The sequence below is a fragment of the Dama dama genome, chromosome 11 (genome assembly GCF_033118175.1).
Source record: "Dama dama isolate Ldn47 chromosome 11, ASM3311817v1, whole genome shotgun sequence".
Classification (NCBI taxonomy): Eukaryota; Metazoa; Chordata; class Mammalia; order Artiodactyla; family Cervidae; genus Dama; species Dama dama.
The window spans coordinates 29,909,088-29,981,176 of record NC_083691.1 but is presented as its reverse complement, the minus strand read 5'-3'; positions in this window follow the sequence as shown (position 1 = coordinate 29,981,176).

Genomic DNA, 72,089 nt, shown 5'->3' with positions numbered 1-72,089 from the left:
AACCTTGATTCCAGCTTGTGTTTCATCCAGCCCAGCATTTCACATGAGGTACTCTGCATTTGAGTTAAATAAGTAGGGTGACAATATACAGCCTTGATGTACTCCTTTTCCAATTTTGAGCCAGTCCATTGTTCCATGTTCAGTTCTAACTGTTGCTTCTTGACCCACATACAGGTTTCTCAGGAGACTGGTAAGGTGATCTGGTATTCCTGTCTCTTTAAGAATTTTCCACAGTTTGTTGTCATCCATACAGTTGAAGGCTTTGGCATAGTCAATGAAGCAGAAGTAGATGTTTTTCTGGAATTCTCTAGATTTTTTTATCAGCCAACAGATGTTGGCAATTTGATCTCTGGTTCCTCTGCCTTTTCTAAACCCAGCTTGTACATATGAAATTTCCCAGTTCTGATACTGCTGAAACCTAGCTTGAAGGATTTTGAGCATAACTTTACGAGCATCTGAAATGACCACAATTGTTGTATAGTTTGCACATTCTTTGTCATTGCCCTTCTTTGTGATTGGAATGAAAACTAACCTTTTCCAGTCCTGTGGCCACTGCTGAGTTTTCCAAATATGCTGGCATTTTGAGTGCAGCACTTTAACAGCATCATCTTTTAGGATTTGAAGTAGCTCAGCTGGAATTTCATCATCTCCACTATCTTTGCTAGTAGCAATGTTTCCTAAGCTCCGCTTGATTTTATACTCCAGGATGTCTTGCTGTAGGTGAGTGACCACACCATCATGGTTATCTGGATCATCAAGATCTTTTTTTATAGGGTTCGTCTGTGTATTCTTGCCACCTCTCCTTAATCCCTTCTGCTTGTGATTTCCTTATTGTTTCTATCCTTTATCATGCTCATCCTTGCATGAAATGTTCCCTTGGTATCTCAAATTTTCTTGAAGAGATCTCTAGTCTTTCCCATTTTATTGTTTTCCTCTACTTCTTTACATTGTTCATTGAAGAATGCCCTATGTTTCCTTGCTATTCTCTGGAACTCTGCATTAAATTGGGTCTATCTTTCCCTTTCTCTCTTGCTTTTTGCTTCTCTTCTTTCCTCAGCTATTTGTAAAGCCTTCTCAGACAATCACTTTGCTTTCTTGCATTTCTTTTTCTTTGGGATGGTTTTGGTCATTACCTCCTGTATGATGTTATGAACCTTGGTCCATAGTTCCTCAGGCACTCTGCCTCTTCTTCTTCAGGCATATCTGATCCACTGAATCTTTTCATTGTATATCTTTACTGTGTAATCATAAGGAATTTGATTTAGGTCATACCTGAATGGCCTAGTGGTTTTCCCTACTTTTTTTCAATTTAAGTCTGAATTTTGCAATAAGGAGTTCATGTTCTGAGTCACAGTCAGCTCCTTGTCTTGTTTTTGCTGGCAGTATAGAGTTTCTCCATCTTCGGCTGTAAAGAACATCATCAATCAGATTGATTGATCTGATTTTGGTATTGACCATCTGGTGATGTCTGTGTGTAGAGTTGGCTCTTGTGTTGTTGGGAAAGAGTGTTTGCTATGACCAGTGTGTTCTCTTGACAAAAACTCTGTTAGCCTTTGCTCTGCTTCATTTTCTACTCCAAGGCCAGACTTGCCTATTACTCCTGGTATCCCCTGACTTCCTAGTTTTGCATTCCAATTGATTATGATGAAAAGAACATCTTTTTTGGTGTTAGTTCTAGAAGGCCATGTAGGTCTTCATTCTGTAGTTAAAGAAGGAAAAGATTTACTCAGGAAAGATTAAATTATAATATAAGACTTGTTAAGGTCAGCACAAAATTCAAGACCCTGATAACATGTGGGAATTGTCAGTATCAGCCAAAATATCGTTGAGACAGTAGAGAGCATGGCAGGAGCCACTCCTGAATTGGGGGATGAGCATGTGGGTGGAGAAGAATGCTGGGCCTGTCTTCTCCAGGCCTCTGAGGTGGTCAGCAATGGGTCAGACATACTGCCAGAACATTCCAGCTTTCAGAGAAGGTATGGAAATGTTTACTTCAATAAACACTCATTTCTTGTTTTTGGGTTTTTTTTCTTTTTTTTTTATTAGTTGGAGGCTAATTACTTCACAACATTTCAGTGGGTTTTGTCATACATTGATATGAATCAGCCATAGATTTACACGTATTCCCCATCCCGATCCCCCCTCCCAGCTCCCTCTCCACCCGATTCCTTTGGGTCTTCCCAGTGCACCAGGTCGGAGCACTTGTCTCATGCATCCCACCTGGGCTGGTGATCTGTTTCACCATAGATAATATACATGCTGTTCTTTCAAAACATCCCACCCTCACCTTCTCCCACAGAGTTCAAAAGTCTGTTCTGTATTTCTGTGTCTCTTTTTCTGTTTTGCATATAGGGTTATCGTTACCATCTTTCTAAATTCCATATATATGTGTTAGTATGCTGTAATGTTCTTTATCTTTATCATTTCTTGTTTTTTTATGATGATGTTTTTTTATGCTGTATTTCCTTGATCCTAAGATCCTATGTATGGACAAAATGGTGTGCCTCCCAAATGCATATGTGAAAGCTTTAAGTCCCAGGGTGACTATCTTTGGAGATAGGACTTTTGAAGAGGTAATGAAGGTCAAATGAGGTCATGAGGGGTGGGCCCTCATCCAACGTGACTGGTGTCTTTGTAAGGAGGGGAAGAGTGACCAAGGATCTAAGGGTGCAAGAGAAAAGGCCATGAAAGGATGCAGTGAGAAGGCACCATCAACAAGCCAAGCAGAGGGCCTCAGAAGAAACCAAACTTGCTCAACCAACCTTGATCTTGAAATCCCAGCTTCCAGAACAATGAGAAAATTAATTTCTGTTTAAGCCACCATGTCTGTGGTATTTTTGTTATGGCAACTGAGCCCATGAATGCAACTGACTTAAGACACACCATCAATTTAATAGCACTTCTGGTGGGGAGAGAAAAAGAAACACTTCATTACATGTGTATATCAAATGCAAGTGTGCATCCAAATTTCAAAAATGTCAAAATGTGAGAAATTGTGCATAATTCCCAGATTTGTAACTAGCGGAGCAAAGGATGAAAACATATTTACCATTTTTATGATTCTTGAGACACTATGTGAAAAACTTCGAGTAATGCTATTATTATTCCCTTTCCTTAACTGGACACTCAATTCCAGATTTGATGTGACCAGCAGATGTAAAATAAGATTATGATTTTTCCCTCTAGGATACAATAGACAAGTTAATGCAGTAGAAACACAGGGTATTTTTTTATCATTTGGTGTTTGTTTTGATTTTAAGCTAGAAGGAAATGGCTACCTTTCAGAAACAGAAATGGTGTGATGTGCAAGGGGCAGTCCCATTTTCTGGGAATGTGTGATGGCATTGCAGTGCAGGTCTGGGTGAGGTGTGGGTCTGGGCTGTATCATTCAGTCCATTGTACAGGAGCCTCACTGTCCCTGCCAGGTCAGGACCCCATGGGGACAGAGGCCATCTCATCTTTGACCCTCACCAGGGTTGACTTGAGTAATGCAAGACTCCAACATTTAGGACCTAAGAGCTTGTGATCTGAGCATCTTGGCCACACCTATATCATGGTTTACGCTGTCCCTAGTTCCAGGAAATCAGGCAGAAGACTGTGCAGAAGTCTGGCTTAGGAAAGGCTTTCCTCTCTGTGGGTGGGGCCCATGCCTTTTGCTTCTCCTCCGGAAACTGTTTCGCATAGGATGTCCTTCATGTTGTGTCACTCCCTCACTCAGGACAACATAATGTTTTTTTTAATTAAAAAAACTTGAGTGGGGGTGCTGCATTTGGTCTTTGTTACTATGAACATGCTTTCTCTAGTTGTGGCGAGTGGGAGCTACTCTTCCTTGTGGTGTGAGGGCTTCTCATTGTGGTGGCTTCTCTTGTTGCAGAGCATGGACTCTGGATTCACAGGCTTAGTAGTTGTGGCACATGGACTTAGCTGCTCTGTGGCATGTGGAATCTTCTCAGACAAGGGATGGAACCTGTGTCCCTGGCATTGGCAGGTGGATTCTTAATCACTGAACCATGCAGGGAAGTTAAACATAATGTTTTTAAAAGAATTAGCATGTGATGGATTTCTGGATCCATCACAGTTTTAAGACAATGAGCTAAAAGGTAGGACTTGGCGTTTTATTTGGACTGTGCTTTGGTTTAACCTTGTTCTTGGTACAATATCTTTAATATAGATCCATATGTCACATATATTGCTGTTGCATTGTTTTCATATAAACATACTTGACACCCCACTTGACAGTATCAACATTCACAGTGGTTCCTCAATGCATTGACAGTATCAGCCCTTAAAATGTTTTCACAATACTTCCATGTAAGCGCATTTGACAGGATCAGCAGTTGAAATGTTTCACAAAACTGTGTATTCATGGTTTCGAATACCAGCAGCTACTGTGTTCACAGTAGCTCTGTGTAGTGACTGCTCATTCAGCACACTTTTTCTTTTCTTTTTTTGAGAATTTATGAAACACCAGGCTCTGTGATAGGCATTTGCTGACATTGGTTACACAGATGATTGAGATTTAACTGACACTTTCATACAAAACTTTTAGTTTACCAAAAGTCAATTAAAGTGTAACCAGCATGTTTTGAGCACTTGCGTGTGTTTATGCACACTCAGTCTCTCAGTCATGTCCAACTATTTGCGACACCCTGAGGTATAGCCAGCCAGTCTCCTCTATCTGTGAGATTTCTCAGGCACGAGTACTGGACTGGGTTGCCATTTCCTTTTCTGGGGGATCTTCCCAACCTAGGGATTGAACCCACATCTCTTACATCTCCTGCGTTGCTAGATGGGTTCTTTACCACTAGTGCCACCTGTCAGCCCCTAGCTGACATGCATTGACCCAGCGGTTTTTATACAGCACTCACTTAATCCTTCCAACCACCTTATTCATGAGGTAGCTCACATACACTCCATCTTATAGGTGAGGAAACTGAGGAACTAAATGGATAAACAGTTTGCCTGAGAGCCCTCAGCTCGGAAGAGGCAGGACCATGATTTGAATCTAAGCAGTTTTCCCCTGGGGCTCTCACGCTGTCTCTCCTTACTATGGTCACATCATAATTATCACAAAAGCTCATTAACTAATAGCGTGGGCAAATTGTTTTGAGAGCAAGACAAATGGGCCATCTACTGCCTCATGATGCTGAAAGAAGGCTTCAGGAGAGGAAATTATTTGAAGAAACATCAGTGTTTTTGTAGGAGTTGGGTCACATGGAGAAGTTGGGGAAAAGCAAGAGCATGTGTAAATTCTAGGAAGCACCTAGGAGCTAATAATGGTTTGGGAACCAGGCCAAGTTTAGGCAGAGGAGCTGGAAGGTGTGTGAAATAGAGGCAAGATTGGGAAGGACTTTGAATGTAACCTCTTATGTTCAGCTCCTGAGGGTGTGTGTATTAAACTAACAAAAGACAGATTAATAGAGGAAAAGGCATATCATTTTTATTAATATTTATATGCACAGAAGTTCATAAAAAGATGCTAAACTCAAAGAAGTGGTTAGACTTAGATGCTTATAAACCATTTTAGCAACAGAAAGAGGGCTTGGGCTTCGAGGAACAATAAATTGTGGGGAAGTAACTAGGAAATACAGGAGGCGACTCATGGAAGATAAGGATTATTATAGTGAGGTCTGTTTATGCAAACTCATCTTAGTGTTGACTTTCGTCTCCAGCGATAAGAATTTCTCTTCCCTTCCTGGTACCGAGGAAAACACCTTCACAAAGGGAAATGTATGCCCTGTTTTTAGGCAGATAAGGGGAGGCCAGAGAACCCTCCCTACATCTGTTGATTCTCAGCTGCCTTACATTCACAATAATCCTTATTCCAAAGTGGCATATTTGGGGATAGCATATTCTGATCCCCTTCAAAAGCCACTCTCGAGAATTTGGGCTTTATTTCATCCGATGAGAGGTTTCAAGCCTTAAGCAACATGTTCAAATCTGCGTGCTTGAGAACTCCTTCTGGCTGCAGGGTGGGGAGGGATTGAGAAGAGGAGACCCCCGGAAGCAGAGAGACCTGTCCCCATCTGGGTTCCAGCCTGCGGGGAAGAGAAAGAAGGCTGCGTTGGGATTTCTTCCCTTCTTTACATCTCCCCGAAGGAAAGCTGGGATTTCAATTTTTATCCTCCTGTGCGGCTGCTGTTCGGAGGCCACCGCATCTGTGCAGGACTTATCGCAGCGGCTTGCCAAGACGCAGAACCCCAGGGAGCCTCTTGAGTTCCACAAAGCCCACCTGGGGAGCCAGCACACATCGATTGCTGCAAACCTCTTAAAGGATCTTAGCGGAGGCTGCACAGCAGAAGTGCCTCTGCCCCATGCACTGTGGCCTGGTTCTTGGCCGGTCTGTCTTGCTCAGCACTGGCTGCTAGCCACATCCTTCATCCCTTTCTTTGCAAACATTGAACTTCAGAGATCAGCTGCTCCTAGGTGACAGGCAAAGGGGGCTTCATCATTCTAGTTCATTTTAGAAACACCCACATGAACCAGGGGAGGAGGAAGGAGGGCATCCCCTTATCTTCCTCTCTCAGCACAGACAGGCAGAGAACGCCTCCCTGCTCACACCTGTGCAGCCCGGGAAGCCAGCCAGCCCTTCCCCATCCCCCCTCCTGCTCAGGGCCTCTCCTCCCTCCTCCCTTGGTTCCTGGGAGACTAACAGCCCTGTTCAGATCTCCCTGGGCCAGTGACTGGCTCCTTTCCCTGAGAGCCTTTCTCTCCAGACCTGGTATCATGGCTTAATGATGTTCCTCCAATAACGGGAAGGTAATTGATTGTTAAGTGAAAATATAAATTGTAATTGAATCCGTCACATTTCAGTTTTTCATTATCGTGTGACAAGTCTCTTAGAGCATTTGCAAGGACTGCAGGGATGGGGGAGGGGTAGAGAGTGAGAAGAGGGCAAGTGTCCTGTGTTCCCATATTCCCCGTGGCAGGTGTGCCTCACTGAATCTCTTGCACACGCAGGAGTGTCTGTGGGTGTGCATGCACCTCTGTACAGGGTCTAATGAAGCTGCTTTAAATGAGGTGAAATGCTTCCAGGCCCTTGGCTGGAATACGTAGGCCTGGTTCAAGCTGCAGATTTGTATTTCTGGCTTCCTAGCGGACATTTGGATTCTAATAAGCTCACACAGTCACAGGTATCATGCCAGACATGTTCACTGTTTTGATCTCATTTACTAGGAAGGAGGAAGTGTAGCATGGTGGTTAAGAAGAAGGCCTGTGAACCAGGTTGCTTGGGTTAGTCTAGTCATTCTTCCACTTAGTGCATAGCCTTGGGTAAGTCACTAACTGATCTGTGTCTGTCTTCTCATCTGTACTATAAGGATCATAAGAAATATTTCTGCTTAGGGTTATTGTGAAGATTAGACAGGGTTAATTTAAGTAAAGCACTTAAAAAACACATGCTATGAAAAAGAATTAAGGAAAGAATATATGTATGTATATGTATATTGTTGTTTAGTCGCTAAGTCATGTATGATTGATTCTTTGTGATCCCATAGACTGCAGCCCACCAGACTCCTCTGTTTCTAGGATCTCCCAGGCAAGGATACTGGAGTGGGTTGCCATTTCCTTGTCCAGGGGTCTTCCCAACCCAGGGCTCAAACCCATGTCTCCTGCATTGGCAGGTGGATTCTTTACCACTGGACCACCACGGAAGCCCATACATACATATATATGTTCAACTGAATCACATTGCTGTACCCCCGTAACTAACTCAATATTGTAAATCAACTGGACTTCAAAAATGAGGAAAAAATATACATGGTAAAAACTCAGTAATCATTAAAAATTACTAGTATTATTATTTTTCTGAAACAGTTGTGTTTGTATGAGCCTGACTACCTAAAATATAGAGACGGGGGCCAAGCTTCTGTGCTCCTGGTTTATTGGGAAGCAGGGAAGTTAATCCGAGGTCAAGAGTGAGGGGTAAAGAGGAATGAGGCAGGGAAGGGAGGGGAGAAAATGCTAGGGGGGCCTTTTGTGGGGACTCCAGTTTGCCCTATCTTCACAAAAACAGATTTCTCCAGGGGACCACATGGAATGACTACACTTACGAATAGTCCAGTGGCGGGGTTGGAGATTGGGGGTGGGGGCAGGAGGAAGGGAGGGACTTCATTTATAGATTCTTCCTAGCTCCTATCTCTGATTTCTTCAGGTTCACCCCAAAGCCAGTGCCATGGGTCATTGTGTCCCTGGAATTTCTGGGCCAGGTTATGCAGCCCCTCCTGGCAGCTGTGGGGGATCAGTGCCTGTGTTTCCTCATTCTAGGGCTGGGTGCTGGAGCTCTGGAGCCTTCTGTCCTGGGCAGTGAACAGGAGGCTGTACCAACCCTTATCCCCAACTACCCCCACCCCAGCCGGTGTTTAGGATGCTGGGGAAATGGTGGCCAAGGTTCCCCACTCTTCACGTAGCTGAGGCCTGGGGGATACGTGCGGCCCAGTGTCACTCAGGTCAACTCATACCCTCCTATGACCTTGTTTTGTTTTAAAATCTCATGTGAGGAAGCAATGCCCTGACTTTTTCCCTGAAAGGGAAGGTGCTGTCTGACTCCTTCAGGGACTGGAAACCCTATAAAGGCAATAGCTGCCCTGAGAATCTGATCTTATTCCCATCTAGTGCTAAAAGTGGAGAAGGAAATGGCAACCCACTCCAGTGTTCTTGCCTGGAGAATCCCAGGGACGGAGGAGCCTGGTGGGCTTCTGTCTATGGGGTTGCACAGAGTCGGACACGACTGAAGCGACTTAGCAGCAGCAGCAGTGCTAAAGGATCTACCACACACAGAGGCTCAATAAAGATGCTGTGTAATATCCCTCCATGTTTTCATCCATTCATATTTTATTGATATTATTTACATGAAATAAAATGCATAGATCATAGAAGTTCAATTTGATGAATTTTGACAGTTTTATGGGCTTCTCAGGTGATGCTGCTGCTGCCGCTAAGTCACATCAGTCGTGTCCGACTCTGTGCGACCCCATAGATGGCAGCCCACCAGGCTCCTCCGTCCCTGGGATTCTCCAGGCAAGAACACTGGAGTGGGTTGCCATTTCCTTCTCCACAGGTGATGCTAGTGGTAAAGAATCTGTGGGCCAATGCAAGAGACGCAGGTTTGATCCCTGGGTCAGGAAGATCCCCTGGAGGAGGAAATGACAACCCACTCCAGTATTCTTGCCTGGGAAATCCCATAAACACAGGAGCCTGGTGGGCTACAGTCCATAGGGTCACAAAGAGTCACACAAGACTAAGCGACTGAGCATGCACAACAGTTGTATACACTTGTGTAATTGCCACTGAAACAACATGTAAAACATCTCTATGTTTCCAGAAACTTCCCTCATTCAAAGTAATTCCTATTATCCTGTTTTGAAGTTCACTTATCCTCTTTTCTACTTTGTCCAGTTTGCTTTAACCCTGTCAAATGAATTATTCACTTCTGATATTGTATTTCTTATTTATAGCATTTCCATTTTGTTCTCTTTTGTAATTTCCAACTCTCTAATAAAATCCCTCATCTTTTCACACATACTGCCTTTAGCATATTTATCATAGACTTTTTTTTTTTTCCCCTGCAAGTTCCCTGTATGATAAATTCAATGTTTGGACCTTCTCTTATTCTGATTCCATTGCTCTTTTTCTCTTTTGACCATGTGTCACATTTTCTTGTTTCTTTGTGTGTTTCCTTTTTTTTTTTTTTTTTACTGTGTGCCACATCAGATGTATGAAAAGGACTAACATGGGAGAAGTAAATACACTTTCCTCTAGAAATGAAAAGCCCCCATCTTCTGTCAAGCTGGTAATTTGGAAAGGTAAATTAATCCAGTATGTTGAGGTGGGCTTGAGCTTTGTGGTGGCTTGGGTTAGATTCAGTTCACTTCTAGCTTTAAATATTTGGAGTGTATGTTCAAGACTGCCCCATCAGCAGGGCCTGGGATCTGAACAGAGGTGAGATTAAAGAGATCTTTAAGCTTTATAGCTTCCTGGACAATGGAAGGCTCTGTTCTAATAGCCCACCTGCCAGTTTTTTTCTGGAGACTTCTCTATTTTCTTCAGTACTGCTTTACCACTCTCCCCCTGCATCCCTGCATACCCTCACCCCTGCAGGTGTTTGGGATGCTTGGAAAATGGTGGGCAAGGTTCCGCACCAGGTAGGTGAGGCCTAGGGGATATGTGGGACCCACTCTCACTCAGATCTAATCATACCCTCTTATGACCTTGTTTTGCTTTAAAATCTCACGTGAGGAAGCAATGCCCTGACTCCTTCCCTAATTTTCTGCTCCTCGGGAAGCTTCTCTCCATCCCGTTCCCCTGCTCCCAGCCTTTGGAGGGCTCCTCCTGTGCACTCAGCACAGACCTTCAGAGCCTTGAAGGCCTGGCTCCTGGCTCCTCTGCCCGCCCAAGTTCCAGACTTCAGAGGCTACACCTAGGCACCAACTATGAGCCCATGGGATCTCAGGGAGACTTTCTCAGCTCTCTTGCAGTGGGTCCCTGTCTTGCACTTTGGGAAGGTCTCATATGCTATGGGAGGGAGGTTCTCCATCAGGTCTCTGCCCTGCCCCCAGCCTTTAATATACCATGTCCGTAGTGAAGGGCTATGGGAAAGATAGGGGCAGGGGTGCTGAGTTGTTCTCTGGAAGGATCACCATGGGCTTTCTATCTCACCAGCTCACACAGACCGTGGGAGATTTATGAACTGTTTGGCTGGTTTCTCTGTGCCTTTGTCTCTATTGAATTCCTCCTTTCCCACCTCTCCACCAAGGATGCCAGCAGCTCCGAGTCTCTACTCTCCAAGGAAGGGCTCATTGCTTTCTGGAATTTAATTCATTTAGGCTTATTGATATCCTCAGCTCTCTGATGAGTTTAAAAGCTATAATTTTACAGCTTATCTGGCTTCTTCTAAGGGTAACATGGAAGCGACACTCCCTTGTGACTTTCTGCTTTCGAAAGCAAACATCCATGTTTTATAGCTCTGCTCTCTGCAAGTCTTCACTGGGGGCAACAGCAAGTTTCATATCTGGACAGCCAAAGATTATTAGTCTCCAACCAATGGCTGTTTTGTTCTTCTGACATCCGAAGACCCATCCATTTAGATGCAGACATCCGACGCTCTTAAATAAAGCTGTTCACTTTTCCAGGTCACTGCCCCTAACATTTGGAAAGCAATATCGGGAAGCAATATTAATCTGAATGGGCTGATTTTGATTAGGGGGGTTTAATAAAGTAAATATTTTCTCTGTGACTTTGAGCAGTGGTTCCAACCTTCTGCAGCACAATAGTGATCAGGGCCTCCCCCCCACCACCCCTGCCCCGCCCTCTGCCAGATCTAGGCCCGCTGCCTGGGGGCAGAGGAGGAGTCTCCCAAGGTAGACAAGCCATCCAGTTCCTCCTCTGCTTTCATTTTTCCTGTGATCAGGGAGGACTGCTCTGAATGATTACTAGTATTCACCACCTACTAGACATAAAAACACCTTCTGCTCTGTCCAGGGTCTAATTTCTTCCCGAGGCTCAATCTGCCTTTGCTTTGGGTCTAGGGCTCTCCTCCTCCACCTGGTACCTTGACATCCCAGAGCATCCCTTGTAAGGAATGCTGAGAAATCACTAGAGACTGACGAGGAACCTTGGAGGGCAAAAGGGTTCCGTCAATCGGGAGGAGGTGGTGAGTGTGCACTTTGTCAAAAATCACAGCTACTGCACAGAGTACTGCAGTTGCTGTAAATCCCTGGGCTCCAGTAGGTGGAAACACTGTAGGCATGGTTACAGTGCCTGAGCTAATGAGCCATGTTTTCCAAGCATGGTAATAATAAGTTTAATTAATGAAGATGGTTCTTCATGCTCACAGGCGATCATACAACCTGATGCACTCGGGAGCGTGTGTGTCTAGGGGCAGGCAGGCTGGAGAGGCCCCTCTTTACACTTTCCTGCTCCATGAAGTATCAAGGTCACTCTCTGTGACTTGGGTTTGGCCTGTGATGATGAAGCAGGGAAAGTTAACTCCAAGGCGTATTTCTAGTGAAGGATAGAAACACTTTCTTTAGTAAGATATCTAAACAGATCTATCAGAGCTTGAAGTGGCACATTTCTCATAACTTTATTGTAAAATTGTAAGAAAATAGTTGTTCTGGAACTGTCTGTGCAATTTGATGAAGATCCTCGTGATATCGAGTGTGGACCCTGACTCCTAGGTCCATGTTACCAGATGTGGTGGTGGTCAGTGTTATTATCATACAAAGCAGCTTTGTAGGTGTCAATCTCCTTCCATCGACTTTTAGGGAGTTCTTGAGGAAACCATCAAGCAAGTTTCTTTTTTCACAGCTCTACTCTGCAGAATCATACAGGATATTGCCCCTGGGTGTCTAATACGCGATTCAGATTCGACAGCTTCAGTTACAGAACTCTTGATTTTTCATGAGATTTCTCATGCCTCAATCCTCCTCATCCACCTCTTTTAAAGCCACAAATCTAAGCACCATCTTTGATGTTCTCTTTTTAATATTCTCTATATTCAAATCATCGCAGATGCTATTGCCTTTACCTATAACACATATCTATAATGTGAATGTGTATGTGTATATACATGTGCGTGTGTGCATGCACATGTGTGTATTTGCATTTATGTGTGCATGTGTGTATATACATGTATGTTACCTCTCTTTCACCTTCCCAACTAGCATGTGAGCTGCAGGAGACCAAATATCTTGACTATCACTTTTGTATCCTTTGTGCTTAGTACACTCTGGATACCCGAATGAACCCTGAAAGAAAACATCTGAAATTTCAGTCAGAAATTAAATATCTTCCACACTGAGAGGGTGCCAAACTCCAGAGAGGCAGGATTATTTATCGAATTTCACTGGAGAAACAAGTTCTTGGTAAAAACACATACTGGGGAGATGCCTGGTAATGATAAAAATGATGGATTCAATGTTCTTTAGAACAAGGTTGCCCACTGATGGCCTGAGGTCCAGATCTGGCCAGCATAATATTATAAAATTTTTGAATTAGTTGACAACATAAAATGTAATAAATTTTCTGTGTGTTTTGAAAGTCTGGGTTGTCTGTCAAGGTCGGACTTGCATTCCTGTTCATCAAGACACTGGTAAGACTGGGACTGAGAAGTGACTGCCCTTGAAACAGGATGCATGCTCTCCATGGCCACAGAAGTTTCTTTCTCAGCCCATTTCCCCCACTTGCACCACCTGCCTGGCCTCCGTAGGCCTCTGAGTTTGAGACCTTGTCCACTCTGGATTTGTATAAGCTATCCTTCCGAGCAGGCATGTGGTGAGGACACTTCCCTAGCACCCTTCACTTATCACCAGCCTGGGACTGGCCTCCAGCCCTTAATGGACACAAGGAGATTTGAGGGCCAGTGCCTGGTCCCCGTTTTGACCTGGTCATGTTATTCCACAACCCAGCATCTTCCTTGTTCTCTGGCTATTTCCCAGACATTTTTGTAGAAGCATGGTGAAGACAGGGTGAGTGTTCATATCAATCAGAGCCTCCACTCCTTTGGAAATGACTCAGAATTCAAGTCTTGTTGGAATTTGAACTGTAGGGTCATCCGCCTAAAGACCGTCTGTTGACTGGAAGAAGACCTAATCTGAGTGTCGTGCCCTTCTTGTCATCCACGATGGGAATGTGTTCTCTTTCACTTTATCTTGAACAACACAGCACTCCTGTTAGTCAGAAGATTCTTTGGAGTCCAGTCCTTCATCTTCCTCACACTTGTGCTGAGGAAGCTGTGGTCCTTCCAGGAAAAGAAAGAGCCTGCCTGGGTGAGAATCAGGGTGTCACTCATCCCATGTTCTTGTTCCCTCGTATATGTGGCCAATTTTCTGGAGAGTTTTATATTTTTCAAGGGTGGCAGGAGGTCAGGCTTCTGTGAGAAATTACTCCCTTAGATGAAGTTGTGAATCAGAATTTCTCTTAATATTTACACAACCAGGCAGCATCAGCGTGGAGTCCAGGAGATTTCCCCTGGGTTAGACATGCCTAATCATTTTGTTATGTTGGTGGGTTATTTTTAAGTCACAGAAGAAATATCAATAGACAGGCACCACACTAGCACATGTGTGGCATAAACCTCCGGCTCAGACCTCTGCATTCCTCACGGTGATCACATCCCAGCAGTCTTCCCACTTATCCTATTGTTGTTTTAGGACATTCCAGTGATCAATAAGTTTAACTCCTGTCTCAGAGGGAGGCCCCAGTAATGAACAAAAGGCACTGGCTACAAAAGATGCCACTTTCCATGATCACAGGCAATTTGCTAGTTTTCTCAGAAGACAAGCTCAAGACAGTTTCACGAAATGTCTGCTTTCAGAACCACTAGCCATTGATTAAATTTTACTTTGGGAGAATTTTGCTTAAAACAGATAGCCGGGTGAATAACAGTGTTGTCCACCGGGCGATCGCAGGATAGCATGGCCTGAGTCTATTTGCGTCGGTCTCACGGCCGCCTCCTTGGATGGCAGAGCGGAGTGGGGACCCTTTACCTGTCCTGGGTGTCCGATTTCTGTGACAGCTGTGTCTTTTACCTCTGAGGTTCATCCTTTATGTTGATGTCTATTAGTGAATTCATAAATACAGCCTCAAGAATGCTACCTGTCCGTTAGCTCTTGAACCATCATTACCATCCAGAATGGTAAATCCTTTGTAGGAGTCACCTTGGTTCAGCAGAGGAAAAAAAAAAAAAAAAAATACTGATGTGCTTTCAAATGGTAGAAAAGTAGAGAGAGTTAGAGGGTTTTTCTTTTTCTTTTTTTTTTTTTTTTAATATAGCTGAATAGGATTTTAAGAAAGCAGAATTATAATGTGGAATGAAAAGAAAGCGAGAGGTTGGGTCAGAAACTGGGTTATCAGTATAATGCAGAAAGGGAAAATAAATGCTAATAGACTGCACACATGCCCTTCCTGCTAGATTAGAGACCAGGAGGGCGCTTGCTGAAAGCTGCCCATTGTGCGGCCGAACAGAACACAGGGTCTGGGCTATTATCCCCTCCTTGGCCCCTCGTGCCACAGATGGAGGCTCTTCGCTCTCTTATCAGGGCCGTGCATTCAGTCTCTGTAGCCTGATCTCTTCCTCACTCTTCTGCTCTTACAGAATGGATTGGTCTGCTGAAAGAGAGGGGCTAGAAGAGGGGCCGACTCTGGTGGAAAGGGGAGCATGTGAGAACAGTCAGCTTGGGAGGCCAGGTGCAAGCCAGGGTGGGCGAGAGGGAGAGCCGGCCCCTGGGCGCCGCGCAGGGTCAGTAGCCTGGTTTTCCCTCCGCCCTGGATGTAGCCGCCTGGAAAATGGCCTCATGCCCTGGTGCTCAGGGGCGCCTGCGCTCCCAGCTGTTGAACAAGCAGCCTGATTCCCACCCCAGGGGATGCTGAGCCTCCAGGCTGGCCTCAATGCCCACCTTCACCACTCTTTTCCCAGGAGACCCAGAGCTCTGCCCTGAAGCTGGCCGACCGGAGCTGCCAATTCAGCAGAGGTGAGCAGGGGCCGACCACAGGGGGTTGATGGGACTGGTGCCTTCTAAGGGCGCCCGCCTGGGAGGATGAAGGGGTCAGCCTCAGGGCTGAATCCAGGGCCAGGCTGGACCTGGCCCCAGCCTCCCCTCTTCACCCGCACAAAGGCCTGCGACTGCCTTCACATCCAGATTCTCCTGCTTACCAGCCAGGGGGCCTCAGGAAATCTACTTAGCTTCTCTGCACTGTCCTTTTCTCATCTACAAAATGGAACCTAATTGAGAGTGTTACTGAGAAGATGAAGCGAGCTAGTTTGTGCAAAGGGCTTGGGCCGATGAGTGGTTTAGAACAGCACCTGACACAGTTAGCTATTATTATTACCATCACCATTAATATTGTCCTTTTATACAGTATTACAATTGGAAAAGTGCCTGATGCTGGGAAAGACTGAGGACAGGGGAAGAGGGCATCAGAGGATGAGATGGCTGGATGGCATCACCAAAACAATGGACATGAGCTTGGACAAACTTCAGGAGCTGGTGAGGGACAGAGGGGCCTGGCGAGCTCCAGTGCATGGGGTCGCAAAGAGTTGGACATAACTGAGCGACTGAACAACAACAGTATCATTAATATTACCCATCTTTATTATCAGTATCTCTACTAATATTACATAATATTATTAGTCTAACATTCACATGCTATAGTTTATAATATGTGTGTAACTATTTATATATGGCATCACTTGTAGGATTTTTGGTGAGTTACTTAGTGTCTCTGAGCCTCATTTTCTGTTCTGTGAAGTGAGGTTAACAAGTGGCATTGTGGGGAGGATAATGAGATAATGAATATAAATTACCCAGTACGGAGGCTGACACATTGAAGAAGCTCAGTAAATGGGAACTAGTGTTATTTTAACTCACCCATGTGAATATGTGTTGTGTGGACCTGCCTGCATGCTGTTTGCATCCGGGTAGTTAGGTTTCAGTCTGTTTGTGTTTTATGTGTTTGGAGGATGGCACATGTGTCTGTGGGCAGGTGCCTGAGGGCTGGTTGGGGGAGGCTTAATTGGCCAGGTCCTGTTCATGGCTCCCATGAACTTTTGAGTGCAGCTTCTGTCTCTCTTGGAACAGCTGAGCTGCCCGATGTACTCTGAAGCCTGGAAATGCTGCTCCAGTTGAGCTAAGAGGCTTGAGTTAATCCTGACTTCCCTGGCTGGGCTGGATGAAGCTCAGATCCCCCCCATTTCTGCTACAGGTTGGTGCTGTGATTTCTAAGTTCTTATGCATCTCTGGTGTCTCTTTTCTGTACTTTACTTACCCCTGTGGACCCCAGAGACTCCATCTCTTCCATTCCTCTAGAATAGAAGAATATGTCCCCAGGAAAGAGTGAATGCATGGTGTGTGCCCCGGGGAATCTCATATCAATGAAGTGTCTGGTCCTCAGAGCATCTCTGTGCTCTCCCTTCGTGGTGGAAGCTGAGTGTGAACCTAGAGGCAAGGATCTGATCCAGCAGGCCAGGCCAGAGAGAGGAAGAGGTTGGCAAGAACCAAGGAACCAAGTTTGAGAAGGACTCAGAATCCCCTTCTTTGCTGTGTTTCAAACATGTGTCCTTATCTGAGTGAGTGAGGACTGGAGGAAACCACAGAGGGGGAGGGGGAGCTTCCCCAGGTCTGGGTGCTGTCCCCTTAATTATAAGACAGCGGTGCCTTACCCCTGCAGGGTACAGAGGTAAAGGGTCCTTTCTTGGTTATGCACATGCCTGTGTATAACCCTGGAGAACACCATTCGCCTTCCTGGTCATCCTAAGTTTATAGCACCATTATGACCAGTTTTCCAGCAGATGGCCATAACGTGTCTTGAGAAAGCAAGGTCTATTTCTTCTTCTGTAGTGTGTGCAAGATCACCATGTTGGTTACTAAAGGGTCTGTGATTCTCTATCTCTTCTGCTGCCCCCATCTGTTCTCTAACCCTCCATGTGTCCCCCCTTCCAGGTCCCCAGCCACAGCATCTTTCCTCCTCCCTCCTCCCCTACTCTTGATTTTACCCCTGAGATTTTCACTTAGTCATTGCAGGAATCAGGTAAAAATTAACAGCCAGGGGGCGGGTACACAGCTCAAAGAAGCTGTAATGTGTGCCCATCTCCATTTTCCTCCCGAGTTAAGTGGGCTGAGCCCCTTCCTTGATAACTTTCACTAGCAACCCTCTCTTTTTGTTTCCTGGAGCCAGCGCTGCTTCTGGCCTGTCCAGTCTTGATTGTTAAATATTCCTGGAGTTGAAGGACCTTAGTCTCCTCTCCCACATCCTCCTTATGTAGTACAGCAGAGGAGAGGGTGGCGCTCCTAATGTATAAGTTCTCTTGCTGGGGTGTTGGAGGAGTTTGGCTGATGGCAAGAGGAAGCACCAGCTTCTTGCTCTTTAGGACTTTGCCGTTCATCTAGGCTCTGTGCTTAGTCACTCAGTCGTGTCCAACTCCTTACAACCCCATAGACTGCAGCCCGCCAGGATCCTCTATCCATGGAGATTCTCCAGGGAAGAATACTGGAGTGGGTTGCCATGCCCTCCTCCAGGGGATCCTCCCAACCCAGGGATCGAACCCAAGTCTCTTGCATTGCAGGCGGATTCTTTACCATCTGGCCTACCAGGGAAGCCCCACCTAGACTCTACCCTTCTGATTCAAGGTAGTTCTTAGTTAACAAAGCCATGCCCAAAACAGGAAATATTTTTAGAATGGGCATCTTGAGTGCTGAGGGCAGAGGCTCCTGGGTTCTACTAGGTCTTGTATATAGTTCCTTTAGCCTCCAATGAAGAAAGTCATACTTTGGAAAGATCTTGGACTTGGAAGTAGACAGAGTTTGAGTTCCAGTTCTGCTACTTTCTACTTTTCCACCTTTGGTAGTGATGTAGATTTTGAACCTCAACTTTTTTTTTTTTTTTTTCTTTTTTCTGGACACTAAAGCTGGATTAAAGCATGAGAAAGACTTTTTAGGGCTGTGAAATATTAGGTGAAAGATATTTACCTCCATGGCAGGACTATCCCTTCCCCTCATCTCAGTAACACCACTGTGAGGCCCAGCTGTTTTGGACCAATGTCTCTGCCAAGGATAGGTCAACATTTGTTACATTTGGGCATTCCTTTCAGCACCCTTCTTTATTTCTCCAACATTTGGTATTAAGCCCCTGCTAAACATCAAACTTTACATGAAGAAACATGGTCAGCATGCAAAAATGATGCCCACTGGAGAAACCCACCCACCAGTTGGGGCTGTCTGGACCAGTGTGTGACCAGTGAAAAGATAAATTCAGTCTAAGGTGTTAGCATCTGTACTTAATGTTGTACTACTACATCTGACAACTATGCCCTTTAAGTTCCCCCTTCCCAGAACCAGCTAATTCTCACAGGCCAGGGCTTTGATGGGGGCATGAGATTTGTGTGTTGCAGCCTCTGGCTGTTCTTCTCCGCTTTCCACTCCAGTTCGGTTCCCAGGACATGAATCTACAGATGTTCCTTTCACAGACCAGAGTCCAACCCCGATGAAACTGGACATCTCTTCTTGCCACATGGAGGCTGCCTCCAAAGGATGGAGTCCCTTCTCTGCTGAGAGGAGCCAGGGGCCAGAGCCCTTCCTATGATGGCCTCATGTGGGGGCAATTTAAGGATCTGCCCGAATCATTCTTCCCTTTGATTTTCCACGTGGTCACTTGCCATAACAAAACTGACTCTGAGAAAAGAAATTCCTCAGCATTTTGAATACATTGATACATAGGTGAAACAAATCAGGGTGAATTTTTCCTACACTTTCAACACTTTGTTTCTGAATAATAATAAAAAAAGTCCCTGAAGCAAATACTATTTTGAGACTAATTTCTGGAGGCTCCTAGCAGGCAAATCACTCTTTTTCTTGCTGTGATGTTCTTTTTAGTCTTAAAAAGAAAAGACTTAGGGGAAGATGATAGCTTTTATTTTTTAAACACTGAGCAGGTGTCTCAAGGAGGAAGCCCTGAAAGCTTTGGTGGCTGCAGGGGACAGAGCAGGGGGAGACAGGCAGAGGGACCAGATGGAGATTTGAGCTGGAAATTAGAATACTCCAATTCAGCAGTTCCCAACCAGCCTTGCTATAGAACCATTTGAGAAGGATTTTTTAAACAACTATTTGGGAAGTTTTTTTTTTTTTTTCTTTTAAAAGAACCAGTTCCCACAGCCTTCCCTGGGTAATTTTGATTTAGATTGTCTGGCATAGGGTCCAGGAATCATGGTTAAAGACCCATTCTATACCTAGGGATCAGAATTACCATAGGAGAATTGGGGAAAAATTATTTTTAAAAGCTTCCCACAATGGTTCAGGTGGAGGCAGGTCCCAGTGCTCAGACAGTTTCAAAAACAGCTGGCCATTTCAAAATGCTGCATCATATTTGGGGGGCTCCCTGTGATAAAGCACACTGGCACTCACTGGGGGCCTCCAGCAGGCACATGTGCAGGTGTGACAGGGAGCTTCTTGCTTAAGGGTGGGAGCGGACTGACTGTGTGATCTCAAAGCCCACCTCTGACTTTGGATCAGCCACTGTGTCCCCCAGAGCTGTCTGCCTAATGAAAGCCATGTTCAGATTCATGGCCGATGTGAATGGAAGACATGGTTGGAAAGAAAGAGGCCATGGTGGAGTTGGTAGTGGTGATAGGGGCTTCTTCAACCCGTGAGAGCCCCTCTTGTGTCCATCTCTATAAACTCTGGGAGTAAACTGTAGACGTCTTTGCTTTGGCAATGTTGTTTTACATAATCTTCCTGCATCAAGCACTTTGCACATCCCTCTCTGTGTATCCATTTTGCCCTCCATGAAGGCTCATCTCCCAGTCTATCTTTGATGAAGCTTCCTTTTGCAACCATATCAGGTGTGGAGCTGGGTGGTGGAAAGAGTCAGAGGGAAATTAGCAGGCATCTCTGCATAGCTGAGCCTGAGGATAGTATTGGCCCCAGGAGATGGTAGCTGGTCTTTGTCTGGGGTTTTGGATTTAGGACAGGAGTTTTTTGGTGGTAGTGGGACCTCTGGACACCCCCATGTGTATCCTCATCTCTGCTGGCCTTGATAGAGTGTTCAGCTCTGATGATGACTAGCATGTCCCTGGGAGTGACCAAGGCTCCATCTGCATTAGGAGATGGGGTGGGAGGGGATGTTAATTTATCCTCAGGGGTTGTATGTCATGAAAACAAACAACAAAACAAACCTTAAATCCAAAGAGTTAAGTTTGGGTCAGAGTTCTGTTCATTTTCAGTCATATGCCAGAGATCCTGGAGAAGTCAATGTTTTTGATCATTGGCCTTCTTAGCTGTAATATTTGAGTACTAATGCATAATCAGGTTGTCAAAAAGGATTAAGTGAGATTATGTCCGGTGCTGTGTAAATTATAAATGTTATAGAAATGTGAAGAGCTATTATTGTTATCTAAAACTCTAGTCTTGTGAGGATTACAAAAAGCTCGCATCTGAGTCAAAAGGATTTTGTACAATTTTTAGACCTTTATTTTTTAATTAATTTTTTATTGGAGTATAGTTGATTTGCCATGTTGTGTTCATTTCTGCTGTCAGCACAGTCAGCCAATTATATATATATATATATATATATATACACACACACATACATACATACACACACACACACATATATCCACTCTTCCTTAGATTCTGTTCCCATTAGGTCATTACAGAGTATTGAATAGAGTTCCCTGTGCTATACAGTAAGTAGGTTCTTATTAATTATCTATTTTATATATAGTTGTGTGTATATGTCAGTCTCAACCTCCCAATGTATCCCCCTCACCCAGACCTTTAATTTTCAGGAAAAAAGCATTTTTCTGTTCTTCCAATGTGAGTCATGTTTATGGGACCCTCATTATGGGGTTTGGTACTGGAGAGACCAAGAGGAACCAGATCAGGTTTATGCCTTTGTACAGCTCATAGTATAATGAGTTCATTAAAAAAGGACTAAATTATCCTAAATTGCAATGCATAGTATGACAGAGAGGAATGCCCAGGTTCAGAGATTGGGCAGACAAGGAAGTGATGAGGATGCAGGCAGGAAGAGCCTCTTAATAAAACTGGTATTTGGGTCTTGAAGGAACTCTCCAGGAAGATATGCATGAATGAAGTGTTTAGTCATTTAACGTTATATCTGGCATGTTCTAAATGACACTTTGTAGATACTCTGGGTCATTCAGTTATATTCCTCAGAAAAGTGTTGGCTGGACCGAAACTCTGAATTCTGTCTCCGTTACTGTTGGAGCAGCAAAGTTCTGTGTTCTGTTCGTTCAGTCTCAGCTGGGTGGGTTCCCGTCGGTCTCACACGAGTGTTGTCCAGGGGACAGCCAGAGATTTAGACAGAATTTGCAAGCAGAATATAGGGCTCCCCCACCTGGGCTTACTCCCTTTTAGATTACTCCCTCTGTTTCTCAACAACTGTAGGTGCCATGAATTCTGTCCTCTGCCTCTGCAAGCTGGTAAGACAGTTGGATTTCTATCCAGTTTTAGCTGTTCACTTGCTGCTGATTGAAGTCTGCCTTTAGGTTAAAAAAAAAAATGTGAAAATGGAGAATTAACCGAGTACCATTTCTTTCTTCCAAACTAGTCTCCTCTCTAGTTTCATCTTGTTTTTGACACTTTCATGTAGCTGTTTTAAAAATATTCTCCACTGTTTATAGTTGTTATCCACAGAAGGGCCGCTCTAATAGGAGATACCTGGTCATCACACTTAACAAGCAAGCTGTTTAATGAGAGAGACAGGAATGCAACACAGGGAGAAGCCAGAGAATGACTCTAGAAACATGACATGGGCAAGTACATCATTCACTCTCATATTTATTTATCCTCCAAAAAATTTTTGAGCATCCATTGTGGGCAGAGCTCTTCTCCTGGCACAGGATAACATAATGTTGACTGCCGATACACATTCCATAGTCACAGATACACACTGCATAGTCATTCAAGCTAAGAGAGATTATTTAGAATAAGTTGATTCAAGAAGAGATCTGAAAACAACCCACACCCCGCCCTGCCGCCCCAGGATTAAGCTTTTCAAAGGAGAGAGAAAAATTGTCCACAGTTTTGCTTTCCTGTGTGATCTTCACTAGTCCAGATGGCTATTGACCACTTGAATTGTGATTAATCTGAAATGAAATGTGCCTTAAGCATAAAATGCACATCAGATCTCATAAACTCAGTATGAAAAAAAATGTAAAATATCTCATTAATACTTTTCCATAATGTACTCTTTGGGATATATTTGATTACATAGCTAAAATTATAATTACTTTCACCTGTTTCTTTTTACTTTTTGATGTGTACGGTTCTGACACAAGCTGGGTGTCCCACACATTTAATTCAATTCTGACACTATCTGGATATTGGCAGATCTCACAGGTCAAAGGCTCAGTCCCACAAGACTGACCCCATTTCAGATGCTAACCACAAGTTCAGCTTGTCACTTGTGCCTTTGACCAACCATCTGTAGATTGGAGATTTCCATCACCCCCTTTTTAGAGTCAGTTAATTTGCTACAGTGACTCACAAAACAGATAAACATTTTACTTAATAGATTACCAGATTATTATAAAATGTTATAACCTAGGAATAGCCAAGTGGAAGAGATTCAGAGGGCAAAGTATATAGGAAGTGGTGGGGAGCGTCCATGTTCTCCCAGAATCTCTATATGTTCACCAACCCGGATGCTCTCTAAACCCTGTCCTTTTGGGTTTTTGTGAATGCTTCATTATATGGGAACGATTGATTAAATCATTGGCCACTGGCCACAAATTCCATCTCCAAGCCCTCTCTTCTCCCCAGAGGTCAGGGGGTGGGAAGGAAGGTTCCAACCCTCCAATCACACAGCTGGTTCCCCTGGCAACTAACCACCACAGTTCTTTCCAGAGGTTACCTCATTAGCATAAACTCAGGTGTGGTTGAAAGGGGTCTGTTATGAAAATCAAGTCACCTTTATTGCTCTCATCACTTAGGAAATTCCAAGGGTTTTAGGAGCCTGGTGTTGAGAGGAAGATGAGAGGAAATAGGTCTTATTATAAATCACAATACTACAATGTACCTATTAAACAATGTAAAATTACTTATATAGGTCACATTATTTTTCTACTGGACAAAAGTGATCTAGACCAAAGGTTTAGTAAACATTTTCTTTAAAGGGTCAACTAATGAATGTGGTAAGACATGTAGGTCACAAGGTCTCTGTTGCAGCTACACAACTCTGCTGTTTTCGTGCAAACACAGCATCAATAATACATATATGGATGAGTGTGAAAATGTTACAATAAAGCTTTATTTATAGACACTGATATTTGAAGGTCATAGAATTTTAATGTATCCAAAAACACTATTATCTGACTATTTCTCCCCCATCATTTAAATATATAAAAACCATTTTTAGTTTGCAGAACCTACGAAAACACCTGGCAGACTGAATCTGGCTGTGTACCATTGTTTGTCAAACCATGGTCTAGAACATCATTTTGAAGGACCTGAGAAACAACTGGTTTTGAAAAATATCCTATTTAATGAAACACTTGGTAGGCTGATCTGTTGTTTCCAGTTCTTCCTGACTTCCTGCATTAGAATTCCACATTCACACCCTTTCCCATATGACTTAGCAGAATCAGTTAGTAGGATGGAAAGAGTATTTTCTCCTCTCACTGACCATGGGCTTAACCATAAGACTTGTACTGGGTAGTGGGATATAGGTAGGAGTGCTGAATTTCAGGTTGAAGCTTCAGAGGAATTGTGAGTTTACACCTACATTCTTGAAATTTCTGTCATGAAACAAGCTTCCTCTGGGTAGCTGTTGCCATTTCAACCTGGCTCCCAGACTAACTACTGTGGAATAGACCAGAGAACAAACCTGAATTGAGGTACACCAACCCCAGCCTGAATTTCAGCCTGAAGTAGAGCCATCTAGTCAAGATCAGTATAGATCAGCAAATTCACAGTGGACTCACAAGTCTGAGAAAGGTAAATGTTCCCTCTGTGTGTTACAAATGTTTTGTAAATGCTCATTATATAGCGTTTGCTGACCACTACAAATTCTATTTTCATTTCATTTCCATTGAATTCACTTTATATCTACACATTCTGTCCTTATCAGCAAAATCTGGGCAGTTTTCTGCTCATCAAAAGAGGCACCACTGCATTTGTATTGCACTTGTTTCTAGGATTTCTCAGTTTAAGGTATTGTTTATTTCATGCTGACAATGGAGGAAAGACAGTCAGTTAATCTAGCTGCAATTGAATTTAGAAATTACTCAAATCTAATTTTACTTCTTCATTCACAAGTTACTCTTTCTGCTTTCTTTCATTTGTGTGTGTTTTAAATCATTTCCCACTGTTTATTTTAAATTTCTACTTTATTTTAATTATTTAATAGGTGGCATCTGTGCACTGCCTGTCATTCATTGAGCAGTTTGTGTTCTGCTTATGGAATCACAAAAATATTTAAACTGCTGCTTCAGTGGTGTCACCATCACTCAGACTTTAGACTATAGGACTCTTCTTTCCCTGTTTGGAAGAATAGAATTCTCGGAGGTGATCAGGGTTCTTTGAAAAGCTAGCACCCAAACTATACCTGATCCCAGGGAATGGCAAGTAAGGAGGTTTCCCCTCTTTGCTGCTTTTGAGAAAATACATGTTTTCTTACATGTCACCACGTAATGTGACATAGGGGCTTCCCAGGTGATGTAGTGGTAAAGAATCCACCTGCCAGTGCAGAAGATGTAGGAAACATGGGCTTGACCCCTGGGTCAGGAAGACCCCTGGAGGAGGAAATGGTAACCCACTCCAGTGTTCTTGCCTGGGTAATCCCGTGGAGAGAGGAACCTTGTGGGCTATAGTCCATGAGGTCACAAAGAGATGTGACTGAGCAGCTGAGCACAAGGGGCATGCAGTGTGACCTGGATGACATTGCATTAAGATCACACTGGCCATCTGCACCCCGGTGAGAACCAGTGTGTGGGGTTATTTGTTGGTCCCTATCACTATCAAAATGGAATGTGACCATGGATGTGGGCAGATTGATCTGGGGAAAGAGTATGATGCCTGGAAACAGTGGTATAGGCATATTTAGGTGGTTTGCAAAGGAAAGGAGAACACATATAGGGGAATGTAGGAAGCTGTTTGGTGCTCTGGAAGGTTCCCTGGAGTCAAACAGTGGGGTTTCCAGACAGACCAGAACAGTCTCCCCTAGAACAGATTGCAGCTGGGCTGGGAAGATGACACATGGGAGCAGCAGGAACAAGATAGAGAGACTCAGTGCCTGGGTTCCCAGCCTCCCCTCTGGGCCCTGAACCATCTGTTCTGTTCTCCAAGAGCAGCTGGTAGGAACACTGTAAGGGTTACATCAGACTATGGCTTTCCTCAAAACTTTTCCACAGCTTCCTATTGAATCAAGAGTGGTGTTGACATGCTTACCACCCTTGATCAAACACTATCTAGTCTTTGATGTCATTTCCTCCCCTCCTCCTTCTTGCTGATGGTTCCAGCAGCACAGGCCTTGGTTCTGTTAACCTAATGCATCTCCCACCTCAGTGTTGGCACTCTGTGTTCCCCCACCCCCATGGAAACTTCTTTCAGACATTAACATAGCTCATTTCTTCACTTTATTTAAGTCTCTGCCCAAATGTCACCTCCTCAGACGTTCTTTTATTACCTGAAAATACATCATCAGTCCCTTGATACCACTTGATTTTTCTCCATAGCACTTATCACTACATTATCTTATACATATAGTTATGATTTCTTGTTAGTTTATCTCCCTCATTAGAAAATAGACTCTTTGAAAGGACGGTAACTTTGCTTGTTTTGTTTTCTACTGTACACCCAGTTTTAAGAATAGTGCCTGGTGTATTGTTGTTGTTTAGTTGCGAAGTCGTGTCCAAGAATACTGGAGTGGGTTGCCATTTCCTTCTCCAGGGGATCTTCCCAATTCAGGGATCAAACCTGCGTCTCCTGTATTGCAGGCAGATTCTTTACGACTGAGCCATCAAGAAGACCTCGGATGTATTACAAACATTACTGAATAGAGTGTTGAGTGAATGAATGAATAGCCTCCGTGTCTGGTTATAAGGCTACATGCAATGTGTTGGGGGTACTTAGTTCGCTGAAATTTCATCCAGTTGGTTGAGCATTTGTACTAAGTAGGTGCTAGATAGGTAGAGAGATAGATAAATAATTGATAGAATCAGTGTACTGGTACCCTGTATTGACAATGGACAGAGATAGTGTGAAAGAAAGAATGAAAGAGTCCATCTTAATAATTTCTTTCCATTATCACACTAGGAAATAGACCATAACCCACATGTATTGATCTCAACTTTCAGAGATGTTGCCACAGTGAGCTAGGGAGAGGAAATGTATTCCCTGCCTCTTCAAGGATTCAAGTAGGACCAGTATGGGGGGCTTGTTAGAGTTTATTGGAAATATTTTTGTTTTTTTAGTCAGAGTTAGATGAACCCTGATAAACCCGCAGGTCCCTCTACAGTTCTCTGCCATATCTAGTCCCTCATTTTCATCTGAAAGCAGCGCAGTTTGAACTCAAGTTGCTCCTTGGTTTTTTTTTTTTTTTTTCTTTTTTTTATATTCTTGTATTATTTATGCCAAATCACACAGGGTCTCCAAACAGCAAACTCAGATACTGGCTTACCTATAGGGCTGGTGGTGGTGGTGGTTTAGTCGCTAAGTTGTGTCCGACTCTTGCGACCCCATGGACTGTAGCCCACCAGGCTCCTCTGTCCATGGGATTTTCCAGTCAAGAATATTGGAGTAGAATGCCATTTCCTTCTCCAGGGGATCTTCTGGACTCTGAACTGGTGGTAAATGCTTCTTGGCCGGGTTGGACTTTGTTCTTTTTTAGAATTATTATTTGTTTATTTATCTTTGGCTGTGCTGTGTCTGTACTGCAGCACACAGGCTCTTCATTGCTGCATACAGGCTTTCTCTAGTTGCAACAAGTGGGGGTTACTCGCTAGTTGTGATCTGTGGGCTCTTCACTGCAGTGGCTTCTGTTGCTGCAGAGCTGGGCTCTAGAGTGTGGGCTCAGTAGTTGTGGCTTAGTGGCCCTGCAGCATGTGGGATCTTAGTTGCCGGACCAAGGTTGGAACCTGTGTCCCCTACATTGGCAGGCAGATTCTTAACTCTTGGGCCACCAGGGAAGTCCCTGGACTTTATTCTTGAAGAGGTGATTGCTTTTAGCTGTTGTAGTCAGGGAGGGCTTCTTGGAGGAGACAAGACTTAAATGACATTGACAAAGAGATAAACTTGGAAAGAGAGTAAAGGAGTGAATTTAAGTGCAATAGCACCAGCCAAAGGACCTGAACCCTGGAAGTGGCAATAACTCCCCCCTACCTTTCCTGCAATGAAAGAAATCCTCTCTCTAAGGTCTCATTACACGTAAGAAGGGAGGAAATTGACAGCAGGTCCCCTCTACTGGGGCTTCCCTGGTGGCTCAGTGGTAAAGAGGATGCAGGCGACTCGGGTTTGATCCCTGGGTCGGGAAGATCCCCTGGAGAAGGAAATGATAACCCTCTCTAGTATTCTTGCCTGGGAAATCCCATGGACAGAGGAGCCTGGTGGGCTACAGTCCGTGGGGTTGCAAAAGAGTTGGTCGTGACTTACTGACTAAACAACAACCCCTCTACTTGGCACTGAGTATCTTGTGAACTCTCTCACTTCACAGGGACAGTCACTCAGGTTCCGGCCCACACTTCTGGGAATACACTTCTAGTAAACACTAATTCCTGCCCACATTTCAGTCTCCTGCCAAAACCCTGTATCTGCCAAAACCCAACTTCCTGCCCCAAGGAGTAAAAAGGGAGAGAAGGACCTGAAACTGACAAATTGACATAAATTTGAATCATAGTAGAGCTTATTTAGCTATGTAACTAATGTAGGCTAATAACATGGAATCTTAGAAATGTAATTGGGGTAAATGGAAGCAAATTCTGAAACAAATGTTAAAAAAAAAAAACCTCACCAAACCCCAAAATTTGAATTTCTTTTTTGTCTACTTATTGTATCAGTTAACTATATTTTGGGCTGAAGATGTATACTTATTATACATCTTCTACAGGGCAGAAAATGATCTCCTTTTACAGGAGATAGTATTGATAAAGGAGCTTGTGACTCAGAGGACATATTTCCTGGCACAAATAGGTAGCTGCAGCTTTTAGATGATCAAGGTCAGCTTAGTCTAAGACTTTCTAAAAGCTTGCACTTTAAATAATATATATATTTATAATTGAACCTTAGTCATTTAATCCTAAGACCTATAAAAATAGAGAATGAATACTGGCTCTCGCTCCCTAAAAGTTATAGACTTTAGACTTATTGAAGGAACTAAAATTACAAAATTATCTCATCTCAGGAAAAAAAAAAAATCCTTTATACCATTCTTGTCCTTTAAAGGTAAACTGTGTAATCAGCTGGCTTGTCAGGTTGTTTAACGAGGTAAAGAATATTAAAATATTTGTCTTGGCTTCTGCATTTTGTCAGTAAAAATCAGAGAATAGAGCCTGTCAGTCATCTGGTTGGCTGTTTGGATGAAGGAGTTTGATGGAAGCAGCCGTCTGTAACTAAACAAGATGTCTGCAAAATTTAGGCTCCCTGGTGACCTGGTGGTATTTCCCAGAGTGTATTCAAGAACTGAATCAAAGGTAGCTTCCTCCACCGGGCAAGTGGGTGGACTAATTAAGTTTCTGGGCTCCTTTGAGATGTCATCACCAGTCTCTTCCTTTTCAAGGCTATTAAGGGGTGAAAACCCACCCTGGGGCTGCCATTATCATAGGGTCCATGCCCAGAATCTCTTTGTTTTCTTGCTCCAGTCTTATTGTCAACTGCTGGGATTTCTGAGCAAGCTACCTTTGAGGAATACTCCTCTCCTCTTGTCTTTCCTGACTGAAGAAGTTATGAACTGAATGAAGAGTAAGAATGGGTTCCAAAAACATCACTGAGAATAGATAAGTCGGAGGTCATGCTTACAGTTCTGTTAGCTGAGTGGACTTGTTAATTCTAAGCCCCAGAATGGAGCAGGCACACCCACTCAGCTCAGCTAGCACTAAACAGAATGAAGTTTTTCACCAGGAAAGACCTGACCAGTCTAGAGTTCTAGGAGAACTCCTCTCCCCACTGGACTGACTGGTTCCCACAAGTAGTGAAGTTAGAGTTCGAGTGAGCATCTTTACTTACTTTTCTCCAACTCACGAGTCAAATGAATGATGCTTTGGAAGATGGGGACAGATCCAAGTCTGTCAAGAGAGTTCTCTGTCAGTAGAGTTGTCTCCACCTGAAAGGAAACTTCAGGAATGGAGAAAAAGTTTTCTCTACCTTGGAAGTCAACTCGTGCTACACGAATGCTCCCCTGACTGGCAGGCCAAGTTCTCAACCGTGTCTGCTCAAGTGTCGTCCATCGCCTCTGCTCTGCAACTTCCCTAATTCTTAATGCAGACACAGTTGTTCCAGCTTTAACCTACTGTGTTAAAGATTAGTGCCCATGCACCAAACACAAATAGAAGGATGTCTGGCAGTAAGGTGGCTCTTAGACCCCCTCTCTGCTGTTTTCCCCAGGCTTCTGTCCTGCGGTGGACTGGTATTATCTCCCATTTATGGGAAGGCCATCCATGTTCTCCAGGACCTCCTGTAATTCTCTCTCCCGCACTGTAATTCACACTGCATGCCATCACTGGACTAATTTTCTGAAAACACTACTCTTACTGAGTCACTCAACTCTCTGAGTCTCCATTTCCTCATTGGTAAAATGGATATGTTTATGTTTTCCCTGCTTGTCTACCTTGTGTTGTTGATGAAAGGCCAAACAAGCCCATGGATGGAAAAATGCCCTGTAAATGGAAAGCTTTTCATGTATATGTGGCTGTATATATAGCCCACCTTAGGGACCCTCACTTCTTTCTGTTATCTATTAAATCACGTTAGCACTATTGGGTTTGGCGTTCAAGATTTTCATAATTAAGCACATCCCAAACCTCTCCACCCAACTGAATGACTGAACTGAAACCTCCCCACCCCTTCTTACCCTACAAGCCTGGTTCTTTTTTCCTTCTCCACCTATCCCTCTGGGAAGATTTCCTGATTGCTACTCCTCTCAGGATTCTCCTTCTCATCTGAGCTCTTACAGATTCTGTAGTCAACATCAATACATTAGAAACACCCAGAGAGCTGTGCGATGATATTGTTGAAATAGAACACCCAGAACAGTTGAAATAGAATCTTTGAGGGTGAGGCCAGGATGGCTACTTTCTAAATGCTCTCTGATGACTCTGATGTACAGCCCAGGTAAAGAGCCCCTCTTTATACCGTGTATTCAGCATTGAATTGTTTTGGTCACATGAGTGCATTTTACCCCTCTAATTGCTCTGTGAATTTCTTACAGTTCAGAGGCCCTATCACCTCTCTTCCTTCTTTCTGTTGTACCTTATGTCTCTCCTGGACACATCTGGGCTCTGTGGGTTATCTTTACCAGACTTGCTTCAGGACACATTCATCTACCCCTCTTCTTGTCCCCTGGATCTGAACTCAGCAAGCTTTAGTAAATACTATGCAGCAAGCTGTAGATTGAGTTCGGTCTGTGCTCACCAATGAAGCTTGGCTTTATTCTGTATGCTTGAGGCAGTGTGGTGGAATGGTGAGACACAATTAACAAGAAATCTGTTTGTGTTTGGGACCTATCAGTGTCTTGGGAGAGGGTTCACTTTTTGAGGTGGGGGTGTCAGGCATCAACGGAAGTGAACATTTAGAACCAAATATCCAGAACTAACCTGAGGAGGCAGTGGGCGGTGGGGGTGGGGGTGCAGAGTTTCTGTGTAAAACAATTCACTGGTGGACATATGTATTTAGGGCTTGGGTGATTAAGACAAATGTCATTCATATATAAACTACCCTGTATAAAATAGATAGCTTGTGGGAAGTTGCTATATACAGGGAGCTCAGCCTGGTGCTCTGTGATGACCTAGAGTGGTGGAATAATAATATATATATTACACATACGCTAATTCATGTTATTGTATGGCAGAAACCAACACAACATTGTAAAGCAATTATCCTCCAATCAAAAATAGAGTAAAAAAAAGATAAACGTGATTTAGCAATGACACTGTAGTTCACACTTCATTAAATAGTACACTCTGGGCTTCCTTCATGCGCTGCCCTCAACTGTTTCCTTTTTTGCCAACAGAAATCTCTGGGGGTGGGGGTTGTCAAATCCTTCTGGGGATCTGGTGGTTCTAATTGTGGAAAAGAGCTAGCAGCACTTAGAGCTCAAGGATGGAATTCCTATATGAAACAGACACAGTCCCGATTACATTTGTTTCTCATGCATGCATGCATCTAGACAGACCCTGCATATCTATGACTATACATCTACCCATGTATGTCCCTTCCTGTGTTGGGACTGTTGTAGTAATGGTAATTCTTGCAGCCTGATCAACTCTAGGAAACTTCCAGGTTAGTTGCAGTTTTAATGGAATGCTTCCATTTCTTTTCTGTTGTTCTTTTATATGTTGGAGTTTGATACAAATGCCAAGCATTGTTTACCAGGTCTTTGGCTTCCCAGGGTCTGTTTGAATCTCTCCCATGCTTAGTTGGTCTTCAGAGCACATAGGGTCTCTGTGGGCTGTAATGAGTGAGTTTGCTTTAGGACACATCTATTCTTTGGTACCTGTTTCCTAAGATGCCTTGCTCAGGTTTGTGAAAAAACAAACACGCAAAAACAAAACACCAATCTTGATAGTATTGTTGTGTTGGTGCTAAACACTGAGTATTTTCTCACAGATACAGACTTCAGGCTTCACGGTACTCCATTTCCAGCCTTACCTTCTACCCTTTAAATCTCACTTCTAATCAGTCATTTGGCGTAAACTCAGTAGTTGGCTTGACTTGCCGGATCATTGTGAACAGTGACTAAGGCACCTTATAATGTCAGTTGCACCTATTACAAATGTCTCAGCTCAGTTCACACTTGGATGACTTTGTGTCTGTGGAGTGCCTGATGTTTAGTACTACAGGTCAGTGCCCAGTGGCCAGTGTTGCACTGTGGTATGTGGTGGGATTAGAGCACAATCTGTGTTCACCAATGGAATTCAAGTCTGTTGTGCGTAGTTGACTGGTAGGGTGGGTCAAACAGAAGCCCTTCCTGGTTTACTGGCTACTCTTTGATGGCTGACTGCTCGAATACTTGTCTTCTTCCCTAGATTTGTTCATTTCTTTCTGTAGTCTCTGATTCTGGGAGTCATGCCCGTCTCTTGGGACCTCTGAACACTTAGAGCTCCAAGCACTTTTCTTTCCATGGTCAGAAAAGAAAGTGGTAGTGAACTGAGAACTGGGAGAGGAGTGCCTATGAGTGTTCCCTGGGCTTTGGTCTGATTGTTGATCAAGCCATGGGGTGCCCTTCCTGATGGGAAGTTTAATGCTAAGTAGCCATAGATGTATCTTCCTCACAATAGTTCCTTTTGAAACATCCCACAACACACTGTTTAGATTACTTCCTGCTCTAGCTAATAGGTTTAGTAAGCCATATCCCAGATACAGTCTCCCAGTCTCTTTGTGACTCATTTTGGACTAATGTGGCCATGGTATCAAGGCTCATCATTTGTCCTGGTATCATGGATGTGTGTGTGTGTGTGTGTGTGTGTGGTCTGCAGTAATTACAGTGTATGCCACCTGCTATATCCTACAAGCCTGCTGGGTAACATAAGAGTATTTTTGCATTTGTGGGATGCTTTTCAAAACTGGCATTTATTTCAGTAGTTTCTCCTCCCTCTTTCAGGGTCAATGGGCACATCTGTGGAGACTATACCCCTTGTCTCCTGGTGCTGGAGGAAATTAGTGAAGACACCTGGTTTCTTCCTGTTCAGTACAGAGAGAGAGTGCACAAGGGTTGTGGGCTCAGCAGAGAGCATCTGAAGCTCATGGCGATGTTTCAGCAAGTGTGCTGGGAGGACATATGCTTGGAGTTATTTTTCCAGTGTTGGGAATGGAGCCAGAAGTACTTTATTTCATTCATTCCTTTGTTTAACATGATTTAAGTTGCTAATGTGTGTCATTCCTTGTTTTGAGAGCTATGGGGGTAGGGAAGACAGATTTTTATAAAACATCCCTGCTCTTAAGTCTGGGAACACACCCACACCTCAGAGTAAAATAGTGACATGACAGAGGAGCACACAGCCCTAGATGCTCATGAGGTTGGGGGCAGAGGGCTGTAAGTCTGAAAAACTGACTCCTGGCTACTGCCATGACAGAATCTTCAGGTCATGGTAGAATAGTCATTCACAAGTCTAACTGGTCTACCTGAGAGCTGAACTCTGCTCAAACTAGCTACTCCTGGCTTATACTGAATGGAATGGAGAAAATGGGGGCCCATCTGATTTGCATCAGTGTTACAATATCCAGACGTGCTTCGTCAAATGCCTTTTGAATGTTTTCCTGGAGTTTCTGGGGGTCTGGCTCCCAAAGAGATGCATTTGCTGCAAATAAACATTCTTTTCAGAAATAAAAACAATAGGTCTGTGTACTCAGTGACCAATGACTCCAGCCCTTGGAGGAATCTGGAAGAGGCCCCAGCTCTACCCAGAATTGTGCCCGGCAGGGATACTAACAGGTAGGGAGGTGTCAGGAAGGAGAGACTTACTCAGAGCACTGAATTGAAATCTATTATTGATTATTAATTCATGAGGGCTTCCCTGGTGGCTCAGCCATGAAGAATCCGCCTGCAATGCAGGAGCTGCAGGTTCAGTCACTGGGCTGGGAAGATACCCTGGAGGAGGAGATGGCAACCCACTCTAGTATTCTGCTTGGAGAACCCCATGGACAGGGGAACCTGGTGGGCTACAGCACATAGGGTTGCAAACCTTCAGTTGGACACAACTGAAACGACTCAACACTCAGCACCCATTGATTCATAAAGACATGTTTGTCTGGTGTGAGGGGCAATGGTCTGTCACTGAACCTCAGCTCAGATTGAGTCACACCAGGTGATCAGGCAAAAGTAACTTCAATTTGGGGCCTTTTGGGGCCTTTCCACTGGCGCTCATTCTTCCCCAGAGGGAGGAAGATATTTGAAAAATAGGAAAGAAAAGAGACCCATTGTATGGACTGTGTTTTTGATGGATCCAAGTATCGTGGAAGAGGAAGAGAAGAACCTCCCTTCCCACAACTGGAGGTGGATCTCGAAGGTACCTGGTTTGTGATCTTTTATTCATGCTCATAATCTGTTTGGCTCTATTTTTGGGAAATTATTTCTATTCAGTGCACTTAATTGCTTAAATTGCCGTGGGTTTTCTGCATTTAAAAAATCTGGTAAGAAATATGTGGAAAGATGACAGTAAAATGTGTATCAGGTGAAAATAATCTTCACAGATCCCCAGACCCAGGTTCATCCTTGTAAATACCAAATCTAGTGGCCCAGGAAGTAGCTGGGAGGCTGTTAATTTTTTGCTTGTCCACGAACAGAAAATAAAAGAAATAATCACAGCGATGAATTTTTGAATACCTACAATACGTCAGGCACTCAGGATTTGACATCAAATTCAAAAAACAAAGATGAACAAATCTGTGTTTCTGTTCCTGTCCACTCTGAGTCCAAGGGCCTAATCTCTGTGACTACTTACAGTGCTCATTGAAGCCCATCCAGCTAAGTTAGGGGAAAGTTCCAGAAAGATCTCCCCTCACCCCTCTTCCTGCCTTGAGAAGAATCCTGTAATACCTTTAATTTTTTATTTATGGCTGAAACAGAGAGGTTCTGAGGACCTCATTCCAGCAAGCCAGCAAAATTGGCACTGACCCTCCAACCTGAGAATGTTGGAGCTGCCTAATAGCAGAGAAGTGACTGCAACAGCTTCCAAGCAGGCCTTTGAATCTTGGCTCTGCTCCCCACTTGGGGCACTTGGCTATTTCTAACTGTGCATCCAAGGGCATGTTCCCATCTTTATTTACACTTAGCTTTCCTTGATCCTGCTGACCTCTTTGCAGACAACATCTGTATTGCTTGTTACAACAAATCAGAACAGTGACCTGCTCAGTCATTCACAAAGTTTTATCAGTTGCCTGTGGTGGATGCATCACTGCAGAAGGGGCTTAAAGCAAATGCTCTGAGCTCAGATGTCCAGCCTCCCTTAGCCTTGGCATCACCTGGAACAGGGGGTCCAAAACCCTGCAGACCACATGCTCATAATTCCGTTCCCACCTAATTGGTTGATAATGAAGCCCCCTTGACCTTTGGAGAAGTTCTGCCTCTGAGGGACATTTGGAAATGAATGAAGGGCCCCTGTTTGATCCAGTGACGTGGACAGAAGGGGGAGCATGGATCCTGTACCTGAGTCATTGTCCCATGTGTCCCATTGTCCCATGTCCTAAGTGAATCGTAAATAACTCAATGAATGTTGATGTAGATGAAAAACTTTTGATAATTAGTTGCACCTAGATCTTAGCTGTTCTCCATATGACACAATGTTTTGTGCATAACTCTGATCTGTACTGACTTTCCCAGGGACTATATCTCCTATATAAATTGAGAAAAGGTTGCACTTTATGATGTTCAAAAATTTACTAGGAACTGTTCACATCCTTCCCATCATGGAAAAATCATTATCACCAATGGCAATGCCTCTCATGGTATTAGAATTGCCCTAACACACCTGTAAGCAATCTGTGCCCCAAGCTCTCTCATTCCCAGTGAGTCTATGTAAAGACACAAGCATCTGGCCATTTCACTGTCTTCTAGTTAGTCATCCTCTTGAGCATTTACAGATTAAAAGAAGTGCTATTTTGTACATTATTTCCTATGTATTTCTCCACGACATTCTAGTTAGTGTGTTATATGAGTGTTTGCCTTTGCATGTTTCTGCAGAAGGAAATGACAACCCAGTTTCTTGCCTGGAAAATTGCAAGGACAGAGGAGTCTAGCGGGCTACAGTCCATGGGTGGCAAAGACAGATTCGACTGAGCAGCTGAGCACTTTGCATGTTTTAAATTGCTGCTGCTTTTTTTTCCCTAAGAAAGCAATTCTATTGTAAAATGAAGTGAACATGTACTTTGTTTTGCTCAGAACCTTTACCAGGAATTGCTCACCATTTTGAAACACAAACTCACTGATAAGAACAGCGCTCAGAGAATATGTCATAAATAAAAGACACTTGAATCAGCCTATATTTTTAGGTGTCACCTTCATGATGATGATTCTTTCAGATCTGGGTATGAGCATCTCATGACTATGTCTTCCAGTATAGGTGTGATCCCTTACATATTGAGTTATGTATTTTATTGTGGATTATTTACTTTAACCTCTCTATTCACTTACAGTTAGGACTATATATTTCTGTTGTAAAAAAAATGATGCTGTCTTTTTAAAGGTAGATTTTAAAATTCTTATTAGCTTTAATGCAGTTTCACTGTGGTATGTCTAGGTACAGACATAGAGTTCATTCTTTGGGATTGGAATGAAAACTGACCTTTTCCAGTCCTGTGGCCACTGCTGAGTTTTCCAGATTTGCTGGTATATTGACTGCAGCACTTTAACAGCATTATCTTTTAGGATTCGAAATAGCTCAGCTAGAATTCCATCACCTCCACTAGAGAAACTACTGAACAATTGCACTCATTTCACATGCTAGCAAAGTAATGCTCAAAATTCTCCAAGTAAGGCTTCAACAGTACATGAACCAAGAACTTCCAGATGTTAAAGCTGGATTTAGAAAAGGCAGAGGAACCAGAGACCACATTGCCAGCATCCACTGGATCATAGAAAATGCAAGAGAATTCCAGAAATACATCTTCTGCTACACTGACTACACTAAAGCCTTTGACATGTGGATCACAACAAACTGTGTAATATTCTTAAAGTGATAGGAATACCAGACCACCTCACCTGCCTCCTGAGAAACCTGTATGCAGGTCAAGAAACAACAGTTCAAACCAGACATGGAACAACAGACTGGTTCCCAAATTGGGAAAGGAGTATGTCAAGGCTGTGTATTATCACCCTGCTTATTTAACTTATATGCAGAGTACATCATGCAAAATGCTAGGCTGGATGAAGCACAAACTGGCAGCAAGGTTGAGGGGAGAAATATCAATAACCTCAGATATGCAGATGACACCACCCTTATGGCAGAAAGTGAAGAGGAACTAAAGAGCCTCTTGATGAAGGTGAAAGAAGAGAGTGAAAAAGCTGGTTTAAAACTCAACATTCAGAAAGATCATGGCATTTGGTCCCATCACTTCATGGCAAATAGATGGGGAAACAATGGAAACAGTGACAGACTTTATTTTCTTGTGCTCCAAATTCACTGCAGATGGTGACTGCAGCCCTGAAATTAAAAGACACTTGCTCCTTGGAAGAAAAGGTATGACCAACCTAGACAGCATATTAAAACACAGAGACATTACTTTGCCTACTAAGGTCCGTATAGTCAAAGCCATGGTTTTCCCAGTAGTCATGTATGAATGTGAGAGTTTGACCATAAAGGAGGCTGAGTGCTGAAGAATTACTGCTTAGACATGAGTTTGAACTGGCTCCAAGAGATGGTGAAGGACAGGGAGGCCTGGCATGCTGCAGTCTGTGGGGTCTCAAAGAGTCGGACACAACTGAGTGACAAGAAATAAAGATCATTTGGGTTTTTCCATTAAGGTGTTATGAAGAAACCTGAATGAACATTTTGGCTAACCCAATATTTTTATTTTTCCCCTCCTGATTAAGTGGAAGGCAGGGAAACTTTATTCTCAAGATTTCTGTCTTCCTCTAATTCTGGAAAATTCTCAGCTTTCAAATATTGTTGCTGAGCCATTCCCTCCATCTTTTCTTCTGGAAGAATCATTTAACCCATGTGTGTGCCTCTTACTTTACTCTGTCTTTCCTAGTGGATCTTCCCTGCTCCTTTCTCTGCACAGCTTTGAGATAACCTCTCAGTACCATCTTCTCCTTCAGTGACTTCCTTTCATCTGTTTCAGGCTGGATTTTATCTCATTTATTGCTTTAAAAATTCATTTATATCCATTACTGTAAATTTTCATTTTTAAAACGTCTCACCCATTTATTTTCACATCTTTTTCTCATTTCATTTTTGCCTTTTACTATAGATTTTGGCTCATTTAAAGGGTGTTATTTTTTCATGAATCCACCTAAACATAGTTATTGTCTTGCTTCAACAAAGGGGTATAGGTCATTTTTTTTTTTGTTTCAATGGCTCCTTAAGTTTGTGTTCTTCTCTAGTATTATATTTCTTTACCTAGTTGGAATATTTTTTTTTAATTATTTATTTATTTTAATTGAAGGATAATCAGTTTACAATGTTGTGATGGGTTTTGCCATATATAAATATGAATCAGCCGTACGTATACATGTGTCTCCTCCATCCTGAATCCCCTCCCAAAGCCCTCCCCAAGATTTATAGCTTCCTTCTGAGAGGAGATCTTATTCATTCGTTGTTATTCTCTCTCTTTTCTCATGCTAATGCTCACTCCTGTCTGAGTGGTTATGTGGTTACCATCCCCAAGAGATTACCATCCCCTAATCTCTTATCCTGAACAGATCCTGTAAGGGTGATGTTTATTTCCAGCCCAGTTGTACAATCAGGGAAATTATTGGCCTTATTCCTAGGCTAGTGGCTGTCTTGCTCAGTTTCTGATTTTGCATGTGTATTAGTATGCCTCCTGTAGCATTTGGGAGCAGTTCATTGTGCCTCCTTTCTCAAGTGATGAGCCTGTGTGTTGCAGGGAATGTGGGGGGCAGTCTACCCTTTAGCTTTAAATGTGAGTCTGCTTCTAGCTCCCTGTTGTCCCAGAGGCACTGAGCTCCTTCCTGGTTACCATTGCCTTAGTCTGGGTCTGTGACTTCAGAGCTGTTTGTTTTGGAATTGCTGTTGTTTCTCATCCATGAAGACATTTACTTGTTTCTGAGCCGAGTGCTGTTTTTGTGTTGTTTTAAGCAGACCGCTCCTGCATGTTTGACATTACCAGAGTTGTATTGTCAAGTGTGAACTTGCTGAGCTATTTTGATTCAAAGTTTCTTCCTTCCATTAAACAGTAGTCACATGCCAGTAGGATACTTCTGAACTTCTAGAAGCTGCTGGCTTATATTCTCAGGTCAGAGCTTCAGGAATGTTTATCTACAGCCCTCTCTGAATAGCAGAGTCCCATATGCATGACCTCAGTCAGACCTTGCCTGTCTCTCCATGCAGGAGACTTTCCAAGGTGAGTTGATGCCTATGGATGCCTCTCAGTGCACTTCACACATGTGAAAATCTTCTCCGGTATATTTCCCTCTCTTGCTGGAGCACAAAGGGCACACTTGACACATGTAGTCTTAGTTTCAGAAGGAAACTCAGAGATGTATAAATCCAGCCTCCCTTCCCACACGGGCATACACATTGTGATTCTTGGAAAAGCAATTGAATTTTTCAAAACCCACTGAATGGTTGCCCAAGGCAATCTTTATAGATCCTAAGAGCAATATGACCCTTGCTGACATCTGCACAGAGTTAGAAAGTTTTCTTACTATCACTCCAAATTGACCTCCTTGTAACTGACACCATAATGACACAAATGATACTTCTGACATGATAGCCATTCAGACGTGGGAAGACATTCAGTTTTATGCTCTGAGTTTTCTCTTCTTGGGGCTAACTCCTCCTATTTCCTATAGCACTCTTGCCTGTAACACAGATATCTCATTATTCCACAGCCACCTCTTGATAAGTGTTGTGTGTTTTCTCGGCCATTTATTTGGACTAGAGTTCTTATGCAAAGGAACTGGCAACTCTATAATTTTCAAAAGATATAAGAGGAGGGTTTGGTTTGGTTTCTTGGTCCCCAGCTCCCCTCAGCTGTGAAAAGGATTCACTTGGCTCTGTGGCTGTCTTCATTGTCTAATTGGATGCTGTGATTACATTTACTTACAGCATGGGTAATGCAGCCCAGGCTTCCCCCAGGTCTGTGTCCAGAATCCTAAGTTTCTGCCTTGGGATGGTAAACAATACAAGGCAGATCTGCTATCCTGCTTTTGCCTCTGTTGTAGCCTGGGAATGGTTACTTGCAAACCACTTCTATAGACAGGGTAATGGTGTATTGATTGCTGAACAGGTGGTAGGGGTGCAGCTTGATTTTTAGATATAATTCCGTTTTCTGCCTTTTGGCTTGTTGCTGGAAGGTGTTTCATGCAATAATCTTAGTGTGGGATAATTTTGATTTCAGTGCTTGCAGTAGTTTTGACTTTCATTTCCTCCTCCTCCCCTCTCCTTTTCCTCCTTTCCCTTCTTCTTCTTCTTCCTCTGGAACAGACTGACATGGTACATTGAGGCCATGTGAGAATTAGGTAAAGAAAAGCTGGTCTGAAATGCCAAACTGAGGCTCTGGAAAAAATAGATTCTCATTCAGCTGAGCTAAGTGAACCTGTGCACTGAATGTTTTAGGGAAATGATTTCCAAAGAGTGCTTCATGGAATGCTGTAACTTTGTGGAATGCTCTGGGGATAAAGGGCTCCATGATCATATATTTGAGCGTGATATATATATATAATGTGCCTCCCTCTAGGGGAGAACTTTTCATCTGATCATGTGGCAGATTGTGAGACTTTCAGCGGTAAAGCAGTCTTTTCAACTTGCTTTAGTGTAGCATTGACCATGCGTATTTGTTCATGGAATGCATCTAAAGAAAACCATACCCATTAACATCCTGGAGAATTGGCCTTCCGTTTGACATATAATAGGAAGTGCTTTGGCTAAGCAATGTGGCGTCCTCATGAATATGCTTCTTGCTTTCACTCACAAATGCACCAGATCCTATCATGTGCCTCTGCTGTCCAAGAGACATTTTCATCAGGGAATTAATTTGAGAATTCATTCCACAGGGAATATTACCAACCCCATAGCAGTGTGGTCCCCGAGTGAGATGGCACTGAAGTTTGTTTCAGGAGATGGGGAAGAACAGGAAGGAAAGATACCATCTAGATGAGGTGGAGTTAATCATCATGCTGCCTTATAGAGGTTTTGAGTGAAAATTTATGAAAATGGCTAATGTGGGTCACTAGAAAAGAGCAGATGAGCCAGAGGCAGGCAGTTCAGCAAAGACAAGGAAGAAGAAATTCAGGACTAAAAGGCATGTGGAAAGCAAATATGCTCATGTCTTGGCTGATGCATGAGGGAGATTGCTGGCAGAGATGGAGAACTTAGAGGACAATTAATGAAGGGCAGTCAGTCCAAACTGCAGAATTTGAAATAGACGTGAGTGATGTTAGGATGCCCATAAAGAGCTCCAGGGAGGAAATGGGATGCAAATAATTTTCATGGACCAAGACCCCTTCGTCTGCTGTCAGATATATTTGAGATGATTCCTGGCCTGAGTCCCTTGGGCTGCAAGGAGATCAAACTGGTCAATCCTAAAGGAAATCAACCATGAATATTCATTGGAAGAACTGATGCTGAAGCTCCAATACTTTGGCCACCTGAAGCGAAGAGCTGACTTATGGGAAAAGACTGGGAAATGTTGAGGCCAGGAGGAAAAGGGGGCAACAGAGGATGAGATGGTTGAATAGCATCACTGACTCAATGAACATGAATTTGAGCAAACTCCAGGAGACAGTGAAAGATAGGGAAGCCTGATGTGCTGCAGTCTGTGGAGTCGCAAAGCGTTGGACATGACTTGAACAACAGCAACCTGGCCTGAGTGGAGGCTGCAAGGTGGAGGGTGGGCGTAGTCTGAGAGAGAAACTTGATGATTATGAGATGTAGATAGAAGAATCCAGTTCAACTTGACTGCTAGGATTGTGGTGACTGAGATCCAGGTGTTTCTGAAAGGTACACTTCTACTTGGGTCTCATAAAAATTGGTTTCCCCTCCCTCTTAGAAGCAACACTGTAGTTGTCAATGAAGTTCTTAGCTGGAGACTACCCAATGGCCATCCAGTCATTAGGAGATAAAAACTATCGATCATTATTTGTCGACTGCTCGTTGGAACCAGCAGGCCTCCTGCTAATATCTTTATCTACTTCAGGCTGTCAGCCTATTGAGTTTTTTTTTTTTTTTAAGAATGAGTTGATTGGAGTGTGTGTTGAAGTAGAAATTATTTTTAACCAAATGATGGGAAATTTGATCATAAACCGTCTATAGAAGAACATGGAAACTTGTGTTGATTCCTTCCCTGTTGAGTCAAGTGGCAGGGTTTGGGAGGTCTGTTTATGTTTATGTTATGATCCTTCACTTGAGAAAAACCTCAAACACAAAGGAAGTAAGAATAAAGAATCAAGGTCCAGCAAGTAACCCAAAACTGCCCACATGATCTCCCTGACCTTTGTTTACTCATCTGGGCAAGAAGTTAGTTGGCACCGGACTTTCAACTCTACTTGCTTGACTCAGGCTATGTGCTGGGCTCTTTCTAGGCTTCCTCTCCTTGGGTCATGGATGGGGGACTCTCTCAGAGCAGTAAACTGGGGCACTTCTAAGTCTTTCCTCATTTGTGTCTTCTCTTTCAGGGACCATCATCCTTCATTCTCTGATGTACTGAGTCTTGAAAACTATTGCTTCATATATGTTGCTAGTTTTTCTTTGGTTTCAGGTAGGAGGATGAAGAGTCGGACTCAACTTAATGACTGAACAATAACTGGAGGATAAATCTGGTTCCTCTTCCTCCATCTTGGGCAAAGCAGAAATTCCACATTGTTGTTTTAATGTGGATTCTGTAGGCTTCATGTTGGATTCAAAGTGTAATCCTTTCAAGAGAGTCTCTGTTGTGGACTGGAGGAATGAAACCATCAAGGCTATGGGGCATGTACTACATATTTCTCTTCAGAAAGATTCAGCCCATGTACTAGAACCTCACAGATACTTGTATGTGATGGTGGAACCCACTCTCCAGAAAGAGACGGCGATTTATGCAATGGAGTTTTTGTTATATTATATTTAGTCCCCATTCCACTAATATCTTTTTGTAAGTCAGACTAAATGTAGGGCCATGGAATCCTCCATTTTAAATGGAGGATTATCCATTATCAAATAAATTATCCACTTATCAAATAAATAATGTACTAAAGGCAAAGAAATTGGAGAGAACAAAGGATATCCCATGCTTAAAGAATCACATGGTCAGTCTTAGACTCCGGAGGGTTCTCAAGAGTAGAACCCTGCCTTAAGGTAAGGTTCTGTATCTTCTTCATTTTATAAATTCTGCCAACACTGAATGTTAAGTAACTTATCCAGGGTCATGTAAAAAGTAACCTTAGTTCTCTCCCCGTAATAGACACCTGCATTTACAATGATTCTTTCTTTAGTGTTTCTTCCTTGCTCTTCGCTGACTCTGGGGTGGTTTCCTAACCCTGCCCCCCACCCCCAGCTCTGCTAGTCTCCTCCCTAGCTGGTAGCATGGCATCTAAATCCTTTCAGCATATTGTGCCTCTCTGCATGCTAAGTTGCTTCAGTTGTGTCTGACTCTTTGAGACCCTGTGGACTGTAGCCCCTTGGGGTCCTCTCTGCATGAGATTCTCCAGGCAAGAATACTGAATCCTGGAGTGGGTTGCCATGCTCTCCTTCAGGGAATCTTCTGGACCCAGGTATTGAACCCACATCTCCTGTGACTCCTGCAGTGCTGGCAGATTCCTTACCACTGAGCCATTGGGAGGAGCCCAATCTCTAGCTCCATCTCTAGATGGAGGCAAAACATACTTCCCTCTGAAGTTTCTCTTGGGAAGCTTTAATGCTACACAATTAACAATTTCCCTGTTCATTTTCTGTCCCCTTGTGGTCCTGGCCTCTGACAGTGGATGGATGGCTGTATCATAACACTCCCTCCACATCATTTGTCACATCCTGGCACCGTGACAACAGCTTCTCTGTTTCTAGAAGGCCTGCAACTAGAATGTCAGGCAGGGAAACTAAATAACTTTTCACCCTTAGGACGTACTTCCTTCTTCAGAGGGCTGCAGGCCACTGAGAGCTGGTGTGAGGCCATTGAGCTGCTGAAGCATGGAGCATTTCTACTAGCCTGGAAAGTGACTGTGAAGACTTTATTCTGACTGTGCCAGGCCCTAGAAAATTGATTTGAAAAAATGACCAGGAAGCCCTGCGGACAATGGGATCTTTCTTCTTTTCTAAAGCAATGAGCTACAGTGCTCTGGCATCTTTCAGAGAGGTGTTGTCTGCTAATAGGGAATTATGTCTAACCACGAGCAACTATAATTAACAGGGCAAAGAAAATAAATATTGAGGATAAAAATAACACTATTAAGAGCAAACATTTTTTTTTACAGAGGTCACTGTAAGTCAGGGACATTCTAAGTTCTTTAGATATATTAACTTCTTGAACAATCTTTTAAAGTATATATTATTATTATCCCTGCTACTGGTGAGGGTTTCCCAGGTGGCGCTAGTGGAAAAGAACCCACCTGCCAATGCAGGAGGTGTAAGAGACGCGGGTTCAATCCCTGGGTAGGGAAGATCCCCTGGAGAAGGGTATTGCAACCCACTCCAGTATTCTTGTCTGGAGAATCCCATGGACAGAGGAACCTGAAGGGCTACAGTCCATAGGGTTGCAAAGAGTCAGACATGACTGAACAACTTAGCACATGCAGACATGGTACTGGTGAGAGAAGTTAAGTAGCTTATTGCAAGTCACTTAGCTAGCCAGTCGTGGAGCTTGGGTTTAAACCCTAATATTCTGATTCAAGTCTGTGCTCTGACTCTCATTGCTATTCAGCCTCTGATTGTGAAATTCCTCTTCTTCATCAAATCACAACATGGAAAGACATGAGATGAGAAGAGTGTGGAGATCAGTACACAATAAAGAGAAATACCTTTGTCCCCCGAATGAAATGGATGCTCAGTAGGTGGTACAGATTTGATCCTATGGAAATTTCTGTGGACTTCTCTACTTTTCTCAGTCTCCTTTGATTTATATTCATTACATAACCAATTCTGAGAGCCAGTGAAATTGTGAGCAGAAGTAATGTGGACCAAGGTGGTTAAATGATCGTATGATTTCCTATGCTCCTTTTCCACCATCTGCTAGCTTGTGGACAACCTTGAAGGGCTACCTGAAACTCATGATAAGTGAGAAGCAAAAGGGATGAGCATCCTGGGTCCCTGAATCACTATGTGGAGGAGAGTGGATCAAAAGCAATCAATTTCCACAGAACTTGAAGTGGGTTAGTGACAAACTTATGCTGTGTTGTTAAGTTGTTAAGATTTCAGGGGTCATTTGTTATTGCAGCAAAGATGAACCTACTCTGATCAATACATAGGCTTGCATGTCTCAGCTTGCCCTGTGGCCTTTTATGCTCACTGGCTCTTTCCCTTGGGAAAAAGAAGACTGTTCAGATTTTGAGAGATGTTGCCTGAGCAGATGGAAGGAGTCATTTCTGCTGGGTGAAGTATAGTCTTTTTCCAGCCTCAGTATCCCCCTCCATAGGAGACAGACATACAAGGATAGGTGAGGGAAGAGTGTTAGTTTTTTACTGTATAAATTAAGTGAGGGATATTGTGTTTTCACTAAGGTTCTTGAACCTCTCTAAGTCTGTGATTTATAGTCACGTATGGAGATGTTAAACAAAACTTTTTGGTTGCTTGAAATTTCAGCTGATGCCCAAAGTCTGAGAAAAATATCTGCCAAGTGCACTCATATTTTAAACTGGTAGCCTAGCCCATCTGTAAAGTACTTTAAAAGGAATTGACCCCATACTGTACTGTCAGCATTAGCTCATCAGCCTCCTCCAGGGTATAAAGGAAAAGAGGTGGAAGGTAGGAGGCGAGGATTAAGGATCCCTTTGGGGAAAGTTGTCAACACGTGGTGATGGGTTCCTCCCACACCCCAAGTCAGAAGGAGAAATGGAATCTCTCTCATCACAGGGGCTGCTCAGAAGCCTTACTTGTGTTCTCTGGCTTTTAGTGGACACAGAGACTGGACTTTGTTGGTCAGCTTGCAGCAGAGAGGGAAGAATCAGAACTGCCTTGGGAATAGCCTTCCCTTCTGGGCTGTAGCCAGGCTTATTTAGGACGTGCACCTCTTGTAGAGTGGAGGATGCTCTGAGGAAGATAGTGGCTCAGGGTCCAGCTTCCCATGAGACCCTCTGGAGAGATGAGGGCAAGGTACCAGGGACTGAGGGAGGGCTGTGGGCCACAGGAAGTATCAATTTTGCAAGAAAATGCAAGATGGGGGTTCTTGTAAAAGCACCCCATAAAGAAAATAATTAATGTTGGATGACATTCCCTGTGTTTCAAGAGCACTAATGCTGGATTGTATCTGCACCATTCCAGAGGGCCCTCCTCCCGCGACTCAACCCTGGGAAGTCACAAGTCAGAGCTTGTGGAATGGCAAGGAGGGAGCAGAAGAACAGAACACAGGCTCTGCTTCAAGATCTCCTGGAGAAGGAAATGGCATCCCACTCCAGTATTCTTGTCTGGAAAATCCCATGGACGGAGGAGCCTGGTAGGCTTCAGTCTTACCAGGGGTCGCAAAGAGTCAGACATTACTGAGCGACTTCACTTTCTTTCTTTCTGCTTCTTCCCTCAGGCCTCCACGACTGTGATGGGCCTGACCAATGAAATCATAAATTAGAGGAGATTTTTACAGTTTTAATATTATACAACCCTGGACTTATATTTATTTATTGGAGTCTAGGCTTCTCCAGTGACTCAGCTATTAAGAATGCACCTGCAGTGCAGGAGATGCAGGACACACAGGTTTGATCCCTGGGTCAGGAAGATCCTCTGGAGGAGGAAATGGCAACCCACTCCAGTATTCTTGCCTGGGAAATTACATGGCAGAGGAGCCTGGTAGGCTACAGTCCACGGGGTCTCAAAGAGTTGGACACGACTGAGCAACTAAGCAACAAGTTAGTTTCTGCTGTACATCAATGTGAATCACTCATATGTATACACATATCCCCTTGAGCCTCCCTCCTGCTCACCCCCTTCCCCATCCCACTGCTTTAGGTCATCATAGAGGACTGAGCTGAGCTCCCTAGCGCTGGGAGTTTTCTAATGTGCTTTTTATCTGAGAGTTATAAAACATTATGAGACTGTTGGATATTCATTTAGGAACAGGGAGTCATGATCCCATAGCACAGGTTGAAAAATGGCAAAAAAATTCAATTCTTGTGGCTTGGGACCTATTGAGTCTGATTCATTCAGTGAATCAGTCACATGTGTATATTGTCTCACTTCCGAAAGTATATCCATCCATCAAATTATCAATTTGATACCTACCTGCCTATCACCTGGTTGAGTGCATGTGACGGGTATATAACCTATTTATACTCAGACGTTATTTATGTGCTATTTCCTTTGTGTGTGCCTGTGTGCTCCGTTGCTCAGTTGTGTCCGACTCTTTGTGGCCCCATGGACTGTAGCCCACCAGGCTTCTCTGCTCATGGAATTTTCCAGACAAGAATACTGGGGTGGTTTGCCATTTCCTACTCCAGGGGATCTTCCCAACTCAGGGATCGAACCCACATCTCCTGCATTGGCAGGCAGATTCTTTCTTTATCACTGCACCGTCTGGGAAGCCCTGCTATTTCCTGTGCAGAGCCTCACACATGGGCACTGCTTCTGGGGACTAGTTCCTTGGAGCGTCTGGTGTTTACCACTGCTGCTCTCATATTTGGAGACTCTGCCCCCGGGATCCAGGGGACACTCGTGATGTCTCTGGATGTCTGGAGAAGGGAGAGTATCATGTACACAGACAGTCAGAATTGTTCAGAGTTGCTTCTGTACTTTTAGGACCCTTCCTGACCCTCATCACCACCATCTCCCACTCAGGACCCTACTGTCTCTGTGCAGCAAAGTCGCCTCTCCATGACTCCTCCATTATATTTTGCATTTACCTATTTCTCAGGCCTTTCTCAAGTTTGTCACTGCCCTTAGTATCCTCTCTTCTCCATCGTCCAGGACTTGACCTTCTTCCAAGTCATATCCGATCCTGTCTTTCTGCACTCCCCACTCCTAGCAAGTCTTTCCCATCATCTTGTATGAGAGTTAATTCTGTCCTTAGTCCTACTGTGCGTGGTTTATGTCTCTCTGGTCATAGTTCCTAGATCATGTCATTAGTGATGGTTTTGTCTCTCTCACTAGCCTATGAGTTCTCAGAATACAGAGAGACATGGCTCCCCTCATTTCTATATCATCACTAGAACCATATGGGTGCTCACTAAATATCTGTTAAGTGGAATTAAATTGCAGATGATCACTTGTGGGGGAAGTGTAAATAAAGAATGTGTGATCTAGAGTGTCAAAAATGTATTTTAAAGAAAGGTTGAGCTTAGGCCCTAGCAGATGTTAAGTTCTACTGAAATATTTCATGACTTGTGTGGATCCATAGAAAATCCAGGTGATCAATTCTCTTAATTCACAACCGAGACTGTGTGAACCTAGAGGGGTAGATGTGTGCATCCTGATTAGAAAAGAATGGGAAAGTTGGTGATCTGGTTAATATCCCCCATAACCACTCTTTTGCCAGGTAAAGAAAAAAATGAACTGATTGGAGGACATGAACTGATTAGAGGCCAGGTTGAGGAAGGTGGACCCAGTGTTATATAATTCTAGGCTAAAGAGGACCCCTAATATTATTCCCTGGTGGATCAGATGGTAAAGAATCTACCTGAAGTGTGGGAGACCTGGGTTAGATCCCTGGGTTGGGAAGATCCCCTGGAGAAGGGCATGACAACCCAGTCTAGTATGCTTTCCCCATGGACAGAGGAACCTGGCTGGCTATAGTCCATGGGGTCACAAAGAGTCAGACACTTCTGGGCAACTAAGCATACATACATGCAATATTATTCCAAAGGAGAGAGTCATGAATTCTCCCAAGGCCTTGGGCTGTGATAACTCAAACACACAAATATGGTAGCTCAGTAATGATCCAGGGAATGGCTTTGAGCAAAGCAGTATTTAGGGTGACCTACTTGTCAAGGGCTTCCCAGTGGCTCAAACGGTAAAGCATCTGCTTGCAATGTGGGAGACCCAGGTTCAATTCCTGAGTTGGGAAGATCCCCTGGAGACGGCAATGGCAACCCACTCCAGTACTCTTGCCTGGAAAATTCCATGGACTGAGAAGCCTGGTGGGCTACAGTCCATGGGGTTGCAAAGAGTCAGACACGACTGAGCATCTTCACTTCACTTTCACTTGTCAAGGCGGGGGATTCCCTTGACAAGTGGTTCAGTGGTAAAGAATCCACCTACAATGCAAGAGACAGAGGTTTGATCCCTGAGTCTGCAAGATCTCCTGGAGGAGGGCAGGGCAACCCACTCTAGTGTTCTTGCCAGGAAAATCCCACGAACAGAGGAGCCTGGCGGGCTAAGGTCTGTGTGGCGACAAAGATCTGGATACAACTGGAGCACTGAGCACGCACACTTGTCGAGGAGCCTGGTGGGCAGCAGTCCATGGGGTTGCAAAGAGCTGGATATGACTGTGCACAGTCGCTCAGTCATGGCCACCTCTTCATGACTGCATGGACTGTAGCCCGCCAGGCTCTTCTGTCCGTGGAATTGTCTAGGCCAGAATCCTGGAGCAGGTTGCCGTTTCCTAGTCCAGGGGATCTTCCCCACCCAGAGATCGAACCCGCTTATCTTATGTCTCCTGGATTGGCAGGCAGATTCTTTACCACTGTTGCCACCTGGGAAGCCCTATCAAGAACAGTGTTTCCTCTTTTATTAGGGGGTAGAGAGTAGGCATGCTAAGCGAACCTCCCATTAAATACGAAAGGGGTAATAGGTACAAAGACAACAGCACTCATAGCTGCTTTTGCACTCAGTTTTGCTTGGCACAATGCTTGAGTGTGGGCAGGGCATTGAAGGCAGAGTAGCTGGCAATCTGCCAGGGTACGTGGCTTTAGCTTAAACAGGGTCAGGCTCTGCTGTTTTGCTTGCTAGCTGCTCCTGATCATTTTTTCTCTTCTGCCTTTTATTTTTCCCCCAGACCTTTTGGTACCCAATGATTTTTGATTGATTTATTTACCATCGTTGGGTGATTGATGCTGTTTGGTGCTGGTACTTTGTAACTTTCCAATTCTTCTAGTTGTCAATGTGACAGCCCCCTGATGATTAATTAGACCCTGTCCCTTGCTCTTTTCATTCTCCCTCTGCGCCAAGGCTCTTGGTTTTCAGCAAATATAAATATTTCTAAATGCAGATTTAATGATTGAGAACACCCAACAAAATCCGGAAAGATCTATGATACTTCCACTCTCCTTTACTTTCCCACTGAAATGTAATGCACTGTGTTTTTTCTCTCCCTGCTTTACTTCAGATTTTGAGAATCCACTTGACTTTTGGAACCTCCTAAGCTCTCTTCCTGTTCTTCTGGCATCTCCATCTATGCCTGGTTCTAGTCTCACTTTTTCACCTTTTGTTGTCTCCTTGGTTTATGTGAACTCAATTTCCTCTACATAATGTGTAAGTTTGGGATGGTAGTGAGAAGAGGAATTGGTGTTCATTATGTCCTTTTAATTTTTTTGTACAATGAGAGGTGCTTTTCTTATAAATAATTTGTCAAGCACTTACTATGTGCCAGAAACCCCTCCTAGGACATCCATGCAAGGTAGTCATCTTTATTTTATAGACAAGAAATTAAGGCTTTGGGAGAATAATGAATATGTGTTAAGTCATACAGCTAGGAAATGGCAGAACAGGGATTTTAAGCCAACCTGACTTTGTCAACCTGTGTGATTTTCCGTGACACTATCCTGATCAAGATCAAGGATGGATGAAGGAACTCCTAGAGCCTCAGAATCCAGATGGGATCATAAACTTTCTCTCTACAGGTGGTTCTCAAAACTTATATAATTAGATCCATGCTTGATGAACTACCTAAAAGTCACTTTGGATGCTTATTTAAATATAAATTCCTGGGTCTTCCCACAGTAGTTAAAGATGTCTGGATGGGCCTAAAGCTGTGTGTATTTAAAACACTGTCTCAAATGAATTCTTTTTAACGGCTGAGTAATATTCCATAGTTCTAATGAGATGGATGAAACTGGAGCCCATTATACAGAGTGAAGTAAGCCAGAAAGATAAAGAACATTATAGCATACTAACACATATATATGGAATTTAGAAAGATGGTAACGACAACCCTATATGCAAAACAGAAAAAGAGACACAGAAATACAGAACAGACTTTTGAACTCTGTGGGAGAAGGTGAGGGTGGGATGTTTCGAAAGAACAGCATGTATATTATCTATGGTGAAACAGGTCACCAGCCCAGGTGGGATGCATGAGACAAGTGCTCCGACCTGGTGCACTGGGAAGACCCAGAGGAATCGGGTGGAGAGGGAGGTGGGAGGGGGGATCGGGATGGGGAATACGTGTAAATCTATTGCTGATTCATGTCAATGTATGACAAAACCCACTGAAAAAATAAATAAATAAATAAATTAAAAAAAAAAAAAAAAAAACACTGTCTCAGTCAATTCAGTTCAGTTGCTCAATAATGTCAGACTGTTTGTGACCCCATGGACTGCAGCATGCTTGGCTTCCCTGTCCATCACCTACTCCTGAAGCTTGCTCAAACTCATGTCCATCGAGTCGGTGATGCCATCCACCCATCTCATCCTCTGTTGTCCCCTTCTCCTCCTGCCTTCAATCTTTCTCAGCATGAGGGTCTTTCCCAATGAGTCAGTTCTTCTCATCAGGTGGCCAAAGGATTCGAGTTTCAGCTTCAGCATCTGTCTTTCCAATAAACACTCAGGACTGATCTCCTTCAGGATTGACTGGTTGGATCTCCTTGCAGTCCAAGAGATTCTCAAGAGTCTTCTCCAACACCACAGTTCAAAAGCATCAATTCTTCAGCGCTCAGCTCTCTTTATAGTCCAACTCTCACATCCATGCTTGACTACTGGAAAAACCATAGCCTTGACTAGACGGACCTTTGTTGGCAAAGTAATGTCTGCTTTTTAATATGTTGTCTAGGTTGGTCATAACTTTTCTTCCAAGGAGCAAGCTTCTTTTAATTTCATGGTTGCAGTCACTATCTGCAGTGATTTTGGAGCCCCCCAAAATAAAGTCTGTCACTGTTTCCATTGTTTCTCCATCTATTTGCCATGAAATAACGGGATCAGATGTCATGATCTTAGTTTCCTGAATGTTGAGTTTTAAGCCAACTTTTTCTCTCTCCGCCTTCATTTTCATCAAGAGGCTCTTTAGTTCTTCTTCGCTTTCTGCCATAAGGGTGGTGTCATCTGCATATCTGAGGTTATTGCTATTTCTCCTGGCAATCTGCCTACATTGTTCTAATTCCCAGCCAGGTTAATGAACCAGTGACTTCAGCCAACTTTTACCTGCTGTAGGACTTTTCTTGACATCATTGAGAGATTACTGTCCAGCCTCTTGGAGAGGGAGCTTCACCCATGTAGCAGCTTCCATGAGTGAGCAACCCTTGATACTATGGGAAAATTCTTCCCTGCTTCAATCTGTCATCCATTCCTTTGTCACCACCATCTGAGATCTTTACAATATAAATGATAGGCAGTGCTTATTAAGTGCTCAATGCTTGCCAGAGACTTGCTAAATGCTTTAGATCTATTTTGCCACTCAAGTGCCACCACCACTCTCTGAGGCTGGCGTTATTATTATTCTTCCCACGGAAGAGGTGATGTCATTCTGGGGATATAAACAATAAACAAAAAACAACAAATAAAAAAAAACAAAAATATTGTTTGTTTTTATATCTTCTATATTGTCTCTCCCGATATTTGCAGATAACATCCTTCCCAATCCATCTGCATTTTCATAAGTGAATATGATGAAAAATTCAACTGGGTACTGACATTTTCCAAGGCAAGGTGCTAACAAGGCAAAGATGAAGATGGTCCTCTCCTTAAGGCTCTGTCATTTAGTGGAGGAGACCCGTGTGCCTTTAGACTAGAATGTAGTTTTGTGTGTGAGTTTTGCCTCTTTCAGTGGACTGAGTGTTCTTGGGGGCAGAGCCTGTACATTCTTCAGTTTTCTTTTGAAGAGTCAGAGGGATGCATTGTGATGGGGAATCAGTAAGACACATTGTTATGAATTGATTGAGACTCTTTTTTGGTCTCCGTGTTTCCCCGGGTGAGTTGAGTGATTGGGTAGAAAGAAAGGTAGGAGGCTCTCCTGGATTCCTAGAGTATGTATCTTTGAGATGCTTCATGAATTTCTTGGGAGTCCACATATCTGAGATGTGGAGAATGTCTCCCTGGGAGACAGTAGTTGTGATGGTTAATCTTTCAATTTACTGGGCTAAGGGATTACCCAGATAACTAGTGAAATGTTATTTCTGAGTCTATCTGTGAGGATGTTTGCAGAAGAGATTAGCGTTTGAATCAGTTGACTGAGTGAAGAAGACTCTCCCTTACTATTGCATCCATTCAGTGCGCTGGGGGTGTGAATGGGGAAAAAAGTGGAACATGGGCATTTTGCTGTTTCATCTTCAGCTGGGACATCTGTCTTCTCTTACTTTCGGATATCAGAGCTCCTGGTTCTCTGGCCTTCAGATTCTGGGGGTTACACCCATGGCCCCTCTTCCATTTCCTTTGCCCCCTCCCCCTTTTCTCGGGCCATTGAACTTGAATTATTTCACTGGGTTTCTTGGTTCTCCAGTGTGCAGACAGCACATCACGGCATATCTCAGTTTCCACAATCACATGAGCCAATTCCCATAAAACTCCTCTTATAGATCCATATGTATCCTATTGGGTCTATTTCTCTGGAGAACTTAAATACAACAGTTGTCTACAGTGTCCTAACCCAGGAGACAAAAACGCAGGATTTGTAACCAAGGACATGCAGACATCCTGTCCACCTAATTGACTTTCTCCGTGATCTTAGATCTGTCCTTACTGCATGTCTTGACTTCTTTCCCATCTGCCAAATGGGAATACCAAATCCTTGTTAGTTCTTCAGAGTATGTAGAAGGAAAGTATTGAATACTAGTTATTATTAATGTACTTCAAACTTCTTGGTGACAGTTGCTGCATAAATATGGATCTTTCTTGTTTTAAGCAAGTGATGCTAAACAAAACCAAGAAATATTAAATTATGAATTACAGAAGAGATAAATTATGGAGGTAGTTATTATTTAAATTGCAGAAATATTTCTCATTTTCAGCCCAGGGTTCCTTTACAAAGCAATCTGTCTTGTGCTTTTAAAGAAGTAATTCAATTTACAAAAATTTGATTTGCATGCAACTTTTTAGAAACATTTATCATGTAAAGTGAGACATCATCTGACTAAATTAGAGAATTTACCAATATGTTTTGGCTTACGATGAATATCACTTCCTCCAAGGTTGTGAATATTGGCAAATTGAATATCACGTCTCCCCTTCTCAGGCAGAGACTATCCAAGTCCAGTTTTGAAGCATCTGGTCTGAGAATTAGTAGTCGTGGTGGGAATACTTGTATTTATGCTCTAGCTTTGTCAATAAATTACTCATATCTCAGGGAGGAGAACCTCACGAGGTCTCAGTTTTCTCATCTGGAAAATGAGATTGTTGGAGTTGATGGTCCCTTCTAGCTTCAGGGTTCATCGATAGCGCTCATTGCCAAAAGAACTGATCTGAAATCACAGAGAACAAGAGCTGGCATACTGTCAATGGGTAATAAATACTTAATCAATGGATAAATAAAGTTTTGATCTTCAGTTCTTTCCGAGCTGATCCTGAAAATTCCAAAGTTTAAGATAAAATCAGTTCAGAAAACCCTATTCCTTAACCTTCACTGACTTGACTTCTCCTTAGGGGCTTTCTGCATCTTTAAGTCTGGTGAGAGAAAGATATCAGCTCTGTAGAAGCACTGGGATTCACATTTCAAGTTATGAGATGGCAGTCGATGGCTGCAAGTACATAGAGACACAGAGATGCAGCGGTCCCCTCTTCTCGCCTTTTGCAGTTTCCCTGCACAGCCTAGCACCTGCGTTGGCATTTGCTGTCTGAGTCTGGCTACCGATCAGAGTCCCACCCTCGCATAGACCTCAGGTATCTGGGCCTCCCTCCCCAGCTGTGAATCATCAGAGGTGCTGAGTCTTCTCCCGCTTTGAGTTACTGGCAGAGGTGTTGTTTCTTCCTAAAAGTGGAGGGAGAGAGTTGCTAAGAAACACATTAGCATGCTGACGACACAACAATCTCCGAGAGCTTGGGCCTCCAACGTTTGACTCTAATCAGGAAATCATCTTTAGAAGGATTTGTCGGTGTAAGAAAACAAGCTCCCGAACTAAATTAGGATCTGGATTATTTTTTCCTCCTCTCCCAATCTGCCTCACACGGCAGATTGGTGAGCCCTGGCGGTTCTGTGCGTAGCGAATTTGTTTCTGTTGCGCATTTTAATTCAGAGCTCCGGAAGGTGAAGGTGTCTGTGTTTCTAAGGACTGCGTTTTTTGGAGCAGCTCCCTTGGAGGTGTGGGGCTCGCCTCTCCTTTCCTCAAACCAGTTGGCTTTCTTGGCAAGGCGGCCCAGGTTTCAGGATTCTTTAATCTGATTGTCTTTTTCTTTTTTTTCCCCCTGCCAGTAATGAATGCACCGCGTGTCTCTGGGAAATTAAGGTAATCCATTATACTGTTGTCTTCCTATCTCTGCAGCATGGATAATAGTATTTAACCCACCTTTGCAATATACTGAGTGGCCTGTCAGGGTCTCTTCTTTAGAAGGACAACTTGAAAACATTTTAATAAATGCTCCTTAACTATATGCTTTAAAAATACATGGGGCCAAATGGCAAACAACTCAGTAATAACTAGTTCAGCAATGCAGACTGGCCATTCATCACTCTCTCTGCAATTTCCACTTCTCTCCTTTTTCTCTTTCCACATCCTTCCATTTCTCCAGGGACACTCTGTCTCTCTTTGGGGTTAGAATCTGGGGAGAACATAGAGGTTTGGTAGTTATGGTCCCTGCTGCCCATGAAAATCCAACTGCTTCTTCAGTTGGGAAAGCAGTTGAGTTTCATGCTCTGTGAGGCTCCCAGTGAACTCTGTGCTGAAGGACAGAGGTGGGTGACTGGCTTGGTGATGTCACAGAAAGATTGGGTATACCTGGATGCAGGTCCTCTGTTACATGCCTGTGGTTTCATTTCCAGTGCAGGTAATGACCTAATCTAATAATACTTGTCATGTCGTGTGCGTGTCAAGCAGACATTCCATGGGGTGGAGAAGTGCCCATCAGACTGCAGTGTGAGCCTATTTTAGGAATCAGAAGAAAACATCAAGGATTGAGTCCTTATGTGTTTGCAGGGCTGGCCCCTTGAAGGAACATGGCAGTTAGTTGTCCCAGAGGGGAGAAGACTCTTGAGAGTCCCTTGGACTGCAAGGAGATCCAACCAGTCAATCCTAAAGGAAATCAGTCCTGAATATTCATTGGAAGGACTGATGCTGAAGCTGAAACTCCAATCCTTTGGCCACCTGATGTGAAGAAACTGACTCATTTGAAAAGACCCTGATGCTGGGAAAGATTAAAGGCGGGAAGAGAAGTGGGTGACAGAGTATGAGATGATTCGATGGCATCACCGACGCAATGGACATGAGTTTGAGTAGGCTCCGGGAGTTGGTGATGGCCAGGGAGGCATGGCATGGCAGTCCATGCGGTCGCAAAGAGTCGGACATGACTGAGCAACTGAACTGAACTGTGCCTTCTGAACTCGGATGTGCATTCAGAGTGCCTAATACTCAACCATTAGAGTATATTCCTTTGTGGTTCAGGGCTCTATGGAAATTTTCAGAAACATGATGGTGTTGGCTTGAGAAGACTATTCCTCACATGTTTCTGTGGATCCTGCATGCTCCTCTTGATTGAAGAGTTCTGTGTTGATAAACACCCTCAATCCTCCTGAGCCAGAGACTTCCTGGACAAAAAGAGCTTATCTATAAGAAGACTCCAGGACCAAATGAGCATCTGGGTTAATCTTAATGTCCTGGTTTCTCCACCTTGTAAGAGACATAGTTTAGACATGGTTTAGATGAGTTGGCAAAAGATGGGTTTAGATGAATTCTCTGTGAAAAAGTGTAATGTAGGAGCCACATGGGCAAGATCACCCAACAGATCAAGCCTGACCTTCCCAGGAAACACGATCCTTGTTTTCTTATGCTCTGAGCTCCCGGAATACATGCTCTGGAGAATCCACGAGCCACTAAATTCTATAACTTACCTACCCATCTGGTCAGTGAGGACTTCCCTTATCTGTGTGGTGAGATTAGGATCTCGAATCTCTCAATTGTGGAGTGTGTGTGTGTGTGTGTGTGTGCGTGTGTGTGTGTGTATTTAAGGAACAGAAACCCTGCTCCCCCAACCTCACCAAATGTTATTGGGTTGGCCAAAAAGTTCATTCAGTTTAGCTTATGAACGATCCTGAGTGAACTTTTTGGCCAACCTAATATCCTCTATGGAATCCCCAAATATTAAGCAGATACAAGTGGGCATGGATGTGAGGGAGTAGAATTCTCCTTGTCTGTACATCTCCCACGTGGAGCCCTCCCCTCCTTGGCTTCCAGGCACTTCTGTGGAATTCCATGGCTAAATCACCAAGCATGTGGACAGAAAAGGTGCCTGAAGTTCCAGACAAGTTGCAGTTTCCACCAGGTACATAGGAAATGTCCAGGAAATACATCAGATTCACTAAAATTCTAGCTGAGAGATGGAAGAGTTAAACTAAAGCAGCCAGAGAGGCACTGTGGTCATGAGATTCTGCCCTCCATGGACAGGAAGATGACTTTCGCTGTCCCTTCATTTTTTCCTGCTTTTAGGAGCCCCTTGCTTCCTTCTGGGTCCTCACTGCTATTTACACAGTGCAACTGGGGTTGGGATGAGCCCACAGGAAGGGGTGTTCCTTCTGTGCTAGTGCAAGGATGGATGTGGCATCGATCTATCTGCAATTCTAAGCTCAATGTGTTTCCCTTAAATTTTTAGAAAAACCAAAGGTACTTTGCAAATGCAATAGAGCTTCCAATTAGGCGTTTAAGCTCCCCATTTCTATTTCCCTAATGACTTGACTTGCTCTCTTGCTTTATGAAATGAAAATAGCTTTATTTGGGCATGAGGATGCAGCTGATTGCATGCTTAATATGCTTTTTGCAACCAGTTCCTGCCTGTGTCTGGCATGTGCAATGGGCAGAATAATACATTTGCATGGTTATTTCTCCTAAGTGTACTGGACCATTTGTTCCAGTCCTGTACCTGTGCTAACCTAAGGTGATACAGTCTGGGTACAAGTGCCTGGGAGGCTGGTGTTTACTCCTCCAGAAGGAAAGGTGTCCTTGAAGGGCAGACACTGGCCCCAGAGCTCTGTGTGTGGGGGAGGGGATGGATAGGTGGAATTATCAAGTGTTGAGAGGTGGAAAGCAGAGAGGGGCCTGGTGTAAATCCTGTAAAAGAGTTGGATCAGAGATATGGAGGCCAAAGAAAAAGCCCTGGAATGACATCAGCTAAGTTGTGAGAAGGAAAGAGCAAGAATGAAGAATCTAGTTCTGCGAAGGTATTGGGTTAAGGGCTAAATAGTTCTTTCTTCACTGGGGAAATAGAACTGAAAATAAAACATATATCCACTTCCAAATTTATCTGACTACTGGGCAGAGTTAGACACCCCCCAGGTTGTAGAAAGCCAAAGGTCATCTTGTCTTTGGCTTTCTGGGTTTCAGCAAGACTGAAACTGCCAAGACTCCTTGAATCAACTACGGCCCTGAGTGTTGTTCAGGTATTTGCGCGGCACTTTGGAAAACAACTTCAGAAGCTGTCGGGGTTCTCCTCTCTGCCCGAGTCTTGCCCTTTCTTTGAGATGTCCCCAAGCACAGAAGGCTTCTGAGGCCGTTCTGGCTTGTGCTCTGTGTTCCTGTCATTGTTCTCAACCTGTGTGGAGGCCCCGTGCACCCAAGGTCTTGTGCCCATCTTCCCTGGCCCCCAAGGTGAACAGCTGGGCAGAGGCCATTGTTCTCAGAAGGCTTGTCAATTTACAGGCAGGAAGTGAAAGTGTGGTTTAGGGAAAGCTGGAGCTAGTGCAGCCCTTTTTGGTCATTCGTCTGGTAGCAGCAAGCTGAGAATGCCCTGTTGCGACTGCCTGGCTTTTCACATGACTTTTTTTTTTTTTTGATGTGGACCATTTTTAAAGTCTTTCCTGAATTTGTTACAATATTGCTTCTGTTTTATGTTTTGGTTTTTTTGGCCATAAGGCATGTGGGATCTTAGCTCCCCGATCAGGGATCAACCCCCCCACCCCCCCGCCCCTGCATTAGAAGGCAAAATCTTAATCACTGGACTGTCAGGAAAATCCCTTCAGATGGCTTTTTAAATGCAGAATGCTCCATGGAGAAGACCACAACAAGGCTCTGCTGTCTGGGGTGCTCTGTTGAGTAGAGAGTCATCTGTCTCCGTGTGGTCTGTGGCTGCCCTTGGCTTTCTTGTCTAACCCTTGATTAGACCCCAGATTATAGAGGGACCTGGCCATTGCCATGAGGCAGCCGTGGCTGAAAAATAGACAAAGGGAAGGCGATCTCACATGGCTTCTTCTTATTTCAGGGAACACTCTGGGCCTCCCTTAAAGCACATCTCCTGCTCAGCAGTGTTGGCTGGCCCGATGATGGGAAGGCCTGCTTTCCAAGTCTGAAGGAGACCCTGAGGTCATTGCGTCCATTCCCCTGCCTTCAGGCAGGATTAGAGATAAGCTGCCCTGCCAGAGGATAATCTCTTCTACTTGTAAAAGCTTCCAGAGCAGGCCCCAGTCTCTCCCCAGACCATTCATTGCAACTTTTAACAACCTTCACCATCAGGAAATTCTTCCCCTTAGCTATCCTAAATCCCTTATGCTGGGGATTAAGTTTCTCTCCTTATTCTATCCTCAGTAGCCACTGCCAAGACTCAGCCTGCACTGCCTAAGAACTCTTCTGATACCTGAAGATTGTATTAAATCCCGCCTGCCTGTCTTCCCCCAATGAATAATCCCAGCTTCTTTTCCTCCCAGGCCCTGCTGCCCCGGTCTTCTTATCACCTCTGAGGCTGCCCTCTGATCCCTTGCTAAGCGCCAGGCTCCCTGGAGAAGGGCCCAGAATGAGGACTTGGAGCCAGTAAGTTCTGACCCATCTTACTTCCAATGAGTCTTTCTTGAACTCGTGACATGAATGTTACCTTCTTGTTCACGTACCCCAGTGGGGCTTGCATGCTGGTGATGGTCTCACTAAAGGGTTTATAGTCACCTTTCAGCCTACTAGTGTACCAGATCATTTTTCTCTACTCCCTTGGATGTTAAGGGCAAAATATATCACACCTGGGCTTCCCCGGTAGCTCAGCAGTAAAGAATCTGCCTGCAGGGTACACGGGTTCCATCTCTGAGTCAGGAAGATCCCCTGGAGGAGGGCATGGCGACCTACTCCAGCATTCTTGCCTGGAGAATCCCCATGGAAAGGAGAGTCTTGTGGGCTACTGTCCACAGGGTCACAAAGAGTTGGACATGACTGAAGCAACAGCATGCACACATGCATATCATGTTCAACACAGGCATCATTGTATCATTTTACTTGCACCAAAACTGACCACTACTGGAAGCAAGGAGAAAGGAGAATGCAGATGATTCTCAGTGCCTACGGCTTTTCTGGTGGAAACAAGTAGCCTGTATCTGCAGAGATGGCCACTGGTTGGATGCGGGTCCTCACACCAATCTGATGATGACCAGCTCTCTCGGTCTGATTGCATTCCTTCCTCTCCTTTTCTGTGTTCACCCTGACCTCTGTTACCTTTTCACAGGTGCCAGGACCTCCCACTGTGTTCCCACACGCAGCACGCTTCACCCTACAACTGCCCCTCCCCAGGCCATCTCCTATTTCCTATTTGCAGCAGGTCTCAAAGCTATGGTTTTTCCAGTAGTCATGTATCGCTCTGAGAGCTGGATTATAAAGAAAGCTGAGCGCCAAAGAACTGATGCTTTTGAACTACGGTATTGGAGAAGACTCTTGAGAGTCCCTTGGACTGCAAGGAGATCCAACCAGTCCATCCTAAAGGAGATCAGTCCTGAATATTCACTGGAAGGACTGATGCTGAAGCTGAAACTCCAATCCTTTGGCCACCTGATGCGAAGAACTGACTCATTGGAAAAGACCCTGATGCTGGAAAAGATTGAAGGTGGGAGGAGAAGGGGACAACAGAGGATGAGATCTTTGGATGGCATCACCAACTCATTGAACATGAGTTTGAGTAAGCTCCAGGAGTTGGTGATGAACAGGGAAGCCTGGTGTGCTGTAGTCCATGGGGTCACAGAGTTGGACACAACTGAGCGACTGAACTGAACTGAAGGTGGTCCCAGGGGTCTGCACAGCCTAAACATGCTCCCTCTGCACTGGGTGGAAACAAAGGTGGGTGAGACAGCCACCTTCTTCAAGGAGAGTGAAGGGGAGACAAGGACCTGAGACACAGGTGTGGTGAATTGCAACCAGCACGCAGGACTTGACCTGCTGTGTATCCACAATAGGAGAGAAGGGGTCAAAGACAACCCTCAAAAAAGGGTCTAATGAAGTAGGAAGGTGCTCAGTGCACAGGATGTCAGGCTGGGGCAGAGAAGGCATCCTGGGGGAGAGGGGGGTTGGAGGTGAGCTGGGTAAGGAACAGGCCAAGAGTAGAGGCAAATAGGAAACACTCAATTGGCTCCTGGCTTCTGCTTTGCTCCCCGCCACCCCAGTTCTTTCAATTCTTTGCATCTCTACTTTCCAAGAGGGCTTCTCTGATGGCACAGATGGTTAAGAATCTGCCTGCAGTATAAGAGACCTGGGTTCAATCCCTGGGTCGGGAAGATCCCCCTGAGAAGGGAACAGCTACTCACTCTAGTATTCTGACCTGGAGAGTCCCATGGGCAGAGGGGCCTGGAGGCTACAGTCCATGGGGTCACAAAGAGTTGGACATGACAGAGTGACTAACACTCGTTTCCAGAGGAGAGAATCCTCTTCCTTTCAGTCTACTAGTAAATGAAAAACAAATTAATGAGCATCTACTACATATAGTGGCACATTGGTGGCCGTGACTTGGTTCAGGGGTGTGGGATTCTGATTTACTTGTCCCTGGGCTGGAGGGACAGGACCAGGGTTGGTCAGGGCTCCTGGGCCCTGGGCACCTCTAAGTTCTGAGCAATGCTGTTGCTTTCCCACATTGTTTTGTGCAGTATTTTCACTGTCTTCATTGTTCTCTGTGTGGTTAGAAGACCTGTCCTAGGCCATAGCACGCAGAGATAAAACAGGCAAGGTCCTGCTCAAGTGAGGCAGGGTAGGCAGGATTCTAAGTTAGTTCCCAAATTCCTGTGCCCTGGTGTTCCTGCCCTGTGGAATAGCCTCCCCTGGCATGTGGGTGTGGACCATGAATGTGATGGGGCTGTCATTCCCTGGACTAGGTTATGTTACAGGACAGAGTTGATGGTCACTTGCCTCAGTCAGTGAGGCCTTCATGGGGACTGGGCTTTTCCTGATGGGAGAGATTTGTAGCATGAGGGGGTTTCAATGTGAGGAAGACTGTTTCTGGCTTTGAAGTTGGAGGGGCCCAGGGCAAGGAATGTGGGCAGCCTTTAGGAGCTCAGGGCTTGGCTTGTGGCCAGCAAGGAAATGGAACCTGTAAGCCTACAACTGAAGGACCTGAATCCTGACACAACCACACAAGCCTGGAAAAGGACCCCAAGCTCTCAATGAGAACACAGCCTGGCAGACACCTCTATTTTAGCCTTGGGAGACCCTGGGCAGAGAAGTCAGTCCGTCTGTGCCTAGACTTCAGACCCACAGGGCTGTGAGCTAATACATGGTGGCGGGGAATGATTTAAGCTTTTAAGACTATAGTAATTTTTAGAAGACAAACATGCATCAGTAGAAGCAGCAGTAGAAGATGAATAGATGGGGGAATACAGAAAAATGTGTCCAGGAAAATATTCAAATAGTGGTAAATGTTTTCCTATGACAAACCTAGATAGCATATTAAAAAGCAGAGACATCACTTTGCTGACAAAGGTCCCATATAGTCAGTTCAGTTCAATCACTTAGTTGTGTCCAACTCTTTGCAACCCCATAGACTGAAGCACACCAGGCTTCCCTGTCCATCACCAACTCCCAGAGCTTACTCAAACTCATGTCCATCGAGTTGGTGGGTGATACCATCCAACCATCTCATCCTGTCATCCTCTTCTCCTCCAGCCTTCAATCTTTCCCAGCATCAATGTCTTTTCAAATGAGTCAGTTCTTCCCATCAGTATACACATCTTTGCTCTGTATAGTCAAAGCTATGGTTTTTCCAGTAGTCATGTATGGATGTGAGAGTTGGACCATAAAGAAAGCTGACTGCCAAAGAATTGATGCTTCTGAACTGTGGTGTTGGAGAAGACTCTTGAGAGTCCTTTGGACTGTAGGGAGATCAAACCAGTCAATCCTAAAGGAAATCAGTCCTGAATATTCATTGGAAGGACTGATGCTGAAGCTGAGGCTCCAATACTTTGGCCACCTGATGCGAAGGGCTGACTCATTGGAACACTAGGAAAGATTGATGGCACAAGGAGAAGGGAGTGGCAGAGGATGAGTTTGTTGGATGGCATCGCCAACTCAATGAACCTGAATTTGAGCAAACTCCAGGAGACAGTGGAGGACAGAGGAGCTTGGTGTGCTGCACTCCATGGGGTCTCAAAGAGTTGGACACAACTTAGCAACTGAACAACAAAGATTGTGCAGAAGAATAACCCCTAGGTGTATAATGGAGAGGGGACCCTGTCGTTACTTTGGGAGGGGTAGTCAAGGGAGCATCTGTTCTCTGAGGTGGTATTTAAGGTGAATGTCATCGAGGACCCAGTTTGCTAGAGATCGGTAGCCTGAGCAGTTCAGGAGGAGAGAACAGCTAGGTAAAGGTCTTGTGGCTTCAATAAGCGTTGTGTTTTCAGGTGCAGCAAAAAGCAGGTTCTTGTGGCTGGACGCAGTCTACAGGGAGAGATACCAAATCATGCAGGGCTTTCCATGGCTGAACATGGAATTTGGATTTTATTTTGAACATGAAGGAAGCCACGGAGGATTTTAAGCAGCGAGCGACACATCTGCACAGTCTGATTTAATGTTCATAAAAGCTCACTCCAGATCCTGGCTGGAGCTTGGATTTCCCTGGAAGCCGGGGTGGGTGTGTTCGTTCAGGGAGGCTGTAAGCAGGACTCTGCATTGTCCCAGAGAGCACGCTGAGACCTGGGGCCAGGAGTGCGGAGGAGATACGAGAGGTGTCGCTTGGGCTTTTTCTCTTTCCTTTCTCCTTCCCTTCCTTCCTTCTCATTTTCTGTTTTTTTCTTTTCTTTTTTTTTTTTAAACCCATTCCTGTTCTTCCTTCTCTCTTGATAAATTTGCACACCCTTCTCTAGCTCTGGCCCCAAGGGACCAGAATGGAAGGCCCATTCATCCTCCTGCTGGGGACCAAGCACATGGAATGCGTGTCTGGAATCTGGGTAAACAGAAGGCAGAGGAGTGGGAACAGTCCCCAGGGCCCACATCCTCAGCCTGGAACGGTCCCCGCTCTAAGACTGGTGTCTGTGTGCGTCACCCCAGGCGAGACCGGTACCTGGGCATGGTGAGTCCTGGTCCTGCATTATTGACAGTTAGCCTGTTGTACCCAGTTCATCCCTCCCTTAGAGGCACTTGAGTGTGGAAAACATACTTTCTGACTATGTGCTGCTGGCGCCCACCCCATTCCTCCTATACATGGCAAGTACTTGGTGAAGGCTTGGTGACAGGTGATAGGAATTTGGTTCTCAAACTAGTGTTGGTGGAACTGACTCTAGACAGAAACTACCATGTGTCATTGTGGTCATTCATTTATCCCATCATTTATCCCATACATATTTATTAAGTGACTTCTGTATGCCCTGCCTGGGACTAGGGGCTGTGGATACTGTATCAAACAAACTGAGAGTACCTTTTATGTAAGGAACTTATTCTTAAAGGGGAGATAGTTGTATTTTTTTTTTAAGTATAAAAATAGTGAATTAAAAACAAAATGGAGGTAAGTGCTGTGAAGGAAATAAACAAGAAAACTAAATGCTTGAGCCTGGAGACTCCCAGAAGGACTAAGTCCAGGTTCTGAAGGTATAATTTAATGAACGAACAAATGCACGAATCAATAATTTCCCTGCCCCTGGATTTGCTATATTCTGTTCAATTTCTTTTCTCTGAGTCTGTTTCTCCTGGGAAGAGATCTGTGAAGGAGGGCATATATTCAGGAAAAGGTTTAAAGGGAGAGTGGCAAGCTCCAGTCTGCCTCTTAGGGCGATGGCTGCAGTAGGTAGGGTAGGTGGGCCATGCGAAGGACAGAGGCTCTTCCATTGTCAGAGGGTGTGATAGGAGGGGGTCAATTAGGAAATAGGGAAAGGAGATGGACTTAGGGGCCATGGAGATAGGTCATGAAAGATTACTGGTTAAGGGAGAAGGAGGTTAAAGGCCAAGGTCCAGGACCACATATGGGTCTCTGGTTTGCACAATGGTTTGTTCAACTGACTGGCTTTATTGAAATGAGACATTAGTGATAAGGAGCAAGAGAAGGGGTGGTGGGGTGGGGAGGTGAACTCTGAAGTTGTTTAGATATGCTTTGTTCAAGGCTCTTGTCCACTAGGAACTTGCCACACCTGTGGCCAACCAAGCAGGCGAGCTGGGCTGGAGACATGGGTGTGGAGTTATCATTTGTCACCCAGACACTAGAAGCTGGGAAGGGAAGGAACCCAGGGAAGAGCAGGGCTTCAGGTGGGAGAGGAGCTGGCGATGGAAGAAGTTGCATATTCAGGAGAAGGTTTAACTCTGGGAACTGTGTCTTGGCTGGTAAGGCGGGAAGGGTTGGGCCTGGAGCGCAGGTGATCCTGTGGAGGGAGGGTCTGGCTGCCACCCAGGGGCCCCCACTAGGTGTGCAGACGTGGGGGGAAGGGGAGGCGCACATTTGATGCTTCTATTTTCACTGCAGGTAGGAGGGGAGGTAATCTGTTGCTTATGACTCTTCCCATTTGTTTTTTTTTAAGAAGTGCAACTGCAGCTCAGTAAATGCTCATGGGAAAGGGCTGCAGAGTGAGAGTGGTTGAAGGTCTGGGGGAGAAGAGGAAGCAGTGGATTGGGGGTATGTGAGGAGCAGGATGCCTCTTCTAACCTTTCAGGAAGAAAGGGCGGGTAGAGAAGCAGGCGTGTGTGTGTGTGTGTGTGTGTGTGTGTGTGTGTGTGTGGTGTGGTGGGTGCTATGTGTGCATTATGTATGGTATGTGTAAGTGTGTTATGTGTTGTTTTGTGTTGTCTGTGTTGTGTGTGTATGTGGAAACCAGAGGTTCCATACTTCACACTTTGCTGCCTTCTGCATTTCCTGTGAAGTCGGAGGCAAGCTCCTGTGAGAAGGAGGAAGAAGGTGGGAAACAGGTGGGTGAGTGGGGGATGCTTGAAGGAGCCCCAAGGAGAGGGTGAGCTGGCCAGGAGCCTCTCCGGTGGCCTTGGGGCATTTCTGTGCAGAGGCCACAGAACGAAGAAGACACCTCCAGACCACACCACGTGGCCAGCTTGGGCCTGTAATTTGAAGTTCTTCCAAATCTAAAACTGAACAGGCTGGGCAGATCAGAGCTGTCTCTTCCAGGGCACCTACTTCCTTCTCAGCCTCCCAGAAGGGAGGGAGGGAGGAGAGGTGGCCGTGGCAGAGGGCAGCCTGAGTTATGGCTTTCCTGGGTGAAAGGTTGGGAGGAGCCCACCTGGGAGTTTTTGAGATAAGCACATGCAAATCTTTCTGTCTCCATTTCTGTATTGCCTGCCTCACCACCTGCCCCTGCCTCCTCCCCAAGTCTGTTCCATAAATAATTAATGACTGTGACAGCGGGTTCTGTTCCTATAACTGAAGACACCTTTTGGCAGCTCTGAAACTTTGTAAGCTGAACTGCTCACCTTGTGTCTAAAACTGTGGCTGCAGACAGTTTACTGCTGAGTATCTTTGTGTTGTGATGGGCGCCATTAATGCCACAGCCGTAAGCCTGAACTGGCTGCTAAAGTGAGAGTCTAGTGACAGGAAGTTCTGGGGACCAGCGATGGGGGCGGGGGGGCGCTCAGGTGGGAGGAATTTAAAGGGGTGTTAGGGGCCAGATTCAATTCAAAATACTCCATTGTGTGTTGTAGAAATACAATGTCTTAGGTTACATTCCTCAAAGCAGAGCCTGTAATGGGGATTTCTGAGAAAGTGGTTTATGGATGAGAGGCTCTCAGGGGCAAGAGCTGAGAGAGGAAGGATGGAGCAGGGATAGAGGCCAAAGAAGGATGTGGCCTCAGGTGCGCATACAGTGACCTCTGTAGGGTTCACTGAGCCCCAGTGTTGGACTTGTCTTGCCTGCCCTTTCCCGGGCAGTGGCAGGGGGCACTGGCTCTGATTCCTTATGATTTTCCCTCTTAGACCAAGGTAAGTCTGAGAAGTCGCCATACCGTATCGTGCTAAGTCACTAAATTGTGTCAGACTCTTTGCAACCCCTTGGACTATAGCCTGCCAGGCTCCTCTGTCCATGGGATGCTCCAGGCAAGAATATTGGAGTGGGTTGTCACCAGTGGTTCTGTTACTGTGTCCATTTACTTTACTTCATATACTGACATCATGCATTCTTTCATTCATTTACCCATTCATTCAACAGATACATACTGCAGCTCCTCCCTCTGCTCTTATATTGTTGACTGTCTCAGGACATATTTTGTTTTAAATGCTGCACTAGTCACTGAGAGCCAAAGAATTTTGTGTTCTCAGATGTGCCAGGAAACCTCTCTTTTGTCTTTGAGTTTCTGTTGGCTGTAGCCCATCAGTGTGTTCTCAGCATCTGTACCCCATCTAAACAAGTTTAAACGTCACTCACAATGGGGTGGAAAAGGAAGAGAAAAGAAGAGCATTGCCACCTCAGGAGGAGGGAGAAAGAAGGACACAGAAGAGGGGAGAAGCCAGGGCCCTGGGTTGGCTTCCGAGTCCTTCCAGCTGTCGCTCATGGACCACCCTCAGGATGGGAATAGATAAAGAAGAGACAGGCTTTGTGGAAGGATCCCACCAGTCTACCGTGGATGATGGAGAGTTCAGGTGCCAGTCCAAGGCCCCCCTGGGAGCTTATTGCTATGGAAGTGCCTTCTCAATGCAGGGTGGCTGAGGCTTTATGAACCTATCAGTGCACTTTTTCTGATGTCATAAAGAGGCTGTCCATTTGTCACTCACTTCCCCATGTGGTCCTGGAACCCCAGTCTATAAAATCAAAGCTTCTGATCACTTGACCCCAAAGGCCCTTTCCAGAGCAGAGAGCCTCTATCTCAATGATTTCTGGTGCAAATAGTGAAAAACAATTAATCCAGGCTGAGGGGATGTGTCTACTGGCACGTCAACTTGGATGGAAGAACAATGGCATGTTGCTCGGCTTTTGGAGGCATTGAAATGAGGTTGAGGGACCCATCACTATGTTGGAATCAAGACTTACTAAACTTGAAAGGCTGAATAAATGGACCAAAGCCCAAAAGATAAAGTGCCACATTTTTGAAATTAAAAACTAGCACTTGTACAAATACAGATGAGAGAAACCTGGTCAATGAGCAGTTCAAGTGAAAATACTTCTGAGTTTTAGTTCAGGATATATTTATGAGTTCAATAAATATTAATTGGATACCAGGCACTGATCCAGGAGCTGGGGACACAGCAGCGAACAAGATGACATCATCTTCATACAGCTTACATTCTGGTATTAAAATGTAATGCACAATACACAATATGCGATACAAATAAGTAGGTTATATGATACAGGCTAGCAAAAGGATGGTGAGAGGAAAGGAGAAAGCTGAGCAATGGGAAATAGAATGATGGGGTGCTGTTTCAAATGAGGGGCAAGGAAGACTTCTACAAGGAGGTAACACTCGGCCTGTTAGCTGTTTGACACAGTTGCTAAAAAGCTACTGAAATCCCTGGTTCTGTGACTAATTATTCCCACTAATTAGTGTGACCTGCTTGGATACCTCCGCCTACTTACGATCCCATGGCTTCCTCCAGTCGCAGCATCAGCCCTGCAGGTCAGTCCAGGGTTTTCAGAAAATCACCAAGCCAGCCTGTCTGACCTTGGCTTCTTTTTGGTTAATCTGGATCTCCTGGGCTCTTGTGAGCCATCACCCATGGCAGGACGTCCTACCACCAACCATTTCCATTGCTGCCATCCAGGATCTGTGATTAATGCTACAGACACTTGGGATGAACTGGACTCCCCTGCCCCCTCTGGCCTGAATGTGGGGCCACCCACAGTGCCCAGATAACCAGGAACCCTGATTTATTCACCCTGAGCTCTCCCAGTCCCTTCTCCCTTTCAAAGTGCTCTATTGGCACTAGCTCCAGAAGAAGATTCAAAGGGAACATTTTCTGTTTTATTGATGTTCATCTTCCTACACTTGCATCTCGTGTGGCATCAATGCTAATTTTCTAGGTGGGGGAAAAAAGTTTTCTCCCAAACTTCCTGCAATTTTATTAATAATGTAGCAAGTAAGGCCACGTATGCTGATGGCCTAGCTGGTCCCAGAGAGGCTACCCAAGCCTCGGAGCGCCCTAATTCTCCTTCCCGCCGACTCAGCCTCTCTCTCAGGTGGGTTGCTGAGGCACCAAGAGCAGAGGGCAGGGGGAATTATGCATGAAGAGAGAGATGAGAGACTGACCTTCTGTGTTTAAAGGTTAAAATGATTTCTTGGGAAATGGAACAAACTCACTAATCAGAAGCTGTTCTGAATTTTTCCTGCAAAAATTAGACTCTGTGATTCTCTTCACAGGCTCTGTTTGGGAGAACATATACACACACATTTAACAACTCAGTCCAGTTCAACCTAAATTCATTGAATACCTACTGTGTTCCTAGGCCTAGGATGACTCAGGCTAATGGGGGCATGAGGAAGAAAAAAAAAAAAAAGCTTTAGTGACCTATAGGTCAAACAACAGGAAGATGCAATGAGCCATCTTTCTGCTTCATGTCACTTAAACGGAATATGATAGTTATGCCAGGGATTTTGTGAAAAGCCAGCAAGATCAGAGCCCATTGTGGAATTTGCCCTACTTCCACAGCCATGGTGCTGGTGGTGAGGCAACAACCTTCAGGATGGAGTTCATGGGCACCAGGAGGTCTTAGCCAGAGGGCGGAACTGAAACCAGGGGAGTGGCTTGAAACATAAAAGACAAGCATGAACTGAGTCCATTGTCCGTGTCCAGCACTATGAGGGGCACTTGAAGATAAATACAAGTCAGATGCTACTTCAAAAATATAATCCTAATAAAGGTGGAGAACTTTTCTGTCTTGTCCTTTGCTCTGTTCGCAGAACTAGAGCAGTGTCTGATATTTAGCACAGGAGGTGTCGTTACCCCTTTGCTGGACACAGCCATAGTGGCTTTCACTACTAATGCCGCAGTGCTGGGCACTGTTCCTGGAGCCTGGATGTTGCTGTCCCCACCCTGAGCAGGATGAGTTCAGTGCTGTGCATCCTCCTTCATGCTGCTGGCCTCACATTCAGAATCTGGCTTGCATTCATCTGACTGGGGAAGCTGAGGTGACCTCAGGTAACATGGACTGTAGCTGCAAGGGAAGCTGGGAACTGAGCATTTGGTTTGTATTCTCTTCGCAAAAAACCAATGAGGTGAGGGCTTTGTGAAACCTTGGGAGGACATCTGAAGGTGTTAGGTGGTGTAGAAGAAAGATAGATGATGGTTACAATAAGATAGGTGGTCCTAGTGTGCCAGGGATAAAATTATACATGTGTTAAGAGCAGATAGATCTTTGTATGTCTTCAAGAGATGGGAATACCAGACCACCTGACCTGCCTCTTGAGAAACCTATATGCAGGTCAGGAAGCAACAGTTAGAACTGGACATGGAACAACAGACTGGTTCCAAATAGGAAAAGTAGTACATCAAGGCTGTATATTGTCACCCTGCTTATTTAACTTATAGGCAGAGTACATCATGAGAAATGCTGGGCTGGAAGAAGCACAAGCTGGAATCAAGATTGCTGGGAGAAATATCAATAACCTCAGATATGCAGATGACACCACCGTTATGGCAGAAAGTGAAGAGGAACTAAAGAGCCTCTTGATGAAAGTGAAAGAGGAGAGTGAAAAAGTTGGCTTAAAGCTTAACATTCAGAAAACTAAGATCATGGCATCTGGTCCCATCACTTCATGGCAAATAGATGGGGAAACAGTGGAAACAGTGTCAGATTTTATTAATAATTTTGGGCTCCAAAATCAGTGCAGATGGTGATTGCAGCCATGAAATTAAAAGATGCTTACTCCTTGGAAGGCAAGTTATGACCAACCTAGATAACATATTAAAAAGCGGAGACATTACTTTGCCGACAAAGGTCTGTCTAGTCAAGGCTATGGTTTTTCCAGTGGTCATATATGGATGTGAGAGTTGGACTGTGAAGAAAGCTGGGCGCTGAAAAATTGATGCTTTTGAACTATTGTTTTGGAGAAGACTCTGGAGAGTCCCTTGGACTGCAAGGAGATCCAACCAATCCATCCTAAAGGAGATCAATCCTGGGTGTTCATTGGAAGGACTGATGCTGAATCTGAAACTCCAATACTTTGGCCGCCTCATGCGAAGAGTTGACTCATTGGAAAAGACCCTGATGCTGGGAGGGGGCAGGAGGAGAAGGGGACGACAGAGGATGGCATCACCGACTCGA